A 72,089-nucleotide genomic window follows, 5' to 3' on the forward strand; every position below is an offset into this window, starting at 1 on the left:
AACTCTCACCACTGTTTTCACAAACAATCGTATAAACTAGTAAAATGAACCTGAAAATATTTAGATAGCCAGCAGGTCTTTTTCTCTCAGCTGACAAAGAACAGAACTTTGTTTCAACATTGCAGATGGTTCACAATTATTTTTTTAAATTGAATAGAGTCATAAAATACATTAATAACACAACTTTTTTTTTCCCCCCCCTTCCCCTGGAGTGTGATGATAACCAGACTGAGTTTGCTTTTCAAAAACCAAGACATTCTGATTCATATTCTGTTGAACAGTTTAGAAACCAACACAAATCTGAGGATCTGGTTCAAGATTAGTACAACTCGCTAGATATAACTGTATACCAAATAAAGAGTTGACACCAAACTTATGAAGAAGATGGAAAGGCCTGGGACCGTCAGACACATGAATAGCTTCAATCACATGTTTTAACCCTACCAGTTTCCATAGTTTCAATAAGAAAATCTGTGGACGTGATGCAATGCCATTCTGCGCTAAGTCAGCATCCCTAAACCAGAAGTCTAAAGAAACAACATTCCCTAAATTTTCCCTCTTCTTCTTACACCATTATCTTTTAAAGAAAAAGTAGCAGCCAGCCACACACGTCTGTTGGGGTGCCATATTCCTCACAAATAAGTTCATTTCTCCTCAAGCTTATGTCATCATAACAGAGTGGGGAGATGGTTGGCGTAATTTCTACATTTCTCATATAATACTGAAATAAGGCAGTTACTTGTAGGTGGAGAAACTGTGACAGCCCTGAAGGATGCCAGAAAGGTGCAATCATGTATGACACAGAAGATTGTTTTGCCTAACTTTTGCACCTTACAGCTGAGGTGTAATCTTAGTAACAGAGCTCTCTACTTCAGAATAGAGAAAGAGAAAGAGACACTTTCTCCAAAAATACTCTTTAAAATGGGGGGGGGGGAAGAATCTTTGAGATCTGGAACAGCAAATCTACAGAAAAAATAAGCTATGACTTGTGCTTACATGATCAAAAAGTCTCTGCAGGGAATAAAAGGAGTGAAAGATTCTGTCCACAAGGAGCTTCAGAAATACAATAGGGAAGAGTGGACAGCGAAGAAGAGCTCCATGTCAACTCACAGAATCAATATATTTACTGAAGGCTATAAATCTACTTTTCACTGTTTGAAAGGCAGGCTTCCATGGCATGTCAAAGTTGTATCCCCAACAACAACATCAGGCATTTTTCAGACTTAAACGAACATGAACTATTTCAGCACTTGGCTGAAGAGCCAGCACGGAGACTTCCATAGCCCAGGAGGGTGACATGAGCCAGCGCTTGTCTGGAAGACATGATGATGCACTGGCACACTAGGTCATCTGTCAGGCATTTGTAGCTGGCTTACACTTGTCCACTGGGAACATGCATAGTGCTAGTGTGCAGTGGTTTGTGCTTAACTGAGCTCACAGGTCCACACTTTATTTTTTAACAAATTAACAAGCATTAGGGCAAAACCTTTTGATCAGTTTAGAATAAAAACTTGCCACTATGAAAATATACTTTCTTTGTGATCAGTACAATGGGAGATCTGATTAGTTTTATAATCCTTTGCACCCCATCGCTTTTTCAGCCAACTTGATATTCAGGTGTAAAACCACTGTAGAGACAAAAGCATGCTTTGTAAGCAGCAGCAGCTTTGAAGTATAACCCATGCTGCATGCGTAGTTTGGGCAATGCTGCTTTTGTACCTAAATCTCAGTCAACAATTCAGACATATAACTTTAAAAACAAGCTATGGAAAACGTACAAAATTGATTCTCCTGATGAAGCTACTGGTTACATACATCCAATGCATCATGAGATCGGGCTACTGCAGGCCTTTGCCTCCACATGTGGAATTTATCAGGAAGTGCTAGTGGCAGCAACTAATCAGTAACCACAAATATTAGGGCACCCGGAGGCAAGATTGCACCCCTGCAGATATGCTACACAACACTGGATAACAGGCACACTAATGATGAAGGCTCATGCTTGGGTACTAGAGATGACCCACTTACTTGCCTTCAAATTAGATCACATAAGCTTGGTGTGCAAACCCATGGAGCTATTTCATTAGGAGGTTTATACATGTTTCAGGTGCCAGCCTTACAGTATGAGGACAGTGACTGTATATTACTCTGGCCATCAGTACCCTTCACACACAGGCAGTGGTGTCAAAAGTTATCACTTGCAGATGAGAACTGTGAAAGATGTGAATACAAGTGTCAAGTTATCTCTCTCTAGAGCACAGTGCTTATCCACCAAAAATGCATACATTGCTTTACCTCAGAGACACAGCATATGCCGACAGAAGCTGCTTTTCCATCTCACCTTCTTTATGTCTGCTGAGTTTTCCACTGAGCAATTACTATTCAGCTTTTATAGAAGCAGGAAGTTTTATTGTTTGTTGGACCCTACCTCAACCAACGTAGCACCTGGTCTTTAGAAAAGAGCAGATGAATTTGCATTTGGCATACTAAGCTGGGACATGAGAGCCCTGCCCTATCTATTATACTAAACAGCTGTGAAATGTTGGTCAAGACTGTCCCCCAAGAAACTGTGTGCAAGATTGGATGGCAGAATGTGTGTATCTCACAGGGCCATTGTGCAATCGACCTTAACAACTCTGGGGAGTTTGGACACTTGCATCAAGATGAGTGGTTTAACTTCCTAACATAACATACAGCACAAAACTGATATTACTGGGCAATCCTGGATGCTTTGAATGGATGAAATTTTAGAAGACCATGACTATAGCCCAAAGCAAAGTGTTTAATTTAATCTATACATTGCCGCAGAAAGATATTGGAGAAGAGTGACTGAAAGAAATAATGAGGTGACTGTCATTAAATCACCTGAGCTCTGTGTGCAGAGTGCACACCCACACAACTGTATAACTACCAAACCAGAGCTGTCTACAGCTGTATACCTATTTAATTGAAGCGGCAAAGAAAGGCAAGATCATTTTGTTTATCAGAAGACTAGCTTCTGTCAGAAGTCAAATTTGTCCTTTTCTCAATTTAGGTCATACGACCCTTAAAACATAAACAAGACCCTCTAATAATCTTTCAATATACACAATTACTTTTGAGTCTCCTACCATTCCCAGCAGTCCTCCTGATTTGCAATAGGAACAGGTTTCTAAAAGGTAGAAATTACTTTTTCGTAACAATCTGTATATATCACAATAGAACAGGATCTTACATTTTTCTTATATAAATATAGCTAATGATGCTCCCCTCTTGTACATGCAAGGCATGATTTAATCTTCACTGTTTATCAAGTAAGATATAAAAGGAGAAGAGTAATTATATTTCTGCTTCCATTTTTTGCTGACATTGTCAGGTAATGAAGTATGTATTTCTGTAGGCTTCTGCAAAACAAACCAAAGGGACAGTAGTGTCAGAATGGAAAACGGAAGAAGAAAGTCAGCTTTGAAGTCTACCTGTGCATCTTCACTGCACTGCCAGCTCTGAGCTCATTTTGAAATCAAAGAACGATCACACAAAATTCGAAGCAATCAGACACATATTGCTACATGGAGACTTCACATCAAGTTCTTTCTTTTTAGCATGGAAGAGTAAAAACCCTGATGTTCTGAGATGAAGACTACAAGCAAATTAGTCATATCTTGCATACAATTAGTGTCTTCATCATTCCAGTGAAGAAAATCACTTTGAAAACTTATAAAAACGTAGAGTTATTTTCTTGAACATACAGTATGAAAACCTGTCATTTTTATGCAGCGATGGCAACCAATTTTGAAATCTTCACAGATGTGCTGTTAAAGTTATTAATTTTACCAGGATGATCACGAATTCTTTACCCAGCTGTTCTACAAACATTAGAATAATACAAATCAAATCATAAATTACAACACCTCTTGTCCTTAGCGCTGGGATTTTTGTTTTGCCTTGCATGCTTTGAATCTTATGGTTTTAAATGAGATGGCAGCTAAAAGGGTTAAAAGCTTTATAATGCTTGAGCAAATGAACAGAATGACAGTGGACACTCCGGATATATTAAGTAAGCCATGATATCTCAGGAAGAAGAGAGCTTCAGCTGTTAGTAACCCTCCTGTGAAAATGTCTGGACATTAACATTTGGGAGAGCAGACTTCAATGAGAAGGCAAATGTCTTGAATGGGTTAAATCTGACAACATGTCAGACAAGGGGAGACAGTGAAATAGAAGACTGCACGAGTGTTAGACATGTTCGGTTCAATACCTGTTTACTGGGGCTCTGTGAATGTTAAAATTTGGCAATCTGTTATTTGAGACAAAAATTTGCTAATGTTATGTAACCCAATAAAATACTTGGTTAACAGCATCCCATTCGGCACAAGACAAACAAAGCTGCTGTCAATATTCCTTTTAATTAACCCAATAGTATTAGCTGCTTATGACTTCATTCCCCTCGGTCCCAGTGGGCAACCTGAAAGGCAATTCTCACTATTACTTATCTCCCATGGTGTAATCCACAAGAGGCTGTCAGCTTGCCACGGTTTGTGACCTCTGACCCAATCACTTTCTTCCTTTTAGCATTACTACCTTTGCACATTTAATGAACTTTGTACGTGGTTAAAAAGATGTCAGCACAGAGAAACGAGAGTTCCTGCTGTGAAAGGCTCCATTGTTTCTATAAGTCTAATTGACCTTTCACATCACAGAAAACGAGAAAAAAATCAATATAGTTACTTAGTCACCAGTCAAATGTTATCTTTTATAATTAATATGCTAACCACATTGCTTTTGGAAGACTGACACCCAAACACCCCTCAATGTACAAAAACGAATTCTCATTAATAACCATTATATTAATCACTCTTGCCCAGAACTGGAACCTGACTGCGAAATCCCCCAGTGGAAATTGCTATAATTGTTCAAACTACAGGAACGAATATTTTTTCAGCATAATTACTGCTGTCTTCTTATTGAAAAATATCCATTAGATAGCAGCTTTTAGTTACGTAAATCAAGTTGATTAATTTTTAATTTTTACCATTTATATGACTTTGCACAAGTAAAGATCTTTGATAATTTGAATGATTAGCTGGACAATTATTAAAGCAACTTGCAGCAGTTCAAATATTCACTTAGTTACTAGAAGAGCCATGCATCATTAACTTCCAACTAAAAAGTTGGGAAATAGTAAATCCTGATTCAATAAAAAATATGCTTCTGTTCTTGTCAATAAAGCAGCATACCACTGTAAAAGTATTGCTCTAACTTCAGCTGAAAGCAGGTGGTTCATCCAGTATCAGTTTTCTGCAGCTATTCCATGAGTGAGGAAGAAGAAATCCTCTTACACATCTGAAAGCTGTTGAGAAGAGGCATCCAATGGCAGCACAGCACTTCTGTCCTCCTCCTCCAAGATGCAAACACAAACCATCTGCCAGGTCCCTGCCCTGGTTCAGCTCAAGAGAGCAGTTCAGTGAATAGCCTGCTCTACAGCGGTGCTCAGCACAGGAGCCCCTTAACACAACACCTGCCACACACTTCGTAGACACCCACACAACTTATTCTGTCTGGGCTTGCCCATACTTGTGTGTTAAAGCACCCAGAGCTTGCCCTTACGCACCTCCACTCATGTTTGGAGCCAAAACGGGTGCTCCTGCCTCTTGTCCCATGTCCTGGACCATATTAGCACAGAATGCCAAGCCAACAGAAGTATCCTGCAAATAGTAATCTACTTTATGTGATAGCCCAGACTAACTTCTTCTCAAATACAAGGGGATTTAATTTCACATCTTACTCTCTGCCTTCCTTGAATGGCTACAGCTGAGCTGGATACCTGCTGAGTTTTGCCTGAAAACCTTCATCTGAATAATATCACAGTTAGTCAGGAGCTGCTTCAATGAAATCAGAGCTAGCAAACAGTGGAAGGAAAAGAATTGTGATGATAATGCTAAGCAATGAATCATCTCCAGCATTAAGTCCGTACCTGTATTGTATATAGAGCTGAACATATTGCATTAAAATTCAGTTATACTATTCTGACCAACCTTTTGCCAGCTTGGCAGTCAAAATCTTCAAATACATACACAGTGCTGGCATTCTTGCAGTTGCATATGTAATTTTGCACCTTTCTGAGCTCAACTGTTCCAAATATTGTAATGAGGCATGGGGGTTTTTGTGGTGGTTTTTGGTTGGTTGCTTTTTTTTTTTTTCCCTGAGGAATAAAGAGGACAGTTGTATATGACGCAGTGTTGAATGATCTCTTTCAGAATCTGGAGACAATATTGCTGCACAGGAAATGCACCTAGGTTATCCCGTGTATCTGCTCAAAGCTAGTTCATTTACATCTTTACTAAGCTGCACTGTGCCACATGGATCTTCTCTGACAGACCACATTACAGAAAGAAAAAGTAGTTGGAGGTTTTTTTATTATTATTGAAGAGTATTTTTCTTTTGGAAAAAAAAAAAAAAGTTCTTAAAATGAAATACTTAACTTCACTGGTCTTCGTTTGCCAAAACACAAAAGTCACAAAAATAAAGTCGTCTGGTTTTTTTAGGGTTTTGGTTGCTTAGGGTTTTTTTCCATAAACTATGCCATTGACACTGTCACAGGGAAGACCATCATCAATATGACTTATAGGAGTCTATACAAAAGAACCACATGCCGTGCATAAAATGGTCATATATTCATGGTTGTGAACTTTCTGATTTTGCCGTCTACATCCCATTGTTAAAAGCTAGCTCACCTTCTGCATTAACAAGGTAAATTACCTTACCACTGAGGTATCAGCAGTTCTGTACCATACCTTCCTCTCCTGACCCTGTGTGCATTCCCTCCCATGCCCAACAGAAATTGGAAGACATAAGCTTCAGTTTAGACTGGAACTTAAATCTAGATTGCCCTGAAATATATGCTTCTAAGAAAAATGTAAAAACACAAGGAAGGGGAGAGGGACATGTTGAAAGTGGTGTTAACAGATGTAAATCACTTGCAGTGGACTCAAGTCCCAGTGGTGATTGAGAATCCAGGGAAAATCTCTCTAGATCATTACTAGACCTCACAATTTCCTTAAAGAAATTCCCCATGTAGTATGGAGTCTTCTAATTTAAGGGAACTTCTAAAATAATGCCGTAACACTTCCAGTGGTCAGCAAAAGAGTTCTGATCGAATCTAATGTTTTCTTATATATACTGTACCTAAATTAATTAACTGCTGTAAAAAGAAGTTTTCACCTAGGTGAATTATAATCAGACCTTGTCATGGATATTAAGCTCATGCAAGAAGTGGAAAACTTAAAATTTTTGCTAATTTTGTTATAACTGGTATTCCTGTATTTGGACGGGTCATAAAACCTCACCTGTGACAATATTTCCACTGAAGAGAAAATTGGATATGCTGAAATTTTGAACTGACGACTTTCAGCCTGTTGTCTTCCTACACAAATGGTAGGCTGCATGCATATTCAACTGTCTTTTCCTTCCATACATCTGTAAAACTTTCTCTGGCCCAATTTATAAACTGTAACATTGGTTCTTACATGGGTACCTTGACATCTGATTGCAAACAGAAGCTGAAGTTGAGGGTGAAAAAAAAGAACAGGCAGAGTTGAATTACAAGAAAGTAACCTTTCAGGGAAGTTTAACAGGAAAATCGGAAGAGAGAATGAAGCCTGGGTCTTCAAGTGTCCCATTTTTTATTTTAAGCCAACTATTTATCCTTCCTCTAGACTGATGATGCCTCTACAGTGATAATAATCTTTTAAGGCTATTTTTAACTGTTAGCTGTCTCTCCTTGATATCAAAACTTATTCTAAACATTCTACTTAGCTATTTTATATTCAGGATATTTGGCTCCTGAGGAAAAGAATATTTTTTAAAGAATTTTTTTTAATAATTGGGGAAGGGGGGTTATGAGCCAGCTCAATATGGCTCTTTAGAAGATTACTGTTATCAACATGCAAAGGATAACATCTCCACAAAGAGAAGAGACAGTATGAGCTGCTACTGTGTCAATTAAATCTTGGCATTCATTATGCCTATGTCCTTTTCCTGCCCCATTCTTCCTTGGTGGTCTTCTGTTATTTTTCTTAATACCAGCAGCCAAAAAGAAAAAAGGATAGTAGAGGTAATTTCTTTAGTACAGTCAGAGACAGACTTTTTTGTAGTTTAATATTTGTAACTGCAGCTCTTGTAACTTTGAGGGGCCACCACTCCACTATTTACACAGATGTTAGAGAAGGCAGCCTGTAACCATCTACCTCCACCCCTGCAGTCACCTTTGCCTCTGAGCAGTCTTTGGGAGGTACATTAATAACATTTGTATTAGATACTCATTTCTAAGTTACAGTATTTTTATTTCATATTGTCTGTGTGGAATGTAACTTAATATATATCCTTGATGCACGGAGATGTTTACATAGTATTTTATGATCAGTTCAATTGGAGACCACTGGGTTTCACAGGCTAACATCAATAGTCCATACAGTCAGAAAGCAGGCAAGATTTAATTATGGTGTTCCAAAAGAACTGCACACACAAAGTTAGGAATAAATTTAAAAGGGATAATAAACAGCCAGCACTACAAAGAAGAACAAAAATTGATCCAATCTTTAAATCTTTCTTATTGAAATTAAAGTAAAATATCTTCAGGAAAGACTGAATATACACCCTTTGGTTTTCCTGGTCATTTAAATTTTATTTTTAAAAAGTAAATCATAATTGCTTGGTAATGCAATTGAACAAGAAATTTTGTCCTTCCCTGATCAGCTTGCTTTGGCTATTCTTTGAAGTGCTCCAAAGAAGCAATAATACAGTTAATAAAAGTATTAGAGAGACTTACATAACATTTCTTTTGATTCTACCTTTTAATTCGCTCCTCTCCTACTACAGAATACGGAATGAAATTGGTAGAGGGCTTATTCCATAGGACCTTCCTGCCTCTTTAATCTTCAGCTGTGCTTTCTGAGCGCCTGCAGGTGCCTGTGTCCCGCTGGTGGGGCCAGTACAGGGCTCCCACTGGGAATTTTACTCAGCCAGGTGTCTTGCAGCCCCGCTGAGTCGCAAACACTGAGCAGAACCTGCCGGGGGATATTTGCATTGTGACTTTTCCTTTTGAATCAAAAGGTGTTAAAGATGTCATTGAAGAGCTTAGAATAGTGACTAAGCATTTTCTATACTTCAGTCTCTCGTGGCGTAACTTAGTCATATGGCCTCCTGCAGGTATGCCTAATAACTCCAACTCTAGTGCCTATATCTTTTCACACCTTTTTACCAAGAAGGAAGCATTGTCTTTGATTGTCCATCAGCCTTAATCCTTTCTCAGCATGAAGCTTGTTAGCATAATTGGAGAGAAGAAACCAAAAAGGTACATTATGTGCATCTATGTGTTTCTTTTTCAGTGAGGGAGGCTGTGTGGATGAAAGACGACTGTATTTACTGCACTAATCCAGCATCTACAGGTTTCCTCGATAGAAGAGAGTCTCTACCTTTCCAGGTTTTGATTTAATGCAACTCATGAAAAATCACATCCATCGCTTTGTGAATGACAGTCACCACGCTCGTGGAAAGACTTGCAGAAGTGCCTGCCTTGAATATTAGAGTTGCTATCCAAAAATTACTGTAGAAAGTGGTATCCCTGACATCAACTTCAGCTTCTTGGTCGGTTAAATTGTAAAACTGATTGCAAAGAAATTAATGAAGATTGGTTTTAACATCTTTTCCAAAAAGCACAAAGATTTTTAATATCATGCCTAGGACACTGGAGGCCAAGAGAATAAACAGGAAGGTAATGAGGTCTAAAAACTTCCAAGGCAGTTTTCCTCTTCTACCATCTCAGCCTTTAATGACAAGCAGTTAAAGGACAATAAGTGACAATAACAGAAAGCCAACCAACCATCACAGGCACTTTGTATTAGGATTTCCTTCAGATTTTAGTCTTCGTCTCTCATGAATAACAAGACATAAATGCCAAAATAAGTACAATTTATCATTGGATTATACACTTTGTCAAGCTTGTAGAAGCAGCTTTGGCATTTCTATTCTCATGACTCAGGATTTCGGCATAGCCTGATTAGGAAGACCAAGCAACAGGAAGATATTTGGCTCCTTTCTAATGCGTAAAGTATGACATGATTTACACCAGATCAGTGATCATCTGATTCATTCCCAGTACAATCAGTGGAAACAAGGAACCATAGGTCTGAAGCACACTTGTGCTACAGCTTCTCTTGGGCTTGTGCAACTTGCAGACTGCCTTGACCAGACCCAGCTTTGCTTTGAGCTGGGCCTAAAAACCAAAAACAGTCAAGCTATCTTATTATTTTGGAGGCTGATATGTTTAAGACACTCTTGTAAACATGTACATATAGCTACTTGTAGAGCAACTCATGCAGATGAGATTGCCTTTTCTCTCTGGCCCCAACATGTAGATACATTCAAAGAAATGCCTGGCCACTTCTTCCACATCCCTCACAGCCCAATGATACCTGTATATGTTCACTTAGCCCACTGGCAATCATAGCTTAGCAAAATAAGGGAACTTGTATTTTCCAGACTACATTCTACCCATGCAGGCGCAGCTGTGCCCCACACACCATCTTCCATCACAAGCAACAGAAAAAACTGATACAGAAGTATAAACTTTAATGAGTCAAATATGCATTTCCACAAGCTTCTGTGTGTGTGTGTTTTGTTGTGACTTTGTTTATTTGGTTTTTCAAGTGACTGAATCTCTGCAAATGCTAAAGGAGCAGAATCTTGAAAACAATTCTCAAGCTTTACAACTTGAAGGCAAGGAATGAGCATATCATTGCACTATATTTAAACTTGTCTTGTGGTATCTAGCTCAGGATTGTGTCATTTAATTTTAAACTTCTGGGCCAGGAAAAACAAGAAAAAAATCTATTTTTCTTCCTTATGTACACATAAACAGGTACTACCTTAGTTATAGGGCTTTCTTGTACAGAATTGAGCAGCGCCTATCCTCATGTAAGGTATGAGTGTGCGACCACAAAACCTTCTTGTCTTACTTTTCTTTCTACTCAGATATTTATACATGCAATCTTTTTACTACTCGAGTTCTTGCAGTCTAGATAAAATTACTCAAGTTACCTTAGCTTTACACTGCAAAAAATAACTTTTTATAATTTTAGAGCACCACTTAATTGGTTGCACACAAGATTTTCAATATCTATTTTAAAATTAATATATTCCATGGTTGCTATACAGCTTTAAGAATAATGCACTGGTGAGGATAGTTTGCGAATATCTCAACTTCAATCTTTCTATATATTCAAGCACCTAGAGCACCAGGTATGTATAAGCAACATACAAGTCATCTAGTAAAATTAAGCACTTCTGCACTTGATCGAATTAGAGTAGAATTAAATTCCACATACTTTGGTCTCTCCAGGGTCTTCCGCTAGCCTAATGCACCTTGATCTTAGTCTCTGTTAGCCATTGGTTGTGTGTTGTGATCCTTCATGAAGGACTACGACAGCACGAAGATGGGCTCTTGCGCTGCAGTATGTGTGGCCTATCAAAGATTTGTGTTTATCATTGATGCTAAGTTCAGTGTAATGCTTTGCCATCAATCACATTATCTTGGGCTTTCTGCAACATGTAGCTTCCCTGATCTCATCACAGATGGCAATTCGATTTCAGTTAACTGGGTGTTTACTCATTTCTAACTGCCTAAAACAAGTTTTCCCTCCATTCCAGCACAGCAACACTCACAGCATACTCACAAGAGACCACTTTCTTAATAACAAAGCCAGCTATACCATAACCTATCCAGATCTTCATTTTTACTTTGTATTGGAAGACACTGTCAGCCCTCGCATTTAGGAGCCACGGGAGGGGAAAGTGAATCAAGTAGAACAAGTGAGGGAGAGAGTGGAAAAATAAAACCCCACATCAGAAAACTATGCAAAATAAACATTTTATCAACTCTGAATTTAAGAACTGAGAAGACCACGCAGTGAGAAACAGGAGTCCTCCCAGAGGTTTAGTCATCTTCTTGGTATTTTTGCTACCAAAACTTTTGAACCAAAGGATTTTGGAGTATGTATACAATTTTCTTAGTTTTCAGCTAGAAGATTAGTTAGCTAGTTTTCCCAATATATACATATACATACAGAAAATGGAAACCTTGACCTTACTCTGGCAAATTAGCCCAGCACCGTTATCCAGGTAACTTGGCCATCTAAAGTGGTAGCAGTATTCCTCTCCTAGATCATTCATAAATCATTGCAGAAGTCTATTTGGGGATTAAGCATTTACTGAAATAACTAATGTGAATGTAAGTCACTAAGACCAGTGTCCTCATGTGAACGCACTTTTCCACTAAGGATTACCTTACACTGCAACAAAATAGCATACTACCTACTTTTGCAGAGCCAGAAGATACATTTTCCTAATGGTTTTCCAGGACACTATCAGTATTAAATATATATCAGTCATCATATGTAAATACACATAACAGTTTTAACATAACAGTTTCTTCCCTCTGCAGGAAAGAAAAGGAAAATCCATCAAAGAATGGTGCACAGGGAAATCAAATATCAAATGCTTCCTGCTTCCAAGAAAAGATGTAATATTCTGTGAATGACTGACCTGGCTCTGACCTTGATCATGCTAGGAGATTTGTTTTGGTAGTCTGCTGTAGCCAGCAACCTGCAGAGCAGTTTGGGAATCCTACCAGAGGGAGTTCTCAATGCTGTAGTTAAAAAGCACATTTGTTTATGTGGAGATACTATTGCAGATATGGTATTGCAATAATATATTTAAGAACGCTTGACAAATACATTAAAAGAAAGCTAGATAATTAAATACATAAGCATGAAAGGCTTCTTGAAGATAACATAAGGTGAGACGTAGCGCTCACTGCTGTGATTCCAGAAACAAAAGCGGCATTAGAACAACATTAGTGGTTTTAATTATAGCCAGACAACAAATTCAAATAAAATTTTCTCACTCCATTCATGCACTGTTGACCTCAGGTATTGCAAAGGTTGGAGAAAAGTTCAGCTTTCTGTATAAAGCACCAAGCGTACATATTACCTTCATATAAAGCATTAGAAAAATATAGAGAAACTGAACAAAGCATCGACATTTTCATGTTTAATACAGACAGCCTTATTTTTGGCATTTAACTTGGGTTTGCTTTCCATCAAAAAAAAAATAAACCATGTTCAAAGTACAGACCTCTAGCACGTTTTATTTGAATATACTTGATACTTACTAGTTATATACCAAATAAATGTTGTGGCTAAGCAGCTTTTAGGCCACTTAAATGTGACTACTTTCTGCCTGAAATTTTAAGTAATTTTCTTCCCTTCAAAACTGGGGTTTATTCAGGTGTCCTGGGAAAAATACAAGTTGAAAAAAGATATATGTGCAGTCTTGCAATAACTATCCACCCAAAACTAATTGCTTATCATTACCATAATGTGTATGTATGTATTATACATATTCTAGTATGTATGTACATATATGTGTTATAAGGAGGTAACACCAGCGCTCAAGATAGCTGGTTAGCACACAGTCGCTTGAACAGACTGGAGAAACAAGAACAAAGAAAGAAATTATGCCACTCAGAAAACTTACAGGCAAGACATGTCACCAATGGCAAATATCTGTGGAAACCTGAGACTCAGAATAAGTAAGAGGGCAGCCAGCCCACAGACTTCCAGGTAAGACCCAGTAAGCAAAAAAAAAGCCCAGCCTACAAGACCAGCTTTATCTCCATGGTACTGCTGATACCAGGGGTGTTCAGGGATCTAGCAGAATCCCTCTGCTGTGCGAGCACACACGCCCTGCCAGTCCGGCACACAGCACACTGTGCTGCTGCGCAGGAACGCAGTTATAATCCACATCCCAACAATACTAAAGAGCTGTCTGTAGAAATATTCTGCCAAGTCTATAGTAGTGTCTTTGTTCACTACTGAAATCACAAAATTGTCTGGGGAGCAAATGAAGACAGGGACTGCCAGGCAGGAGAAGCACAGGGCATGGACTGCTGGCTCAGGCAAAGGAGGACATTGTCTTGGTTCCTTGCTGGAGATGTTCCCTGTGTAACAGAAGGAGCCCTCAGCAAAGCTTCTGCTGGGGGAACACAAAGGACACACCCAGAGTGATTTTAGCAATTAAAGGCAGCACGTCCCTCATTGCCTAACACTACTTTCACATGTGGCAGAAAACAGCTAATGAGACAGCTGAGCATCAAATATAAAAAATTTCCCCTGTGTAGAGAGGAAAGGACCCAAAAGGAAAAGAATTGTAAAAGGTTGCGTTTGTTATACAGGTACGAAAAGGCACTGATAACAAGAAAAGCCTTGGTGGTATCACAAAAAAAGGTGGGAACCTTACCTCAGCATGATAATAATTATGGATAAGGCATAATGTGTTCTCAACTCCAAGGTGAGGGTGTTTATATTTCAGGTGTAGTGTGATTTTAACTTTAGTGATTCAATTTAGGGTATATATTAATAATATCTAGGGAATGAAATGGGGCATTATTATAGACAAAAGAAGTGAAATAACCAGTTAGAGATGTTGTTACGGAACTCTGAAAGTGCAAGCTTCAAGATGTTTATGTTCCCCAGCTTAAAAGATTAATGAGAACACAAAAGATTTATACCTAGCCCCTGGAACAGAATATGAGTGGGATTTACTAGGCATGAATCTCACCACTTCCTGAAAGAGGCAGTTTTCCAGGTTCAGTGTGGATGAAGTTATTGGCCTGGAATTACCTGGACTCAAAGCCATTTAAATTCAGTCCTGACAGAACCTCAGGTGAAACTTGTTGTTCTGGCATATAACATATTTAAACATTTGGAGTTATTTCATGGCATAAATAACAATTTTCTGTGTATTGAATTTTTGGATTAGCCATGATTACGTAGACTGCACTACCTTTCAAGCTCCGAAGCTGCTTCCAGAGCAGAGAGAAAACACACAGAAGACAATATATGGACACTAACTACTAGTGCTTGCACTTCACAAACTATTTTCTTGCCTTTACTTTGGCATTCTTCACAACTCAATCTTAAACTGAAGAATGAAAAGAAAAAAACAAAAAACCAACAAAATCAACCGAGCCTCATCATCCAACACCAGAATATTGGCTTCCCATCAGACCAACTCCCCTTGATTTGAAACACTGGGCAACATTTATCCAAAGTTAGGTCAAAAAGCAGAAACTGGTGTCTTACCACTCCTACCCCAGCCAAAATGAAAGCTCTTACCAAAAATTAAGCCTATATTTCCATATCACTGCTACGTTTACAATATCCACATAAAACATTTTACAGCAATTAGATTTTCTTGACTGGCTGAGTATTTGTCTTTGTATAGTATAAGATTACTTGCTTCTGGAAATTTATTTTTCAGGAAATCAGCCACAGGAAGCTTTTGGAAGTCCACACTTGCCTGTTCTTGTTCATGATGACTATGAACGAACACCCTTCCTCCACTCTGCCAAACTCACATGTAACTCCACAGAATCCCTAATGTGAAAGAAGTTGGGAGCCACAGAAATAACCACTTCAGCAGACTAACACGATATAGGAACTCTCCTTCACAAACCTCTCTTGCTTATTGTCACCCCTCTTTAAAACAGCACCATTTGACATTACCCAGCATAGGTTGATGACTATAACATCCACATAAATTACTTACCATTTCCAGTCTCAACTCCTCCAGTTTCCAAGCCAGAGCAAGACAAGGAAAGTCTCCAAAGCAGCTCTTTCCTGGCCAACACAGAGAGTTGCCCCACTCTGTCCCTCCACCAACCAGTCAAGTAAGCCCAGGCTGCAGCCTTTGGTAGCCCCATCCCGGGGTGGGGCTGGGCCCCACAGGTGCTTAGGTCCCAGGGTGAGTGCTGCTGTTAACCCTTCATGGGACACACAAGGAAGGTGACAGCCCAAAACCTTCTCCCCTCTGGGTTCAGAAGTGAATATGTTTCATTCTAGGCATGAAATGTGGTATGGGTTATCTCAGATTTTTTCAGACAGTATCATATCTGGCTGTCATTCATCTATTAACTTAAAGCTGTATACAGACTTGCAAAGAACTTTGTTGCAAATCCAACTCCCTGTGTTTATTTTTGCAAACATAGGGGCTGCCTTGCTAAGAGACGGCAGGGAGTTTTGATAGCTCCATGACTTGTTACCATATCAGAGCATTAATGGACAAAACTTCGCATGGATGACTTTTCTATGTGGCCTGACGTGCAGAGATGCTGAGCAGAAGTGGTTGCTCGGACAACACTTATGACATTGCCCAAATTATCAAAAGTGGGTTAATATCAGAGCTGAATATACAAGAAGCTTTAAAAGCTGTCTTTGCCCCAGATACATGTTTTAAACACCCCTGTGCTCCAAGGAGAACAAGGCTTGGATGGTGTTTTTTGGGAAGAAGCAATAAATCAGTATTTTCAAGTGGAATAGGGTGCTTTTAAAAGGAAATCCAGATGCTCTACATTTACTCAGCTTAGAGGCACTGCTACAGCAGCTTGTGCAGCTTAGAGGAGTTCAGCAGCAGCTCCCGGTGGGTTGCATGTGATGTATGTGTGCCAACAACTCTCCAAACACGGCCAACTCTTCATTCTCTGAGAATGAGAAACTTGGTTATGGTTGATACAAATGCCCAGAGAAGAAAAGTGTTATAAAATTCAAACCCAGCAAAGTACAGATGTACTCTCTGCGTCTCTGTGAGAAATCAAGCGTGGTTCAGTTAGACTAACCAATTAGCTCCAAAGCAGTATGAGATTTGCTGTATCAAAGCTGTCTCCTGCAGAGCTATTCAGTATACCTGCATTATGCTCTAAGCACCTGGTTTCCAAGAGTTTATTACATTGAGGTCAGTGTTAGACATTAGTGGGTCAACACCTTATTGCATCCATATACCTGTCCGAAATAGCCCTTCTGAAAACTGACTGCTACCAAACAAGGATTTCCATGTGTTCAGTTCACTAGGACAACCTGAGTAGACTTAGCAGACCCTAGCTAGATCTCACTGGCTTTGAGATAACTTTCCTCTACCTCCTTCCATGGAAACACAGACAGACAACACTGGACCTGAGCATATACAAGGCCATCACAGATCTCACAAGTATGTTGGCTCAGGCCCTGTGTGCCAGGAGACCAGCTGTACTTGCCTGCTCCTGTGTTGCTACACTTGTGCTAATACACAGAGGTGGACCTGAGCTATCTCTGCACCCATGGCACAAATAATTCACAATTTGGCTTGCTGAAAGCTGACTGCCAGCCTCCAGAACTCCATTCCTACTCAGGTGGAGAGAAAAGAGGCAGCAGCCAACAGATACAGGAATCATTTCCTGCAGGTCTCCTTGCCAGAATTATTAACAGGCATCTATAGGTTGACAATGCAAGTAGAATAAAAATATAGCTTATTTTTCTGTTTACACGGTTTAACTTAATAACTTCTGCTGAAAGTGTTTGCTACCAAGTACCAGAATACCAGATCAACCCCATCATATAAAATGAGTTTGACATGACTGCTTTTAAAAAAGCAGGTTTTCTAAAGATATAATCTTGCTTAACGTGAAGTTGTGGGTGTAGGAATCAATTGATGAACTTATAGAAGTACATACCACACACAAAGCAAGCTAGATTATCATTGAAGTGGTTAATTTGGTCTTTCAAATTACATGTGAATTCACTAGTTAATCTTGCTTTGTTTTTCTCCTCATGTGATAAGCTCATATTTGTCGACCTATCTCACAAAACCACTTTCCTAGTTTAGAGATTTCTTTTGCAAACTGCTTTACAAATCGTGAAATAATTATTGACCTGACTGAGGATAACAGACATGGAGACACTGGAGTGTCACAAAGCGCAGCCCGCGCTGGCACGGGTCTGGGCGCCAGCTGCCGCGAAGACGCCAGTTCCGAGCCGTGCCTGCACGCCGCTGTGCTTCAGTGAATGCCTCCTGTGAGGGGCTGCCAAGTGCAGCAGCGAATACTGCTTGGGTAACAAAGTTAAACCCTGCTTGGACAAGCTACACAGTGCAGTTCTGCCTTGCGAGCCGAGATCTTCACCAGCTCATGCATCCTATCACTGCCTTTGCTTTCACAGCATAGACATTTTCTACAGGTCAAAGCGTGGCCAGACAGATACCTGTCATTTGCTTCATATCGACTAAACTCAGGGCCTAACCTAGGAAAAAGAAACTTGAGAAAATTTTTGACAAGATTTTAGGTATATTAAATCATTAGTCTATCACTCTAGTTTAAAAAGTGATAAGGTAATTTTAGAAACCACTCGAGCACTCAGCACAGGTTGAGTCCACCCAAGTTTCTTTGTATTTCTCATTCAGAATATATTAGGAATTTAAAAACAATGTTTATGTGGTCACTGTAATATAAACTTTAAAGACGTTTCACTGTAAACTTGATATCTAACTTTCAGATGCTGCATTTAGGTTATCACTCACATATTAGTAGGAATATCATCCTGTAGGCTGGATTACATTTGGAAAATCACCCTGGCAATTGAGCTGCTCTTACTTACGTATTCAGAATCAAAACATGCTTATGATTATCATAGCGATTATTTTTTTTTGTCTGCTCCTAGTTTTTGACAGTATGGTACTGAAATTTGCTAAAAATCATTAAAAATTATAATTACGTGCAAAAATTTGAGTATTTTTGCCAGGCAAAATAAGAAAGATGCAGGGCTTTTCTTTGCTGATTATTTATTTATTTATTTATTTGCAGTAGTGTTAATGTTTGGATTTTTCAGTTAAGTGTAGTTTGGGTCTATTTGGTAAGACATAATTGAGATTGCTATGGGACTTTTAGATTATAGGCAGGATATCTATTATTAAAATACATTCTTTAAATTTTGGTGGGTGGTTTTTTTTTCCTTTTAGTTATCTTTCACTTTCATCTGATGGAGACTAAAAGATAAAACAAGCTTTTGTTGTTTACTGTACATCTGGAGTATAAAAAAAAACACAGTATGAGGACAGGATACTCCATGAAATACTATGTCAGAAACATTCACAGTCAAAATTCCAGAAATAGCAAGATGTTAGATAGATAATTAAAATGTCTTCCAGGTCTAAACCATAGGGAGCTGGAGTTTTAATCATGTAGAGTATATTCATGAGAAGTTTCCTCTTTTATCTACATGATCAGAATTTGATGCTTTCTTTTAGGAAGAAATAAGATCCTGGCTGGTCTGGAGCACAAACGTTGTTATATTTGGTTGGTATTGGCAGGGCTCACAGAATCAAACGCTTTTGTAGAAATCCCTTTTTCTGTTTAGCTTTGCTTTAAGAGGGTTCTGCAGAAAAGTTCAGGTCCAGTCTTTCCTCAAATTCATCCATCCCTTCAGGTTCAACCTGCCTGGGAAGCGGCCGAGCAGAGACACCCTCTTGCAAACGGCTCGGTGCCCCTGCTGTACCATCGCCAGAGAAAAGCAGCAAAGAACCAGAGCCTTGTCTTACTGCCAACCAAAGATCCATCCTCAAAAGGCTTAATAAAATGCCTGCTATAATAACAAGGTAAATGTAAAGGGGACATTTCTGCTGTGAGGCCTTCACTGGGCTGTGGAAAAAACCAGAATGAGCTTAGTGTGGGAAAAATAAGATTAGCTACTTTTTCATAGCTAGAAGATGGTTTCACGGCTAAAGCAATTCACTAATCTTATTTTCTAATTCCATCACGTCTTTTATTAACTTATTTTTCATCTTGTAGCCCACACACAACCATAACATTTAAATAATGTTATATTCATATCTGCACCATCTTAGTCTACACCTAGTCAGATCTAGTTACTGAGCAGTATTTTAAAAGCTACTGTAATTTTAAGGGACAATTTAGATCTGGTCTACGCTAAGAGAAAGGAAAACACATCAGTGCCAAATTAGGCTCTGATGAGGCTCTTGATCACTTTCCCTTCTCCTGACAAAAACAGAAGGTGCTAGTAATGCTGAGAAGGTCTGTGTCCCTGATGAACAGATGTTAATAACAAAGAGCATCTTCCTCATGTTAAACAGCCAAAAGAAGAGATATCGCAGCTATTGATAATGATACCCATATATCATGCATGCTAAATCATGACTAAATAATTAAAATCTGTGCATGATACTTGTTTCAGGCAAGTAAAGCAGATCACAGTTTTAGTGGTCAGAGGAAATGAAATGCAGCTTTCCAGAAGTGATTGTCACTGAACACAGAACATTATAATATGCACAAAGAAAATTAAACTAGGAAAAAGGCAACTGACTGTGAGCAGCTTATTCAGGAATGAGGGCTGGCGATTCGGTGGTGGTTTGCCTTCTGGTTATTTTGATGCATTGTTTGAATATGCATTAACATACGGGGAGAGTGAAAGGAGGGAGGTGATGAGCAGAAAGTTCTCCTCGGGTGAGGCTGGTGGCTGGGTGCTCCCTCTTGCTGGTGGCAGAGCCACATGTGCCACCTCACGTCACCACACAGGCTCTCCTCCTCTCTTGGCCAAAAGAAGTCATGGGCAAATAAACTGACAATATTCCCTGCCGCTGGGGAAATAGCTGAGTGGAGCCTACTACAGCCCATCACAAACGCTACACACTATATTCTCCACAGCCTCCACTTTTCCAACTCTGCTTGTGTTGGCAGGCACACCGGGGCAATGGTATAGCCCCTAATCCACCCATGCACAGCTCACCTGACTCCCAGACTCCCTCTTTGTGCTAGGCCTGTGATCTGCCGTGCCCCCCGCTAGCAGAGAGCTCCCCCGCACACATCTGTGGGGAGAAGTCTCCATTTCCTGCAGCCTGCCCAAGTGCCATGGCCAGCTGAACTCCTGGAGACCCACGCCGAGAGCATGTTATCTCACATCTCATAAAGTGAGGGCTACAAAGCCAGGGCAGCTTTGTTAGCTGTCACACAGACCTTTTCTTCAAAGCACAGAGAAAAAAAAAAAAGGAAAAAACAACTTATTATTCAAAATATGAAGCAAAAATTGGTTGAAATTACATTTTTCCTCCCATCCATTTATAGAATGCAATTAAATGAATTTTGAGGGACAAGAGTGAAAGATATATTGACTTGGAATATTGAAACTGAAGTTAAATTGTACCTTTTTGCACAAATTAATTTAAAACTTATTTCACTAAATAAATTTGCATAAGCATATACTGCAAAATCATTGAGAACTACAGCAATAAGCACATTTTAGAAAACGAATTAGCAACTAAATGTACAGTAAAAGGATATTCCCTAGGAAGAACACGTGCTGTACTCACCTACATTGCTTTTCTGAGACCAGTGCTCTTTGACAATCTAAATTCTGGGGCGCGAAAAACAAACACACCTGTGTGTTGTGATATCACATCAATCTACCCCTGTTTTCTACTAGTTATAAAGTTCATGAACATCAACACTGCATTAAACTTTAATTTTCAAATTTAAAATTGTAGAGAAATTTTTCACTCATTTTCCAATCGATTGCTAATATAGCAATACTGAGAAGAATGAGTTGTGTTTTCCAAGTGCAGTTGTGGTGTCCTGATATTAATTAAAGAATAAATACAATAATACCTACAATTTACTTCCTACGATCCTCATTTTCTCTTTGTACTTTTCTATTACGGCCATCCCTTTAGTATTAAAGCACTAAAGTAGCAAATAGCGTATGCGTGCGCTTTTTAATATTGATATTTTTAAGCATTATACTCTTTTCTCTGCACACGCACCCCAAAGACTTTGTGTTGATTAACAAGAATGTATTTCAGTCATGGAAGGAAAGTTTTAATTTTGTAATTGTTTTCATAGGTGTAGAATTCATATAAGGCATGGACACATAAGGCATGTGTTCGAGTCTTCTGGGTCTTTGTTCTATATTTCGTTTCTTGCTTCATCTCCAACAATCTTACATGATGTAGAGTGTTCCAGGTTAATAATGTGATTTAATCAAAGATTGTTCTTTCTATATAGTTATGGTAATAGTCAAAGATTGTGGGCAAAGAGTTGTTAAAAAGAGTTGAAATAATAGCAAGAGGTCAACGGAACATCTAATAAAGTGTTCCTAAATATTGTGATGCTTAAAGCACTGGCTGCATTTTCGTGAAAAGCCAAAAAGTTTTTTTAAGTATTTGAATTGAAATATACATGTGGGACAACAAGTAGGTATCTGTGTGAGGAGATAGGAATGCATGACTGGGACAAGGTTGAGGTTTCTTTCATGTCGCTGGAAGTGTCCACTGGCTTTAACAGGCGACAGAGAGCAATCCTAATGAAATGAGAGGACATGAGAGGTCTTCCAGCTAGAATGAAACAATAGAAGTAATGGAGTCTATTCTTTTTCTGTGTGATTTATTTTTCTCTTTTATCCTAAACTTACATTTTCTCCCATCATAGTAGGGGTTTTTTTCCCCCCCTTTAACAGCTACTAATTATTGCAATTATTTGTTACTAGTACAAGATGGAGGCTTGGCTTTATATTCTTGTCCATGATCTAAAGTTATTTCCTTTAGGTGTATCTATATTGTTTCCTCTCTAAAATATATACTTGGAAAAAATTAAGTGTGTTAATACAAGATTGCTTCTTAGAACCCTAAAAAATGACTGTTAGGTTGGACTGCCAGGTGAAGCTGAATTTAGAAAGCAGATAGGATAAAAGTATACCAAAATCCAGATATTTCAGATTATGGTTTTAAGCAGTTGTCTTTCTGTCTTAGAGGTTTATTTGTGTATGAGTAAAAAGAAAAGCAAAAGCAAAACCAAAGCAAACAAAAGAAAACACACACAACCCTCCCCCATAACACATTTGAGAGACATTCTTTAGTGTACAAGAACAAATGTAAAGTCTCCAGACATTATAAGCAAAATAAAGAAAAGTATTTTACCAAAATGGTATTTTGCCAACTAGGAAAATGCTCTTAATTGTAGAGAAAGGAATCTTTTAAACTATCTTGACAAGGTACATGCAAAAATTAATATTATACACTAATGTTCTTTTTAGTGAGTAGCTTAGGTTGATTTATTCACTTAGGTAATTATGTACCACAATATTAGTAATTCAGAGTTAAATTGAATTAGGAAACACAGAATAAATTGAAACTGTAGTCATATTTCTTTCTCACTGTGTAGCGAACAGAGATGTATTGATGTAAGTTCTAAATGTACTACATAAGTTAAATTCCCTAGACTGCAATTTGATCAAAAAGCATTAGACATTTACTTAGGCTATAATAGGTCCTTGCCATTGGATGGCAGTAAAATTCTACATCAATCACTAGATGCAAAGAGAAGCCAGGAAAACAATAGGATTTTTCCTTTTTTATTTAAGAGTAGAAAGCTCAAGGGGGGATGGTGGTGCCTTAAATGCTGTGATAAGCACTAATATTAAAAACGTTTTATTTTTCTATGGTAAGAGTGTTTTAGAAATAGTAAACTCAATTTTCTATTACAAGGGAAATAATTTTTCTTCCTGAAAAGAAAAAGCCTATCCGAGCATATTGCAAAGACAGTGCAAATGTATTATATTTATTGCTACTTAATATTGGAGGTTTATATATATATATATGTGTATATATATGTTTTGGTTACTTTTTTACTCAATGTGATTTTTTAATTTTTGCACAATATGCGAATTATTTTTTCAATAATCAGCCTTCTGTAGTAGCATTGTAGAAGATTCTTTCTTTTTATTTTTATATTATTTTTGTCAGTATGATTACCTCCCCAAAAGAATCCCATTTTTAATGAGAAAAATATCCAACCTTTCTGTACATGCACATGAACACAGCACATGTACGTAAAAACATCCTCTAAATAGAGCATTTTTATACAGTAATTTCATACCATAGGCCATGTTTTAACACCTTTGCTCAGACCCATGCCAGGCTCAACACCCATTCAAGTTTCAGGAAATCTAGCCTATGAAGGAATTAAGTTTCTGTAAGGTGATCAGCACCAAAGATTCTCAAGTTATTAAAACAGAATGATGCAATTTAGCTCTATGCCTTGACCTTGATTGATAATGTCAAGATTTAAACCAACAGTAAGTATAACACCTTTCTCTCAATTTATATTGCAACTAAGAATAAAATGTAGCTACCATGTTCTTAAAATACTATTTATACAAACTACACATTAAATAAAAAGAAAAAATATTATCTGGCAAATGATCTTACAGAATTATTTTACATTTTCTACTTCCTACCAGAAATGTTATTGGGAAGGTTGCTAAAATACATATAGAGATTAGTTTCACTTTTAAATGTACAAGTCTTGATCAATGAAAATTAGCAGGAATATTATTAATACAATCACTTTCACATTAATTACACAGGGTTTGGATTAGGCTTTTAAATATTAAAAATAGATTTTATGTGGTTAGCAAATATACAGAATCATACATTTACAAGACTGAGTTAAAGAGAGCAAGAAATGTGTTCAGCATATGGTATTATATGAATAAAAATAAATTCTTATGTCTTCATTTAGTGTTTCTTTAAAAATTGTTATAAATTTAGTAGGTTGAGTTACAATCTAAACGGCAATAAAACTAGTGAACTGTTTTTCACAATGTATTCAGGGTGGTCTAAAAAAAACTAAAGGCTATTAATCAGGATTTCCTGGGATCAAACCACAGACTCCCTGGCAATTTATTCACTTACTTTATGTTTGAAATCTGTTCAAAATTTTACAGCTTTTCAATGGTCATATTAAGTATTAAAATTTTGAAGTAATGTAACAAAAAGTGTTATGGAAAAAAGAAAGAAAATGGCTTATCACAAACTCATTCTTAGGAAAGAATATGCTAAATATACACAATGGAACAATATTAATCTGGATTTTACGACAATGACTGTAAAGTGAAGCAATGCCATAAACCTGGTTATACAGTCTTAGTTTCACTCACCAGGACTTATAGTTACAATGCTCCTGAACTGAAGAAAAGAAATCCGCACAGAAATATTCCTCCTTCACATTACAGCCATGATCCTACAACTGTACTATCAACTTTAGTGGCTTGAGTAGTCCCAGATAAGTCACTTGAATTACTCATGTATTTAGGATAATCATATACTAGCAGGATCAAAAGCCTAAGATTTTGTTGTTGAAATCCCCCAAGACTTAGTACATGGGACTAAATCTTTTGTGGTCCAGAACACTAGAAATTCACTTATATTTAGTAATACTGAAGAGCCAGCAATTGGCTGTTCACATTCTTCCCACATTTGTATTTAGTCCAAGGAGTATCATTAAGACTCATGAGGAGAATTTCTCGAGGAGTTCAGAATTCTTAATGCATCAGAAATTGAGATTTTTTTGGTATTTCACAGAAGGGGTTTGGTGCAATATAGGATCAGACTGAAGCTGAAATATAATTTACAGTGCTTTGATACATAAAATAAATCTGTCAAAAGATCGTATTCTTCTAGAGGCATGTCTTAAGCCTACATTTCCTTATTAGCAAGAAACTAAACAAGCTGCTGCACTATAATTAATCACTCTCAGTGATATAAATGAAGCCCATGTAATAACTGATAGATCTTCGACCACCATGCAGACATTTCTAGCCACAATCTGATCTTGCTTTAATCATGCACAAACTTAATTTTACTTTTTTTTTTTCAGGTACTAACTTGTTATCATGCAAAAAACTTGTGGTGATAGTGTGGAAGTTTCAGTCAGCTTTAACCTGATCTTTGAAAGTGTGCTTTAGATTTTACATGAGCAAAATACTAAACTTGCATTTTCAAAAAAAATCCCAACTTCTAAGTTCTTTTTTGTAGACAGTGGCCAACTGCACACAAAGTCGCTGAACTTGAGAAGTGCACCCTTTTTTTGGTGAAAAGCTGTATTATATATACTTAAATTTTAAAATTAAAAACATCTATTAAAAATAAAGGCTTGAGTAACTCAAGAAACAGTAAGAGTATCTGCTTGCTCAGAAAGCAACAGGCTTCTACTGACTGTTGTTAATAACCAAATGTGACTGCTTGTTGGTTAATTAATATTCTGTTTTACAACTCAAATTTCTTGGGGTAACCTCCAGATATTCAAACTGCTTTCTGTTCTGTGGACAGGAGCTGGGGAGGAAGAAAAGAGTTGTGGGGAAAGCGGTAGAGAAGCACTATTAAGATATCCTATAAGGCAAATGAAAATTTCAGAGTCAGATGAGCTGTGGGCATCTAACTAATAAAAGATGGGTAGAATGGGACTGGGAACAGTGCAGAGAACCAGAGAATGAAGCAATAAGGCAGGAAGTTGGAGAGTCAATAAGGTGGACGAAGTGGAGTGTTGAAATGTCAATGAGTCATCGCAGCGGGGAGGCAGCTGGATTGCAGGTGCTGAGCTCAGGGAACTATGGCAACACCAGCAGAGTTTTTTCTGAGTGTCAGAATTTAGTACCATCATCCAAGGGCAGGGCTAGTGTTAGGTAGGTGCTGAGTGCTTCTGTTAGCACTCTGGCTTCTCCCCGGTGCTGGTAGACCTTCCTTCCAGAGAACCAGAGGACTTCAGTCCTCCCTTCTAATGAAGAAAATAATCAGAATTTCCACAAATTCTCAAAAATTGCCTTCCTATCCTGTCCAACAATTATTACCTTTTAAATTATTGAAATAGAAAGAACCTACTTACTAGTCAAATGTCTTCTTATTCTAAATAATTTCCAATAAATTTATATCCTAATGTGACTGTAATAAACTTTCATTCCAGACATTATAACTAAAAAGAGGGACTTCAGTTATGCTTCTTAAGACTTAGGGCTTTAAAAAGGTGGTCCATTTACTATGTAATGCCTAATCTCCTACGAAGATCTCAGCCCAAGACCCATAGCCGGATCTGGTAGACACTCATTCACTCCCAGTGGTGGTCAAGTTCTAGAGAACTGAAACATACATTAACCTCCTATGATTTTTGAAGTTGCTGTATTGAGTGGTGACATATTGCTTTTATTCCCTGAAGAATAACCTGTAATGTCGCCAGCTAAAACTTTGAGCATGCCACTCTAGGTCAATCAAAATAGAAATTTTTCGTATGTGACAAACACTTGAAAAGGGAATTGAGTAAACAATAACTTGGTGAAAAAAACAGCTGCTTACTGCTAATTTTTCCTTATGTGGGAGTCTGTCATTAATATATTTCTAATGCCCAGGACTGTTCTTAGTCTTACTGATCTCTGTTGCCCATGTAAGACCCCAACTGTCAATGCGCAGAAGCAGAAAGACTGAAATGCCGACTTTACTCTGTAATATTATAATCAGCTACTCTTCCCACGCAGTGAGGAACCAGGTCAGACTAAAGGAAGCAGTTTGCAAATTTTTGCACAAAAACATACAAATGTTGATGCCCTAACCACTCCCCTAAGGGAACTGAGAGGCTGAAACTTCCATCTTACATTATTAAATTGGGCAGTACGGGTGATCTGACTTGATAAATGCTAATTATTAGTATCTCATTTCATTAGTTGCAGCATTTGTGCACATAAAAGATTTCCAAAACAGAGACAATTTTTGTTGACTTTTGGAGAGGAAGTATGAAGGATCTGTACTTCCAAAAGGGTCACTCAGTGCTCATACAGGACGTACATTCCTTCAGTAAAGTAACAGACACAAAATTATGCCAAGAAGTCGTTAGCTACAAAGTAGCAGGAACCAGGTGCTATAAATGGATTTTTAAGACAATCAAGTACTTTAGAAACTGTGATATCTTTACTTGAAATATAAATAGTTGCATGTAGCAGAACAACTTGTCAAGAATCCAGCAGTTCAAGAATTAACAACTCTGCCCAGAAACAGTGAAATGTGAGTCATCTACAAGAGCACCCGCTAGAAGAAATTCTCTCAGCTTTTAACTAGAATCAACTACAAACTGTCCTCAAAGGATGTCTCTAGTGGATAACATCTGGTGGTGAGGATGCGCAGCTTATCAGCTCAGCTCTTCTCTGCCCTGCCAGGTTACCCTTTTGCTCTTGATGTGCCCCAAACCACCAGATATGTGACTGCAGATACCTACCACATCCCTCTTAAGGGGACATTAAGCACATCTATTAGACTGTTGGTTGCCAATGAACACTTTAGTTTCCCGAGCACAGACTCTCATATATAGGCAAGCCCCAAGTTAATTTCAAGTAATGATTAGTTTTTGACAACATTTAAGATCTCTGAATTGGTACTTATTTTGAGGCTCTTGATATGCAAATCACTGCAGCTTTGACTCAGTTTAGATTATCAACATTTACCTGCAAATATTTGAATAAACACAAGTGAGACCATCATTTTACAACCCTTTTAAGATCAAAGAGTCAGTATTCTGCCTTTGAGGCTTGTCAGTTTAAAACCTGTGCTAACAATTAAAGAATTCCCCCTCCTCCCTTTCTGCTGTCTTCCCCTCTCTGCCCCGCAAAACCAAGAATGAAAAGATTCCATCCTGCAAGAAATGTCCAGTTTTATACCAGAACTTCTGATTAATGACTAACTGTACACTGTTCTGCAATATTATTTCATTGTTCTTCTATTTAATAGGCTCCATCCTGCATGGCTAAAACCTCAAAATGAAAAAGGGCTTTGGAAAGATCTAAGCTTCCATTAAAAATTAGATTTATTTTGTGCCATTTCACTAGGAATACCTTAGGATTTTTCCCAGGTAGTTAATGTCAGAATGCCATAGGAAAAACAGTATGTGTGTAAGTATTTATATGCTTACTGCTGACATCCTCAAGTCAGTAAGATGGAGTTTTGTGCTTCTTGCCTAGGTAAACAGGTGATTGTGTTTTTCATAGGCATACAAAACATTTGAAAGTGTGTGATATAATAACTAAAGAAAAATATTCCATGTGGTAGAACATATCTTTATTACTCTACACTGGTATTTCCGAGCCAACACCACCCTCCTTTCTGGGATGCAGAAACTGTAAAGAAGACAAAAGCAGCCCACTTCTATTCTGTAGGAGAGAGGTGTCTTTTGTTTGTTTTCAGAAGAAGATGATGTTCAGCCTCAACTTTGGAGAATTTAAGTTTTCTATTAAAAAAAAAAAAAAAAAGGTTTTCAACCAGAAAATACTCCAGAGCAGAATAGGATAATTGGCTGTTCTGTCGTCTGACAATTTCTTGATTTTCAGGCATCTCTAGCCAGATTTAGCAATTGGAATAGCTGTGGAACACTTCTTAGTATTCAGTCTGTCTTACAAAAATGATGACACTATTTTTCTCCGCAAAAAATAGCCACCCACACCTATGAGGTGGATGGAGCTATAAATGCTCATGGTCTCAAGGCTGTGCTTAAGCAACAGTCTATGGCAACCTGCACCGCCCACAGTTGGCCACCCAACCTCCTTTTGTTCTGCCAGGGCAACTCTGAAAGAGCAGGACTCTACAAAAATATATTTTTGCAACCACAAAGACAAAAAATAGCATTTTCTGTATTATTTCCATGACTCTGGATGGGTGGGAATGAGCATAAAAACAAGCCACTCTCTAGCTGACCTAAAGCACAAAGTATAGGTTTGCAAGTAGGGAAGGGTATTAGAAGTATAAAAATGATAAATAAAATGTATGAATTAATACAGCTTGGACTCATAATGGATTGCAGTTCACTCTAGGTTTGAGTTATGGTTCACTGCTTTGCACACAGTCTTATCAAAGACTTTCTTGTTATTTTTCAGTGCTGTAAGAAAAAAGACAAAAATCTGTTTGGAAAGCATAAATACACTTTCATACCTGTGTTTTCAGACTTTTTTTTTTTGAGAATTTGGTATTTTGACTACTCATCATTATTTCCTGACTGTACATACACAAAATATTTTTCATTACTGTGCATTTTCTATAGGGATTAGCCAGAAATCAGCCAACAGTTAAGGTCTTTGTTGTAACGGGCAGCTAAGATACAAGTGTGATAATTCATTTAGCAAAACGCTTACATAATTAATTGCAAACTAAATCAAGATAAAAGAGAAGGATATGGAAAGTATAGATCGTGAGTGAATAAACACAGTTTCTCGTTGTTTGTCTGCTTCTCTTCCTTATAGTAAGGTCTTTACACAGACTCTTTAGTGTACTCAGTGGTACTTTGTGTGCTACTTCTATGATTGTACTGGACTTCTTAAATTTTGTGTGTTCAGCTTGTAGCTTACACTAGTGGTTGAAGTGTAATGAAGTCAATTAAAGTGCATGTTTAATGAATATCACCTTAGTTACCATAAAATCATTTGATATTTTCAGATCTGTGGGACATTGAATAATTGCAAATAACACAGTTCTGTTTGTCTTTTAATGATAAGTTATGTAGTTTGATTATTTCTGATTATTTAATTGGTTTATATTAGAAGAATTAAAAGATACATAGCAAGTTTGGCTCCTGCAAAGTAAATATTTATTGATGTTTGAGAAAGACTTGCAATTGCATAAATAGAATGTTACCAAAATATCACAAAATATGTGAAATAGAGAGATATCAGATATTATCACAACATATTGAAATATTCAACCTGAGATCAAGAGTTCAAAACAATCTCTATCAAATAGATAACTGTATTTATTCTAGGTATCATTCTGTAGACTGAAAAAGATAAGATTGTGTGAAATGGATTTGCATTCTTATTTAAAAACAAAACAAAACAAAACAAAAGGGGATGATGGGGAGAGAGACAAAAAAATCATGTATTAGAAATAAAGCAGGAAACTATATAATGCTTAAGTGGTCTTCGCAGTTCTTGCCCATAATGGCAGTGACATACTGCTTCAGTGGGAATAGCAGAAGGAGTTCTGTCTGGGAGAGGCTTTATGCCTCCTGTATTTCCCAGTTGCATAATGTTCATTAGGACTTAACATGTTCTCAAGAGAAGACAACTCAACCATTTCTCTTAATTTTGGCTAAGTCAGTAAGCAGTAGCTCAGGTGAATATAAGAACTACAATTACATGAGATTCTTCTGGTTTTATTTGAATAAAATTGCCAAATAAATCATGTGTTTCATGCCCTCAGATAGTAAATAGGACAAGATACCAGTCTGAGGTAACATAAGCAAAAAGCATAAGCAAGAAGTGACCAAAAAAAAAAGCTGATAAGAAGGGTTAGAAAAAAGAGGTCACAGTCGAGTCTTGCAGTTACCATGATGCCTATTTATTCATACATACCTTTACTCATATTAATTTATACATGTATTTATTCATACATGAGACAGTAAGTTATCTCAAGGAGAAAGGTGAGGAAATGTGAAATTAGATCTGAAGCAGATTGGGATGAAAAAAAGATGAAGACAAGACACACACACACAAGGAAAAGAGTGTGGGGAGGAGATAATGAAAGATCAGAGAGCTAAAGATAAAGGGCCTAGTGACAAGGGACAGAGGACATTAGGGTTTTGTTGTTGCTGTGAGAGTTTAGTCACAGTCTGGAAAAGTTCTCTAAGCAGGCAGGGTGTAGGCTCAGGAAATGAAACACTCCTGCATGTCTGCTCAAACACTAGTGGGTACTGAAGCTTTTGTGGAAACCTGAGGTTTGGAGATACCAAGACATGAGGGGACTGTCTTGGAAGATCTTCTGAGGAGACGGGAGAAAACAGAAACACACTGACCAGCAAGAATCATATTCTAATCATATCCACAGCTGCAGCTCCATTCATGGTTTCTACAGAATCCTCAGAGAAGGTCAAGAGTAACACTTTTTTGTAAGCCATAGACTTTTCTTTACTGAGTAGACCTTGAAATGATACTGCCTTTGAAAGATATAAATGGGACAGGAGGGCATCAAATAAAGTCACGGCTCATGCATTCTATTGTTGTTTTCTTTATAGCAAAATATAGGCTAATTTAAAATGAAAATTAAAAAGAATTCATAAAATTATGTGAAAACAAATTTCACAGAATAATTCACACAGTACAAAATCCAACATTTTTTCATAAGCCTGGTATCTGACAACACCACCGGCTCTAACTGTAATTATTTTATGAAATAAATCCCAGCATTTCTTAATGTGGAGAAGGGATTTAATGTTAAATTCATATTTAGACATTTAAACCTAATCACAGAAGCTTTCAATATAAAACCTCAGTAACAAAGAGCTATTCCAGCTCTGAAGGAGCTTATTAACTGCATAGGCAGCCCAGCTAAACGAGTTAGAACTTCACTGGTTAAATCAGGTGCATAAAATCATGCAGGTAAGTACTCTGGCAAGCCTTTGACTCAGCCAACTGCATCCAACTGATAAGTCAACTTCCATGTCTCCTTTGCTAGCTTTGGTGACAGTCATTCCTACCCTGAGAGGGCTGTCATCCCTGCAGCTCCCCGTGGGCATCCAACCTTCCTTGGGGACACCCCGATGAGCCAGGCAGGGTGCACTCGGGGCACTCCATACCTCTGAGACCACAGCCTGCCAGGAGCTGCAAAAACATTGTCACCTCAGTGTGCCAGGTTTGGCAGGGACATGGGGATGTCTGCAGGCAATACCACCAACCACTACCACCCCCAAAGCCCTGCCAAACTGAAAAAAAAAATGGAAGAGAGTCCAGGACAAAAAGGGTCACACTTGGCAAACACTGGCTAAAATCTATTGTACATCTCTGATAAAATTGTCACCAGTTCTACTGACAAATGTTTACCATGATTAAGGAAAATAGAATGACCATATTGTTTCAGTAAGAATTTTTTTGGAACAGAAGCTGTTCCACTGTAACAGTACATATATCATTAATAACAACTACTAATATTAGTATTGCATTAGCATTCAAAATATGCTAGTACTTCCCAAAAATCTCTTCTAGAGCATTTGGTGGAGAAAAATCAAGTGGACATGAATGTGGATTGCCTAAGGTATGCCTTTGAAAACAAAAGACTTAATAGGGCTATGACTTAGAAAAATACAGAGCTTTTTCTCGTTTTAGAGCTCCTACTTGGAAAGCTGTTGTGCAAATTTGGCCATTAACCTGAAGAGAATGTAAATGTGTCAGTTTTAATGTATATAACTACGTCTGCTTTATGAAACAAAGATGTCTATATAGCATCAGACTGAGTTCCAAACAGAAAAGACAAACTTCTACTGAGAACTGATGTTAAAAAACAATAAATAGAAATATTTCCATGAAACTTGGCAGGAATATGTACACTGTAGATGAACAACTGTTTTAACAAATGTTCAATAGAAGTATCCAGAATCCGTGGAGGAAATAGCATAACTGCTGATGTCTGATTCCATTAGGATCAGTACCAATGCACTGCTAAATTATTACAGGATATTTTATGAACTGTTATTGATGATTTAGTGGCAGGCTAGGTTATGTAGCTTACAAGCTGTCACCTTTAAGGTGAGGCCAAAAGCGAGCCCAAGGATATATTCTAAAAGAAAATGTAACAATTATTATAGCATGTGTGTCAGCAAAGTTCATATGATTCATTGTCCTTCTGGTAATAGGAAAGCTGTCAGTGGGCGCTCTTGGGCATGGTTCAGCTAACTATATAAAGAATGTTCTCTTAAACATTCACCTACGGCTTGGGATTCAGAGGTTGCTTGTCTGATTAAATGGAAAGGAGGTAATTTAAAAGCATCTTCCTTTCAAAATATGTTACTGTCAATTGGCTTTGGTTCAGAGGTTTCCAATCTGAAGTGCATGAGGCAGCTGCAGAAGAACTCTATTAATATTCCTGCATAAAATGCTTTCTTAGCCCAGGTCAGCTCCCCTATGCACTTTTGATGTATTAGAACTTTAGTGTTTAACTGAATTGACAAGTGATGGGTTTTATAATCAATGTGCACAAAGGACATGCCATTCCCAAGCAAGCTCAACATTTATTAGAAATAATGACAAAGAGAAGCATGTCAGGTGGAGGCTACTGTGCAGTGTTTTGTTCCTCTATAGTTCATATATTGTGCAAGATACACCTGTGATATCATCTGGTTTAAAGCTGGGCTGAAGCTCAGCTCCATTTCAGTACTAAGTAAATGAAAGTTATGAATCTAGTTAAAATGGAGAGTGTCAATCTAAATGTTCAAGAGAGGGCAAAAATAAATCTGTGGCATATTTTCCTTAATGTTTTGCCACAGGGTGATTTTTGAACTCACAGCACAGATGTTTTAAATATGATACAACCTATCTGCTACAATGTTCAATGCCAATTCCTTTGGAAATATGTACTAATTTAGGGGAGGTTATGTTTTCTTTTGATGAACTAGCTTAACTCCCACCAGCGTTTCCAAGATTTTTTTCACTGTTTTGTGTTTTGGTTTTTTTTTAATGGGTAATGCAGGAATGAAGTGGCAGGGTCTTTCACAGAAAGGCTAACTTACAGTAGTTTTTGTATAATGCTCTACAGATGTAGATGTTCCCCAGATGTGAACAGACTAGAAACTTAGTTTTGTCTCTGGGTATTCATTTGCCATATAAATCTCCCAACACGTTCTTATCTGCTATGTAAATAAGATGTGGAATTCCAATAGTGTCTCAGCCTTCTACAGCAGATGGTATAGTGAGATTTACCACACCATTACATTTAATGGGATTGAATTCATTTGGATTTCTTGATGTTCACTCTGTCCTTCTCTGAGCAGAAGTGTTGCCAATGTTCCTGATTATATATGATTTGAGAGAGTGCTTAAAGAAGAAAAAACCCTTTATCTTAGAAATATGAGTATTTTCTGTCAAGTTTTAAAGTGTGTATGTATTGCATTTCAGAGGATTTATAAGCCCTATGAGAAAAGGATATTTAATGAATATTCAACAAAGAACTTCAAGTCATTACATTTGAAGATTTTTGTAAATATCAGTTAACTGTTTTAGTACTAGCATTATTAGATACTCATTTGGAATGAAATGAGCTTTTTACCTCACCACATCGGTGTAGACAGAGTGAAAACAAGAAAAAGGAATCCATGTTGAGAAAAAAAACCACTTTTAAAAACATAATCTAAATGGAAATTTTTGATTTTCATTTCAAAGTAAACCTGGTTCACTGTATGCAATCATTATACTAAATTAATAAATAACATTCTCAAAACTGAAGTGCAAACTGACACTGCTAAAACATAATTTAAAATGACAGGGTAAAACTGTCAAATTCTTCTAGCGAATTCTCTTTTCATAAAATGCTGCTGCAAATGCCTTGATCTGCTTGTTCCACAAATTGCTGCGTACCCAAAATGACATCTAAAATGTATACAGATGTTGTATGCAGTCATACATTAGGTGGGGCTTTAAATTATTTTGTCTGCTTAGCATTCTATAATTTCCACAATACCATCTGTGGCCTAAAAATTTACTCAAACCAATCTTGTGAATTTTACCATGCTGTTGCTATCATTCCTCATGATAGTCTTTCAGTCTATCAAAATACTCTTACAGGACAGCTGAATGAGAAAAAACATGTCTTCATAATTAAACTTAGTGGGGTTTTCAGAATTTTCCCACCTCAAAATATCCAGCTTTTCTAATTAAATAAAAGTTATTTCTAAAGTCAGGCTTCAGGCTCAAGAGATCTTAACTGTTTTATAAATTACTTTATGAATTGTAAATCAGTCATCTGATCAGCAATAACACACTCTTTACTACAGTGCCAAACAAGGGTAGCAATAATGCTGAATCTACTATGCTCAAATGAAAAAGCTTTAATTAGCACAGTGAATGGGAAACGTCTCACTTGTCTCAATAGCACATATAAGCAATAATACCGCCTCTGTAGCTAATCCAGTTTACACTCAGAACTCCTGTTCCAATGGGCACTACAACTTTTAATTTGAAGATAGATGAAAAATGCAAGTCAGAATTCTGAAACTAATGTAATACTATGGAAAACTCTGAAATACTGATGTTTTGATCTAAATAACATAGGATTAAGGGATAAACAGGTAATTCCACCAAATCACCAAACTGAGAGGTAATGGATATAATCACACTGGGAACTTTGGGCTGGGCTTCCTGGAAAGAGGCTGGAAGGGGCTACAGTTTCCTCTGCCCACCTCCCGCGAGCGCGCAGGCTCACAGCAGAAGTCTCAGTGCAAGATCAAAAGTGTCCTATTAAAAATCCTGTGTTTATGAAAGACAAGAGTTTTAATGAAGAAATATTCTGATGGAGAGTTAAGCAAGATCTAGCTCATTGCAACTCGCCCTCTCCCCACATCACAACACAGGCGCCGTGAGCTGTTTTTGCCAATGCAGTCATTTTGCTGGCAGTCATGAGGAAGACACAGCAACAGCAAGACATGTTCCAACTGTTGCACAACAATCACACGTTGCTGTACCGTGCGCTCGCTGATTCTGAACACTAACAAAATGTAATCGTTAGGAAATACCTTTGCTTTACTGTGACTATCAGCAGCTTTGTCCACAAAAGAAAATGAGGAAATTAAACAAAAATCTCGTGGAAGTGGCAGTATGGCATTCTTGATTCATCTCTACTATAGTTTATGATTGAAGTAAAAATAAGAGCTCTATAGATCTTTCATTTCAGTGAGACTTCACTGACAAACTTTTCGCCCCTTCAAAGACAGTCTCTTCAGATATAGCAGCCCTGCTTTTCTACACAGCCTGTGAATTGCTTCTTCACTCCCTGGCTTTGATGTCAATTAGATCAGGCTACCAGTATATCTCAGTTTTCTATTGCTTACCCATAGCTCTTATTACCTTCTGCCAAGGATATTAATGATATACAGTATATTAATGCTATATCTATATTGGCATTAAGAAAATTAGCTACAGGAGGTTGTTTTAGGCCCAGAGGATTTTTCTTATTTTCTTTGATTTATTCATGGCAGGCAGTGGCTTTAAAACTGGTTCTGATTGTGATGGGAAAAAGAAAACAAACAAACATCACAAAAAGACAAAAACCCACAGACCTGAAAAAGCTCAAGCACTTGTTATTTTCCAAATATTTATATACTCACATTGAATAAGCTGGGGAAGAAGAGAGGGTCAAGCACTTGCCATGCAAAACCAAACCGCCAAACTATTCCATACACTAATCCTTATATTTGTATGTATATCTTTCATATATGAACTCCAAAGCCTTCTGAAGCATTTTTAAGGAGTTTTTAGACAGAGAAGTCCCCAAGAAGGAAAATGAACTGTCTCAAGTTAATTCTGGTTTGCTTTAATATTGAACTTCTACTGACTCACATTGGTTTAAACTGAGTGGAGGCTCCCCATGAGATGAACCAAGGAAGCTCTGTCTCATTCTGAATGAGTACTCAGAGTTTGAATGTGTATTTGGACCGGGTTATTTTCATTGAAAACCCATGAGAGTAGATTTTCTGTAAGATACTGTTGCCACTTGCTTCTGGAATATCAGAGGAGCTCCGTTTTTAATGTGTCCTTTGCAGTCCTAGAAACCTGAAGAACACAAGAGAAAAAGTTCATAATGTGTTCACACATCAGACTCCTTGGGTTCTGACTTTTATTTGACAAGTTGATCTGAGTCAAACGAAGGTCTGCTCTGCTCTTTTTTTTTTTTCTTTTTTTTTTCTGTATGGTTTCCAATCTCCCAAGCAGAGGTATGGAGCCAATAACTGCAGCAGGGAATTTAAGGGTAAACTTAGGTAAAGGAATGATAGATTGGATTTCCACTTTCATCTAGTCAACACATCATTTACCCACACAGATAGATCAAACAGAGCAATTTATCCACTTTTTTCATAAAGCACTACAGGATATATTCATGAGTCAGTGAACGACATGAACATTACATGAAAAATACTGATACTCAGGTGAATTAGGAAACAGTAACTGAAATGGCTTTCATTTAATTGCTTAGGGGCATTTCCATAAGGAACAAACAAAAAAGAGAAAAGATCTGCCTACACAGCCAGAAAAAACAGCCCGGGGAGTGAAAGGGAATTCTCCAATGAGATACACTTGGTATATTACAAGAGTTACTCTCCCTTTTCTGTATAATCCTATGGAAAAACAAACTTATTCATGCTTCTTAAAGTTGCTTGCTGACTCACCACCTGTGATTAGTCATATGAGACAAGTTACCTGTGTAATGTAGAACTGAGTAAATAATTTTTTTCATTTAAAAAAATCCTAGATGAACATTCAATCTCGTCTTCCTACATTGTCCACAGTTTCCTTTAAGGACTGGTATGTATTTTCACTTAAATTGTTCTGAAAAACAACGAACATAGTATTTAACTTTAGCATTTCGTTAAAAGTGGGGATTAGCTCTGTCTACTTTTGAGCTTCTTATTTATCTTGGTTTAGACATTCATGGTTTCTGGGTATAGGAAGAGGTTGCTATTGACATAAGTCAGCATTTTATGCACTACACATGGTTCAATAGCCATTATGGAACTGCTGTCCCAGTCCATATTCATTATAACACAAGACGTGAAGATTCCCTGGTTCATAGAATCACGAAATCATTTCAGTTGGAAGAGACCCTCAGGATCATCGAGTCCAACCATGACACTAATTTGGACACTGGCCTGAAATCCTAGAGATTCAGATTGAATTCCCAGCTATGCCAGACTTAGTGCCATGTCTACAACACCAAGCCACTCTCTGCAGAGAAAATCAGGCTAATTCTAAACCGTAAAGTCCTATATATCCACCTGGTGCAATCAGTATGTTGATGTAATTAAAATGCCTCCACAAGTGTGCACCAGCTCAGGCATGTCAGCAAGCATTTCACTGTGGCATGCAGACATTAACCTGTTCTGTCCACACCAATAAAACAGACACATCATAAATACGCATGCATTGGTATTTGGGAGAACTGCAGCTACCATGATTTTAAAATACCCGCGTAAGCTTGGTGGCACAAAATCTGAGTTAAGGCAGGGTAAATGCAAGTTCCTAGAAAAACAAATTGTTCAGAGCACAGATTCACAGGACCTATAAGCACAGGGTGGACTTAAGCAGCAAACTCCAATTTCACCAATTTAAAAGTCAGGATATCAGCACTCAACTTATTGAAAACACATTCCTATGCAGATAGGAAAAACAGGCATAGTCTTCCACTAAAGTACCTACAATATACACTCCAGATGGGAAAACATTTTGAAATTATGGAGAGCCAGTTTCTACATCTTTGATCCCACTGACTAACTTCTTGCTCTACAGATGGTGCCACTGACATCAGCAGTTCCTGCTGTAGAGTCAGGTGCTAGACAGTAGGAATTTCATATCTAAGCCTGGCCCTAAGGACAGCTCTAGCACTTGAAGAGGGCTATTCTTTTGGGACACCAAAGGAAACATATTTATCATTCCTTTTGGTATTTGATAGTCAACATTTTCATACTTATTTTAATTCTATTACTAAAGTGAAAATTTTGGCTACTTCTATTATGTATTTGTGATAGCTACTCTGAATTTCACATAGCTCATGCAGTTATGAACAAGATGAATTTGAGTCATGGACTGAGCCTAGAAGCTTGTAAATCAAAAGGCACCACAGGTACTCTGTGTTCTTGTTAGTGAGTTCCTAGGATTTAGATAAGAAAAAATTTTTAAAACAGGAAAATAATATACTGTTAAAGTTGATTAGCTGGCTGTAGTCTCCTAGATACAGAAGATTTCCTCCTTTTGCACAGCAGGTGCATGCATGACTTATGCAGGCAAAGCTCAATTTTGTAAAGGTTAAATTTGATCAAATTGATTAAATACAGATTTTTCTTCCATTCTATCAGTACCAGGTTTATGCTTACTGGTCAGAACCCTGTTTCCCAAAAGCCAGAGTCATTTCCTTACTATATTGTGTCTGATTGTTAAGTATCTACAATTTCAAATAAAGAAACAATCCTTTTACTCGTAACTAGAAAATGCATTAAGTAGCCCACTGCAAAAACATTCCTACTCACCTGTGACAAAGAAAGTAAGTAAAAATTAATTTCTCCCAGCCCACTATGTTTGGCACATCGATGCTCAGACCAGATGAAATGCGTGCTTTAAGTAAAAGTACTTTTAGCAAGTCAGAAGAACAAAGTTTCCAAAAACATCACACACTGAGAGAAATAAAGTACTTTTCTCACTTGGCCGAAACTGAAAACACACGTCTGGGACCTGCAAAGGTTTAAAAATCAAGCTAAGCAATACATATATGATTAGCAATGTTGACTTTGACAGGGATTCTTACATACATAAACACATGCATGAGGTTTGCAGAGGACTGGGGAAAAGCTAGCCCTGTCTCTGGGAGACTGAACACATTAAATTCCCATTTGAAGTGTCTGGTAGTGGATAATGTTCAACACCTTGTGGAAGATACTCAGCCTAGGGGCTAGACTGCTAGTTTACACCTGGGCTGATGGCTGGTTGTGGGCAAGGTTTCAGCTCCTCACCGTGAAAAACCTTTGCACCATCCAGGAATTATAATGGAATTTATTCAGGGTCATTAACTATGCAGAGACAGCTGTGAGCACTAGTAAGATTTACTTAGCATAAGGATGTAAGAATTAACCAATCTCCTAGATTATAGATACAAATCTGTGCTCAGAATCTGTACAGATCAATGCTAAATGAATCATTAATATTCTGTATGAAGCAGAAAATGAAGCCGATGAAAGCTGATCCCTCTACCTTGTCATTACATTCTCTATTATCTCAAGTTCATCCAAAATTGCAAATCATTACCGCTTCTCCAGCATCTGCCACACTCCACTACTGTCCCTGGAGCACTCAGAGAGTCAAATATGTTTACTAAAGCATAAAACTACCAGCACCACTCATCCATGGTTACACAGACACATCTGAACATTACTTTAAAAGTGTCATAGACCTTATATTTATTGTTCTGAATAAACATTAGTCTCATGAGTAGAGAAGCACCAAAGACTGGAGACTGGTAATTACTCACAGGATAGGTACACTGCCATTAGCTGCAATGAAAGCCTCACTGTCTTTCCATGTCAGTGGATTTCGGCACTAAGAAACAGTATCTTGCCTCAGACAGGAGAATTTAACTCCCTGATTCCTTAGTCTTATGTACTTAGGCAATAAGACTGTAATGTTGCTGGATGTTTGACTGGCTTTTGACACGAATTGCACTAGACACTGTGCATGGATAATCAGCAGTGCATATAGGCTTTGTTTTTAATCCAGGCCTTTTAATATAAGTCTCAAAAACTAATATTTGGGCCACCTGAAATATTTTGTGACATTTTCATTTTTGCAAAAACTGTAGCTCCTCCTACAATGCCAATAAAATTCTGGTTTTTTCAAAGACATGATTGGTTTAAACCTGTTTTAATCTTTATTTTGATTTCAAAAGCTAAATATTTTTAACAGTTTTAAAATAAACATTTCTAAATGAACCATTTTTATGAAAATAAACACTTTTTCATAGTCAACAAACAAAAATCAGTTACCAATCTCTAGAATTATAATTTTCTGTGAATAAGGATTCAGTTGTCTATCTGATATCAACACACTATGAATATCAAGGTGATACAAAGTTGTTACTTATACTATTATATTTCTAATTAGAAGGGACAAGAATCTTTTCAAAGTGACTTTCTTATACTCTAAGCTAATTGTGTGATGAGCAGCAGCAAGATATCAAGGAAATCAGAATCAAGTCTGATGCCCAGATGTTTCTTTAAAATGCTGTTTGAAGGACTGTGACCCAGGAAGAAGTACACACGTTCACCTAAGACACTAAGATGTGCTGATGCTCACTGTACTCACTAGATAGCAGAGGTGTTTCTTCTGGAACACAACAACTTCCAACAGCTTTTTAATCCACACCGTTTACGACTACCAAAAAATGGGAGCTACGTCTTTACTGGCATTCAAAAACTTAAGTGTTGGACTCATTCCAGTCTTTCATTGATGCGTTATATGAAAACAAGGAAGAGTAAAACCAGTAAAATATCGAAATTTTCCACTATTTCTCTGGCAGCCCCAAAATCAAAAGCCAATGTGTGTTTTGACAGAATACTACACTTCAAGGCTGACAGGAATTGGGATTATTCTGGTTTACGTCAGCTACTGGCGTGACCCAGGGCCTTTGGCACTGTCCTCTAAGGGATGAGTCTGGCAGACCGAGATGCTGGAGAACACCCCACACCATGCCATGCTGTGCTACAAAGTGCCCCCAGGGTAGAAACTGGGGCTGGAGGCTCCACACGCCGACTGTAACCGAGGAAATGCGCCATAAGGCTTTTTATAACTCGTCTCTCAGCCTCACAGAAGGCAATAGGCAGTCTTTTTTTATTCAGTAAAAATCTGCCTTTCTGCATTGCTCATATTCAGCTCACAATCAGATGCTATGCAGATCAGTTTCCAAAATATCAATCCAGCCAAATGTTTGCCAGAGCTTTAGGGAAACCTTACAGTCTCAGAACTATTTGCATTCTGAGTTGAATGTGCTTTAATTTCAATCCTACTTGCATCTGCTATGTTTTCAAAATCTTTTAGATGAGTTACTCAGATTATTAGCAAATAACTACTGTGGATTTGACTTTTGTTTTTATTTCTCCCTCTCCCTAATATGGAAAGGCAGCAATGTATGAAACTCTGCTAAAAATTGGTCCATCCTGTTCTTTTGATCTGACATTTTTGTTTAGGATTTTATTTTTCTCATTTTAGGTTTACTTTATAGTAGCTAGACATGCCTTAGAACAACATAATTTAAGTTATATGCAGATACCTCTCAAGAAGTATTCCAGTTGTGTTTGATTTTTGGCTTTTGTTAACACCTTTCCTTCCCGATCTCTGTTCACCTCCTTAGTCAATTTTTGCCTTTTCTCCCAAATCCACAAGCAAATTGTTCTCTAAAAGACCTTTCACTGATAAAACCTCCTTGCTATACACCTTTTATTCCCTGAGCCTTTCATTAGCAGCTGCCAATCCCTTCTATTTATCAACTGGCACCAGTGAAGACGCTGGATTTTTTGTTTTTCTTTCCACACCTGTACTTCAGATCCACCTGGGCAGTCCAAGCTGGGAAAAGAGGTGATGGCAAAGACAGTCATGGGGAGCTGCATTCAACTGTGGAAGCAGCAGGCAGCAGCTGTGGCCCTTGAACAACAAAAAGCTTATAAAAATCACCTTTTTAATTTATCTAATAAAAATGGATGATACTGGTGCAGGAATGATTCTAGCTGCTTTAGGCTGGTATTTGGATGAGCAACAACTCAAGGATCCTCGGGAGTCCTCACTTAATAGAGTGCTGATTCTCCCTCTGGTTTGCTTTCCAATACTTGGGAAGCACTAATGAGCGTTTTAAATCAAAGCACATCTCAAATATTAATGATGTTTCAACGTGGTTCCCATTTAACGTAAAGCAGCACATAGCGCTTTTCAGCTGATTTTATTTTTTTAAACAGATTTTGCACTGTAACTAGCATTAGCAGGAGACCTCCGAGTGGCATTAACGTATTAAGGGTGCTTAGTTCCCTGCCTCTCTTTATCCCAGCCACCCAATGAGTAATAGTTATGGTCGAGCTTCTGGAAAATCCTTTCAGAAACAGTTTCAAATGCAAACACCTCTTAAACCCATTGGTTTAGTGCATCTTTTTTATATGTTTATAGGGATTGGCTATCAGGAGAGACATATCACATCACATTGTTTATATATCACGTCATTACGAAGACCTCATGTTTAGCTGCAGCTCACTAGGGCTGTTTTCCTTTTGGGGGGTAGTTTGTGCCAAATGAGAGGAAATAGCATTTCCTCCGAGAGTAATGAGCAGCTGGTGCTTTTGCCCTGGTGTTTATGGGATGTAATAGGCACAGTGGCACATTTGGAACTGGTTGGGGAAAAAAACTAAATGCTGCTTTCTTTTATCTTTATCACCTCCTTTCCCAAGAAGGTTTTTCAGTTTCTATGGTTTATACTAATTTTAGAAAATGCAATAAAAATAAAACCGCAGCACTTTGCCACAATGTAGTCAGATATTACAATGTATGCTTGGTAAAGATGGACTGTTTTTATCAAATGGAATCATAAAAACTAAGACAATAAAATATTTTTAAAACTTCTCCGAATAGTTCTTGGAAGAATTAAACCAAAGGGAATGCATCTGGAAATCATATTTGGAAAGGAACCAGTGAAATTGCCAAAAACTGTACATCTGCTCTTCTGGGCAAGGTCTGACCTCAATTTGCATGTTCATGGCTGCCATTCTCATACCATGAAACTTTAATCCAGTGACAGGGCAACAGAAGAGGAACTTAAAAAGTATCGATTTATCCTAGAAAGTGTTTACCAGTTCCTCCACGTGTGGAAATTGGTATAGCTCCATTAACTCTGATAGAGCTATGCAATTCTCTTTGAAAACAATATAAACCCATTGAAACAGAACCAGGATCTGCTCCTTTATTCATGGCACTTCAGACTGACTGATTAGACCATTATGGATTGTGAATAGGGGTGGCAAACATTGTTCCACAGATAATGTCCTCTTCATCAGCCATAGTAATTGGTATTTGTGGTGATCTTACAAACATAGCATAAACTAATGATACACACTTGATAGCAGTTCAGTAGCCAAAGAGTACTCATTTGTGTTGATATAATGTGGTGAAACACATAATTATCTACCTCTCTGGTAACACTGCTCTTTACATAGATCATCATTAATACAATGAGTTATGTCATTCTCAAGTAGTGATGTCATACTGATGATTTTTGAAATGAGGTTATAGGCAAAAAAGGAGCGGTGGTCTTCCTAGGTGGTTACATAAAGAGAACATAGAAGGGTGCCACTTAGGTATTATTTGGCTAATAAGAAAGTCTAAACACATGTTTATGGAATTATTTTTGTATATAGTTCACAATTATATAAAGCTTTAAGAATGGTTATTTACTCAGCATTGCCTAAAATTTGCCACCTAAATCCAGATTTGGACACCTTATTTAGTTACCTTTTTCTTTCTCAAATGGTGGCCTTCCACAAAAGCAAGGATGTATGTAGGACACTCAGATGTGAATTTAAAAGCCTGTCATAAGAACCTCTTTTAAAAACACAGATTTTAGCATTTCTCGGGGGAAATACATCATGTCCAGAACCATGCCTGTGGGAACCTCCAAACAGGTTGCAGTTCCTCTGAATGTCCACAGTATCCATGAGACAAGGAAAGCCTACATAAGCTTGAAATTATTTACTTAGGTCATATTAAATTCTCACAGTGATTTAACTTGGTTTCAGCTTGTGCTGCAAACTGAAGGTTCAGATCTGGTATAATGGATTCGACGCATATGAATTATTTCAGGCATGACTGAATACAGCATTTCTGATGTGTTTCTGAAATGAAAGAAGATGATGTAAGGAGGTACCTTGGACACACCAAGGAAGCACTGTTCCATCAAGCCTCCTGCTTCATCAGTGTCACGTAAGAGCTCCTCACTGTGACTTGCACCACTGTCAGCATCACCCAGAAGCTGACTCAGCTCACAAGGCAGTACTGGCATTTTCCTCACATTTCTTTACCTCTCCTACACATTCCTCCTTCTGACATAGCCCTCAGGGTGTAAGGAAAGACAGCAGGTGCGACTGAAGCAATGGAGGCGATCAATGCAATCACCAAATCGTGATTGCTTCCACTGGCCACAACTCCCTTCACCATCACTTGTTGAGGTTGCTGTGACATGCCCTGCAGAGCTGGGCACTCTGACACCCCTGTGACTACCTGACCATGAGATAACACTGCCCTTTTTCCCACTTTTTCATGATGCCCTTCCACCTAAGCTTCCTGTCTTATCCAGAAGTTACTATGACTTGCCTTGCCTTGCTTTTGCCAGCCAGCTTTCTTGGACATCTGGTTAACCTCATACTCCATTTACCTTGGATCTTTCACTGCAGTGGCAGCCTGCCTCCAAAAACCTCTGCAGCTGGAGGGTTATGGGGAAGAATATATAGGACCATACTTAGAACCATATATCTTAACCATTAGCTGGACGTTGCAGGAATATATTGTGCCCAGTTTTCTGAGGAAGAAACTAATCTTGCTTATCAGTGTGAGGCTGAGCACATTGCAACACTCACTATTACTGATTCTTCTTTTTCTTTTTTTTTTTCTTTCCTCTGCATTTAGATTTTTTCATCGTTTTAAATAAACTACAGTAAAATCCCAGTTAAGCCTGAATTACCGGATCCTGTACTGCAAAATCTTGCAGGCTGAAAATCTGTGTTCCCTTTGAAATCATTGGATACGTCACCGTTCACTTTAGCAGCAAGCTAGATCCTACTTACGCTGGTGATTCTTTAAAAAGTACCTTGCACAACTCCTCCAGAGAAAAAGGGGCTGCTGGACTGTTTGCAATTTTTTGTCTGAGTCACAGTCACCACACAAATGTCCAGAAGAGACCAGGTGTGCTCCAGTCTGCCCTCTGCTATTTCACACTGCCCTGGGATCAAAGCAACTCCAGAATGTGTACCTGAATTCCAGAGCTCCTCCTGCTTACAGCAATTCCTTGTGATAGAAAATAAATGTAGCTTTGGAAAAGCATTCCAGGGAAAAGGACAACATATAAGGCTTCTAGTCCCCAGACTGCATGGTTAAATAGCATTTAGGAATCAAAACAGGCAAGCAACTAGTATGAACATTTGTACAATCCCTCTGAGAATGGAGAGAGGTTTTCTAACATTAGCAACCTATTGAGGAGAATTTCTGTTTCATAAATGCTTTTCATATTGTTCTGCCCCTTCCCTTAAGCTCTTTCCGTCTAGTCCACTGGCTCCTTGCTCTTGTTTTTCAGAAGCTCTGAGATGGCTCTTGCCCAGGTCGCAAGGTTTTGTATTACCTGACACAGGGAGACTAAGAGGATCTGACAGCAGAGTTAAATTACTCTTGGTAACTAATGAACAATATTATCCAGCTTGGCTGATGGAAACTCAGTCAAAAGCCCACTCCTTATCATTAAAACCTACATTACATGATACCATTAGTTTATGGGGGTTTCTTTGTTCTATTCCATCATTTTTCCACATTTGACATAGCAAAGCCTGCCATGGCTTCACTGGACTAAGATGGGGAAGAGCCTTACTAAACTATTGAAAAAAACTACTGAGCAAATCTTGCTACCAGTAATTTGTGCAAACTTTCTGTGATCAACAACAGATCACCCTCATTTTACGGTAGAAACGTAGGAATTCATCTTCTTGCTGGAGTAATCATATGTCATAGCTCACAACCTCTGCCACTTTGCTCCATTTAAGGTAGAAATATTCGATAGTAGTAAAACTGAAGCTTTAATTTACATTAAATAAATCATCTTGAACTGCTGCACCAACCACCCAGCAGGTGAGAGACCTAGCAGGCACTCCTGGGAGTACGTAGCACACATACCAATATCTTCATGAATATAACACAGTCAATTTGACCTCTGCGCCCAGGATTAAAATGTGCTGCCACAATTTAAAGTCAATTTTTGCAGCCAGGGCTTTGGCTGCTCTGGTCTATGGGCCTGCTGTAATCTACTCTCCTCAGGCATCTGGCTGACTAAGACCCACATCGTGGATGGGACAAGGCACAACTGCCAAGTCTCTTTGTACCTACCTAGCAGAGAGTATATTATGCCTTATAGCAAGCAGCGAGCAAGCTCATTTTTAGCCTGGTAGGATGTTGATCTTGACTATCTGTTGTGTTTCTTCTCCAATATGTTACTGTTTTACACTTCTGCATTGTGCTTATCCTGCTTGCAGAGTTTCTGTGCTCATGGTAAAACATGTCCAAAGCAAGGACTGAAGGAGGATTACACAGCCACATGATTGCTCAGAGGTGCACATCAGATCTGATCCAAAATCAACAAAGGCTATTTCAGGCGCCTGGAGTCAGGGGAGTACAGGAATATCCCAACAGCCTGACCACAACCTTGCCAAAACAGCTGAAGAAGAAGGTGCATAAGCTAAAACTGTTCAAAACACGATCTTTTACTTGGTGTGTGGGGAGGCGTACGAAGCACCTGCCACCATGTTGTATATGGTAAGGCTACACTGACAGAAACTGTGTTTATCACATCCAAAATTCTTCAAATAGTTGGCAGCCAGCTGGCTGCAACCTCACGGCAAGCACAGCACAGGTCTACATCCTCAGCAGCACTTCGGTAACAACCTGTACTGAATGTGTGTCTGGCTTCATGTACAATGACAAGCCAAGCCCCAATAACTCCCAGGAAGACTCCCAGAAGGCACGCACTTATCAGCTCATTCTGGTTCCATTTCAGCTCTTTTTAAAACCAAAAATAACCTTTCCCCTGATTCACCAGCTGTAAACCCACTGGAATATTCTACAGTGAATCGATTGGTTTGTCATGCCAGGATTGCACGGATCAGTAAGAGAACAAGTAATATAATATAATTGCACATAAAAGGACTGGAATGATCTTCCACATCTTTATTTACTTCTATTAGAAAATGTCATGGCAGACTTAGGCATTAACATTTTCTGCTTTCTCAAGGAAAAGATAATTTACCCTCTTAAGGATATTAGACTCCTGTGTATTGTTTTTCCCCATTTGGTATCCTTGCTTCCCCCTTCTGAACACTTGAGTGCTTGCAATCAGCACACAATGACACTTACTAATAACAACTGAACTACAACACCCCACCATAGTGTTCTTCTAATACCATATATAACACCATATAATGCCAGCAATGTGAAGCAGCTTCACTGTGCAAAGACTCGAGTCTCTCCATATCTACATCTGTTTTCTTTTCCCTCTAGTACATCTGCTGTGGAGCATGACCCCTGCTGAGTACAATAAGACCCAAACTTGTGTCTTTTGATGTAATTCTGAGCCCCAATCCAAATTCTGGTGCTTGGCTTTAATTTGTCAGAAACTGACAGATGCTGGATCAACACAACGGCGTGCAGAAAGCTGTGTGTCATGTTCTGCTGTCTTTGTTATGCTTATTATATTCTACTGGAGAGATGGCCAACAAACAAATTCTGTAGCACACCTCCTAGTTACATTATATGCCACGTTGCCAGCAAGAAGAGAAATATATGAAACACATATGGGAAAAGGGAGAAGAAATATTAGATAGTTAATCTATATAACAGACCACTAAATTTCAGTGTTGCTTTATTTTCTTCAGACAGCAACAGATAGAAGAACATTCACTGATGAAATTATCCATTTTCTTTTGCTAAATTATGTCCTTATTAGTAACAGACATACACATAAATATAGAAACAGATTGAAGCAGCTGCTCCATCAGTGTTACAGGACTGCAAGACTTGGACATTCCTGGGCTCTCTCAGCTTTGCAATTTCTCCTTCTCTGCACCTCCCCAGAGGACAAGAAAGTCCAAACAAATTTCACTTGTAGCCCTCTCTCTCCCCAGGAGGAAGAGAAAAATACAAATCCTTATCCAACAGAGAGAGGACATCTTGCATTTGTGCCAAGGATAGTTTTTTCTCTATTTAATTCTACTGGTCTAATGAATAACCTCTGAAGTCCTCTACCAGTATATTCCTTTTAAAGCTCTATAGGGTGTTCCTTAAGAGAGCTAATGTGATCCTTAGTGTGCTGTTTTCTCCTCACTTTGTTTATGAGTAGCATATACAACTGCTGATCAGCATCTCCGTCACCGAGAGTGAAAGAGATCTATTCTTATCACTGGGAAAAAGAAGGGTTATGGCCACATGCATGCATGTTCCTTCAGACAGACACTGTTAACCAGTGTTGGAAATACATTACTGAGCTAACCAAACTTTTAACCCTCAGAACGGCTGTCCCACATATCTCTAGATATAGGCCTCTGGAGAGATCCAACAGATTTTTAGCAAATATTGTACCTTCCCAGCCATGTACCTGAAGAGTAAATCCCAGGTAAACTGGCTTACTGGTCCTTCCCTGTGTGTGGAAGTTGCTAAGACTTTACCAGGCTAAGCACTTCAAAGCACCTCAGACCTCTTTCATTAGTAGACTTCCAGTTCCCGAGGCTGAGGAGTATGAAGGAAGCCCTCTGCCGAGTCCCCTTTCTGTACTGCATCCACTGGATTTCAATTCTTCCCGGTTTAATATTAAACACTTTACTCTTTTTTGGAAGGCTATTTTCCTAGAGGGCAGACTGACGAGAAGATCTGGGGAAAACTTAGAAGGTCTTTGACATATTTAGCTATATGCTCTTAGTAAGAACAATTGAATTTTGTTAAATGTGTAATTAAAATAAATCACTGGAGGACACCTTGTGACTGTGAAAAACTATACCAAATTAATGTATAAGTCTTATTCAGTTTACTTAGAAAAGTGGGAAAATTCTATGAATAATAATATTGCTATCCCCTTTAGAAAATGAAGAGTTTGATTAGCTGACTTTTTCACAAGCTTTTTAAATGAGAATTTTTACTTATCTTATGTGGTAACTTTCCCCATTTTTTCTCTACTCCATCCTCTCTCCCAATCATTCTTTGCTTTTGAATAAGGATAGAAAGGAGAAAACTGTACTGTAGTGTTTTTCCTTGTTTGGGGAAAGACAAATTTGAGAGAAATTTGTATTAAGGTGATTTTTGATTCTAAAGATAAATGTTCAAAATGTTTTGACAGCTCTGTTTTTGTTTATGTAGCATGGCGTAGATTTATGATCTTTTCAATGTTATTTTATAGTATAAGCACTTGGGGGGAAAATGCCCATATTGTATCATGTGGTGCGGGTCTGCACAACAGCAAGCTTGTACAGGAGCCATTGCTGTATCCACAGGGGACAGAGCAGACCGACCAGGGCTCTGCAGTGGTAAACAAATGAAAGCCCAACTGTTTTCCCCTGTAATATTTCATACATCAGCAAATCACATATGAAAATGCAATGATTAGGAAACTAGCATGCTCCCAGATTACTGAACTAACAGTAGCTCATTCTAGCAGTGTGTTTCACATTGCTTTCATATCGACAAGGCACTGGCAAGCTATCAAAATGACACCAGCAGAACAGTCAAACACTATGCAAAGCAGACTTTCAGAGGACTGTACTTCTGTCAGCTATGTTACAAAGACCTTGTGCTATACCCAAGCCTTTCTTTTCTCCCTGTTTTAGATTTGACCATAATACGCTTATGACATGCGATTTGACAACACTGGTTAAGCAGCACTAACTGCTTCCAGTCTACACAGTCTTGCTGATAGTTGTCCTAATACATGCTAACACTTGGAAGAAACTATGTGCAAACATGATATAGTAGTAAGAATAAGACCGGGGATTTGCTAATGCTAAACATACCAGGGGGTTTCAAAGTACTTTAGAGTAGTGAATGTCCACATGCATAATTACAAATACAGTTATGGTAATTCAGCAGTATTTCTATGTCCTGGACATGACTCATTTATTCTAGACAGTCTTTCCATTTTTTGTATTTGTTATCTAAATTAAGATTACTGGGAAAAAATAATATTTGAGCAACTAATACATTCATGCTGACAAAGCTCACAAAATATAATGTTATGACTGACATGAAATTGTAAATTATTATTTATTGGACAAAGGACAGTTAAGAAATTTGGTGGTACTCAAGCAAACAATTAAGCAGTCATCGTCAACCACTGTAGCAGAGAGTCTGGTTTTCTAAGACATTACAGCTTTGGGAGCTATTTAGACTTGGTTATATTGTGTGTAAAATAAACATCATCTGTGCGAATGGTGAGTGTGAAATGTTAGAGATTTACACCTACTCCATATTTATGCTGCACTCCTTTAAGTAATTATAGAAACGAACAGAACTGGTTAGGCAGTATTCTTATGGTTAGCATTTGTAGTGAGGAAGCCTTGAAGGCTTGATTTCCCCTTGTCTTCGCAACCGCTGGAAAGGAATTCAAAGCAGAAATAAAATACTCCTAATCTCATCTGAAACTGACGCAAGAGACAACTTCGCTCTGATGTAAATGAGATTGAGCCCAAAGGAGAAGTAGATTCCCAGAGAATTCAAGGATCTCACCTGTTTTCTTTTTATTTCTGAAAAAGAAAATGAGGTTGTAGTAGTAAACTAAGCCTACAGCAGTCTCAGAGCTTTCTCTTTAGTCCCTTCTATGTACATAATTGTAAACAGCTCCATGTCAGCTCCTCTCTGAGAGAGTTACAAAGGAAATTGCAGTTCCACCCTCAGATCTGCTCATGTGTAGATTTTTAGACAGTAAGGGCTCAAATGTGCTCCAAATCTCCCTTTTTCAGCCTCAGATTTTGTGACTGATAAGAAGGACTCATGTAGGTGACCTTAACTCGAGCCCAAATTAAAAAATAAACAACAAACAACAACAAAAACAACACAACAAAAATAAACAAACAAAACCCCAAAACAAACAAACAAAAAACCCCCCACACCACCACAACCACATTTGGATTTGCAATTCAATTTATGTGCCTAACTTATTGCAGTTCAGTTCAAGTTTAGGAACCTAAATAATTTCTTTAATCTTGACCTAATCATCCTCCTCCACCTATAGCATTCTATCCACTAGTTACCTATAACAGCGATAAATCCACTCTACTTGCAAGCTGAGTTTTTTGATCTTTTAATTAGTATCCAGTTTCAGTCACAGTGAACAGAGGGGATAAGGAATAAATCATTATTCTTCTTCCATGGTTCATCTGGCCTTCCCTGCTGGTGCCTACTTTCTTTGCTGTATTATTGGAGCAAATGTACTTCAACTTTGTGTAGATGTCAGAGAAAACGGCCCACATGTGCTGTAGCTAGCGTGTATGTAGCATGTTGTCACCAAAGCAACATCTGTCTGATGACTCAGAGTAGAAGTGGTTCTGTTTGTTCTGTGTCAAAAAGAGAGAAACGCTACTTTGATGTTCTAGCGTGCATCAGAGTACCAGACATATGCACAACAGAGACACCGGCAAGCAGCACAATCTGGTTTCATTCCGTACACTTTAGGTATTTTCCAAGGTTAAAAAAAAAAAAAAGTTTAATTCTCTAAGCAGTGAATGGCTTTATGACACCTCTAAATAAAATAGCCCCTCCCGCTTTCTTTAAAGCAACGACCACCCATGCACTTCATAATCAAGTCCTGCCAAAAATGGAGAGAGGAGGTTCTGATCATTTACACACAGGAAGAAAACTGTTGAAATCTGTCCATTCTAAACACACGATTTTCAAATTATAACAAGTGAGGTTTTCAAAGTATAAATCGAAATAATTAATGGAATGCTAAGGACTACAGGATCGTTTTGGTATTCAGAAGTTCTTCAGATGGTATTCACAGCTGACTAGTGAATTCACTATTCTAGATTCCCAGCTTCACACACCTTTAAGAAGGTTGCACATAGCATTCTTTGAAAATCAGCAGCCTTTCAGGTGTTTCAAGATGAGCCTCCAGAGTTTAAGGCACCAAATCGTATTTGTCACCCTAGAAAGCGTAAGCCTAAGAGTCCAGCTCAAGGCATGCGCAATCCAGATGAGCTGCTGAGCTCCTGCCAATCATTCTGGCCAGCAGCAGGGCTGGGATGCCAGAGTACGCAGGGACTCAGGGCAGAGGACAGAGTGAACCATTTTGGGTCCAGGCTTAAGTAGATTAGGGGGAAGAGGAGCCTCCCACTAGTGAAGCATGGAGATCCAGCTTCCAGGGAGGACACAGAATCAGCCAGGAGCAAGGCTTTGCCAAAGTTTGTTTCTAACAGCCAGTTCAGAAATCATCTGTGATTTTAACAACTGGTTGTGCTGAAATGTGCTTCAGCTGGGTCCTGCATCTAGTTGTGTTCTAATGGAAAGAGCCTGTAGCCAGTTTGTAATCCAACTGCCTAAGAAGAACAGAAATTAGAGAGGATACAGCCACAACACCCAGTGTGCCAGCTTGGACTTGCTGCTCACAAAGCCTTTCAGCTCAGGGCCACCCTCTTCAGAGGAAGCAGTAGATGAGGTTTCCTCCTCCAGGGTGAGGTGCAGTCTTCAGCAACAGGCTGAATCTAACCCTCAGGATTGCAGAGTCAGCTAAATTAAAATGTCATCTTCCTGCAATAGTGTTACTGCAGTCATAGTCTGCTCATCATCTCTGAAGAGTTTTTACTGCTGTTCATGCAATAACATCCCATCTTGAAATAGTGTTTGTTAAACTTGCACCATATTTCATTAGCTCCTGCCATTTCCCATCACAATCTCTTTGAATTGCAGAATGTTATTCAATTTAGTTACTATTTGGAATTCTTCCAGAGTTGTATGGCTCTGAGAAAAGCGCACAAAATAACAACATTGGCTTGTATTATTTTCGACAGCTCCCTTTGTTGTTTTCTGATGATGATAAATGTGTGGTGAAATAGCTGAGAATGTAATCAAGAGTGCTGATTTTATATTCACCTATATTATATCTTTTGCAGTTTTAGTAGTCCATGCTCTTTTATGTTCCTGATACTGCAGTTGTTGCTATTATAAGGGCTTTTTTTTCTTCCATGAAAACCAAAGTGAAACTAGAAAACTTCTTTGTAAGTCTGTAGTGGAGCAGAGAACAAAATTTAGCCCCATTTTTCTCAGAAATTTTCAATAATTCCTGAAAAACACCAAAGAAATAAGTGAAAAGCAAGATTAAAAAAACAGTGTGCTCTGGTACTTTCCACTGTGAATGACTGATTTCTTAGCAGACAGAGCAACAGGAATTTTATAAACTGAAGTTTTCTTTGTATAGCTATAAGATTGTAGCTTAGGATGAGCAACCATGGCAGCTCTAGCTTATCTTTTGAAGTTTAAAGGAAGCCCTCATCACTTAAATCTTTATTCTGGAGGGGTTTGTGTGATTCAACAGTACAAGAATATATCTAATAGCTTTGTAAGGTCATGGCACATAGAAGTGGCCAAACAGTTTATGTGGAGGATGGGATTGTATCAAAGGGTTCAATACTGCACTAAAATTTATCTCTGGCTTTAAATGTAGCTAATCAGGATCCATATATTATATTTCTTTGGATCATGTAAGCAACTGTCTGACAAAACCTTATCCAAGTTCTGCAGTAAGTGTAAGACTGAAATCCTGCCCTTAATTTATCAGTTAAGTACATAACTTGATTTTAATTTTAGTCTCAGCTTGTCTTCCTTATTTCTGCCTGTAGCTTAGAAACTTAAATCTGTTACTGTGAAATTAAGCAATTTAGAGACTGCAGTGATATTAAATTGGGAAATTAAAAAATTGTATCGAGATGGATACTCAAAAAAAAACCCCCTGTCCCACAGCAGTTTTGACAGGACTGCACCATTCAGTTCGCTGTCTCAAGCTGGGTTCTGTGCAATGTTGCACCACACTAGCATGGGCTGCAAGAGCTGTATTTTATAGCAACTCCTCTAGACCAGCTGCAGAGAAAACTCAGCAATAAAATTCAAATGATGTTTGTCATAAGCTTCTGCTCTTTCATCGCTACATTTGTGTACATGCAATGTAATATACTAGTGAGAATGTCCCCTGACATGGAGCTGGTTTTTATATCCTTTAAATTTACCACTAGCTTTACAGATGCTGCAATCTCTTTCATTCCAGTTCTAGCAATTATAACGTAATCTGTGCTAACACTGCAGATTACTAGGGCAATTTTGAAGATAAATGATCGCATCTCCATTTCCATCTGCTGGTCCAATCAGGAAAATGGCGAGAATAAAACCTACCCCTTATATTGGTGCATTTTGGTGCTTGTCTGGCAGTCTACTCAGTCAACTGCATTTGGCCATGCAAAGAACAATTCTCATGAAGATATGAAGAAAGCTCCTGATTCCCCACCACCTTATGTCTTCATTTTACATTATAAAGATCCAAGCATTTCTCTTTCTCCATCGTTGGGCATATTCTCAGACATGAGTGACATAGTTTTTCCTGCTTAATAGAAAGCTTTTCTAAATGTAAATTGGGCACATTTCTATCCCCACAGCTGCTGTAATTACAAGCTTTGGTCAGAGTCCTCAGCCAAGCCACAGGCAGTCTGTCTTGTCCGAGTACTGCCATACATCCACGGCACTCCTGTTTCATCTGGTTCTGTTGGTCTAGGCTCTACCCAGGTACTAGTTTGCAACAGACCAGGGTCAATAAAAGAAACACGATCAGAACATGCTTAGATGTCAGTTGATTTTTAGAGCACAAACTAAACAGCCAAAACAAAACACTTCTCCCTGCCAAACCAGACAGCCTTCTCCCTGCTTTCCTCCTCCCCCGCTCTCTCTAAAAAGCCTGTCTGATGAAGATTTTTCAAGAAAATTAGGTTTGCAAATCTCCTGAATATAATGATATCAGGTCATGCACAACTGCTCAGACATTTCTTATGTCATCAGGTGCAAAGTTTCATACCATTGAAATGCATTTCAATTCAATGATTAGAAAACAAAAATATTTGGGGGTTAAGCAAACTAGAAGAACAATGCAACTGTATTTTCAAGGGAATTATTTGCAGCACATTTCTACTAGTAATTATTTTTTGTTCTGGTTTGCAGCGCTTCTGCTTCTGGCATCTCATCTCCTTCACAGCAGCCAGCAATTGAATTAGAATCATTGCTGAACAGCAAGAAAAATCTGTCATAGAAGTCATGTTGACAGACAACTTTGTTCTGTTCTCGTTTCTATTTTCCCTTTATTTTATTTACATCTGAAATTCCACACCTAGAAGAGAGCAGAAGCAGACACAAAAATCATATTTGTCTAGCCTCGTCCTCCTTTGTCCTGCTTTTGTCTTTAACAGAGCTTACATTCAGCCGCTCGTGTCGGGAGGAAATAGCCAGCCACCGGTCTTTACTACCCACTGTGTCTGGCAGCACGTCAAAAACCTACCTTTCCTCCAGCATACTGCGGTAGTGGTGCATGTCTCACATTATCATCCTGAATGACTAAAAGGAGTAAAAGATGATCAGATTTTTCCTTTATAAATACTGGATGTCACTGGGTTTGCATGTGGCACTGTGCTTCCCAGTATGACATCACAGCGTCAACAGCACCTGGTCTGTGGACCCGTCATTTGAAGGCAAATCCATCAAAGCTGCCTTTCACAGCAAACCGTTGCAGATAACATACGGTGGGGTTTTTGTGGGGTTTGTTTGTTTGTTTTCCCTTGGACAAGCCCAGTGTTTTACTACGTGACTCGTTGTTTATATAATGCTTTCACAGACACAGGCAGACACCGAGCCCTCCATAACGCTGACTGCTGATGAAAGCTTAGTAAAAGGGGTTTTTTTCCCCTACTCATGACATTGCATACCTAAGGTTATAAAAATCTTGAAACTCTTAAAAGTGAGAGAAATGGAGACAGAATTAGTGAAATAAATGCATCCCCTCTTTCAAACTGCAAAAATATAAAGACTACCAAAGATTACCTCTGGACAGAAACACCTTATGGAAGTTGATTGGCAGAAGAAAACTGCACACAGCAAGTTTGATGCAGCTCATGTCTTCCAGAGACAGTATTTACAGACAAAACAACTGAAGAACAAATAATTTCTGCTAAGAGCAGCTTCCGCAGAAATCAGTGCACCCCGTTTGCTCTATAAAGCACATGTATGGAGGGACCACTCAGCAGACCCACTGACTGAAGCCAACTTATAATTAATTCACCAATATCTTTCAATCCATGGCACCTCAGATAAAAACACTGCTGTGGGACGAGCCACGAATCCCTTTGTGGCAAGGATGGATCTGGCTCACAATACGCCCCACAGGTTCTTCTGGGAAACATACTTTTGTGGGCTGGCAACATGTTTTGACGTACAGTGCAGTACAGATTACATGGTGGCCCCGACTTCACAGCCCTGCATGTATGAATAATGCAGGGCAACGCTGTCAGAGGCAAGAACGAGCTCTGTCATCACTGAGGTCAGAGTATGAAAACCACCATGCCAAAACACCATCTTTGTGTTGTGGATGCTCTTGGGAAGTTTCCTTCCCATTTCTATCCCACTTCCACACAACAAAGACCGCTGCCATACATTTATATTAAAAAAGTAAGGAACACAGCACACTTCGTATCCTTATGCACCATTGGAAAACACTTCTCTGCACCTAGACCTTGTTTATTAAGGAAAATTAAAGAGGGATCTGAAAGCCAGGTCAAACTGCTCACAAGCTTGTGAAACCCAATAGGCCTAGGCAGTCATGGTAAGTGAAGTGTTCTCACAAATCTGTGGTGACCATTCTTGGGACAAGTTTGTTCAGATTTGTTTTCTCCGAGGCATCCCTCATCTTTCAGCTCTCTGAATTGTTTGCACAAGCTTTGCAGATGTAGGACCTGCACAGTACCACCTAAAACCAAGAACTTGTTCTTAAAAGTTCTCTATCTCCAGGATGATCTTCTCTATTTGCACATATTGGTGATCATTTTACAGTCATATTTACATTTGTATAGTCAGAAATAAATAAGGTATAAAAGATGACAGCCAAACACAACACAAAAATTTATCCTCTTCCATGAAAACAATTCAGTGAAACACCAAATGCTGACAACTGGAAAACGCTATTTAATATTTAGCTCCTTGTTGAAGCAGATTTTTTTTTCCTCAGCAGAAAGCAAGATTCACTAGGGGAAAATATGTTTTTTTCCTTCAGGAAACGTACTCAAATGCAGAAAGATATTTTCTTTCTGGTGACAGAGACAGAACCCCAAAACACATTAACAGCATCTTCTTTGAATAGATTTAGTTTTTACATACTCCCATGATACAACATACATCAGGCCCATGATTGACACAGTTATTGATATCATGGGTTGCTTTAGACAAAATTGGGGACTGCAATATTAACATAACTACTAGTCTTGCTAATAGGTCAAATCACATGGAAAATGAGTGACGCGGGCTTTAAGCAAGTGGTCCAGCTTGATCACATTAATGTCATCTCTTTTAGGATCACCTTTAAAACCAGAGCTCTCAGATACCTGGAATTTTTCTACTTTACTGTCCCAATTTTCATGCTTTAAAGTCATGCAGTGTGTGCAGAGTTTCCACTTACACACATCTATGCATGCACAGATCATCCCAAGTTAAGCCAAAAGAAGGTGCATGCAGATTTTCACGTGTTCATAGATCTATTCGTGTACCTGCGCAATTAGTCTAGAATGCAGAGAAGTGATTTTAGAGAAATGGTATGTGTTAGTGTGCAACTATTTTGAAATTACAAAACTAAAAATAATTAAAGTGCTAGAGCTCAATAAAATGGCTTGGCATGAAGAGTCATTGTAGAAAGCCATGAAGAGAGTTAACTTTTATCATTTGATAAAAGTGAAATTATGAAGAATTGTATTCATTTAAATCACAACAAGAACCAAATGAAAAATATTTCTTAGTGTTTTTTCGTTGTTTTGTTTGTTTTAAAGTAACCTTAACATTCAGATCACATATAAAACCGAAAAGTGTCTGTATATATGCATCGGGAGGGAGCATTGTGGTATATATCTTAGATATGATCACTTAATGTTATTGCAATGGGTAGAAATAATCTATTACTGCAGAAAATAATTCTCATTACCTTGTCAAAGCCTTTCAACTGGATGTTGCTACCTCATAACTTCACAAATGACTGCGTAAGAAGAGATATCATTCATCTCTAAATCCCCTGACATCAGTATGCCACCCAAACTTTCTCTAACAATACTAAAGTGATCTGTCCTTTTCCCTTTTAAGTCACAACATTTAGGAGTATTGCCAGATGAGTATAAAAGTGGTTTGCATCCACATGCCATTTTTTCCACTTGGTTTTGTTTAACACATGTCGATGTCTTTAAAATGCAGAGAAACCACACTAAGAAATAGCTGGCTCATGGGACTGGAAAGGTGATCTGAAGGTTTGCCCTGCTGGGTCACTTGCTGTGTATCCGGCTTATGTCTCTGGTTGACAGTAAATTAAAGTTACTGCCATCTGACAGGTGTGCAGCAGCCTATGTAAAACGACTTTGTGGGTCAAGCACGGCTGTTGGTGGGCAGGTGTCCGGACCACACCAGCTCTCACCTTGGCAATCTCGGGAGAGAGCTCAGGAATCGCCCAGATGTGGAGCACGGTCTGGTCTGAGCTTTTGCTCTTACAGGTGGTCCTTCTGCTCCGCACAGGAAGCATGTGGGCAGTACCGCAGAGAAAAGCACAAGACTTCACTCTTTGTGTGGTGCTCCGAAACAAGCGCTTTCATTGCCAGCAGCTGGCTACATGCTATATGTTAAGAACTTAGCATCTAAATTTTAAAAATATATTTAAAAATAATAATGATTGTGCCATTACATAAATATCACATATAACCCCGATAAATTTAACAGGAAAATACACATAAAAATCTAGATAGGTGATTAATTGTGGGAGACTGTCCTTTCAGTATTGGAGTGGCAAACAGCTCCTCACTGTAAGGAACCCGGGGACAGCTTTTTACATGCTCCCTGTGGGAAGCTGGTTGCCTTCAAAGGAGTCAGAAGGGAAAAAGGCAGGAGGCATTCTGGCTCTGCTCCTTTCTCTGCTGTGGCCAGCAGCGCCAGGAGGATTGTTTGTAAGAAGAGAAAAGGAATCCCAAAGTGACCAGATGAAGAACAGCACAAAAATCTAACGGGGAAGAAAAAAAAATATTAAAAAGGGGAAAACCGTTGACTTTTTCAAACTCCCAGAAATTCACACCTGATATTATAACATCATTGTAGAAGTAAGTGGTTTTCTCATTTTGAATTATATGCTTTGTCCTCATTTATATTAGCTAAAAATATAGAAAGCATTTAGCTTAGTATAAGACCCAGAGGATATTAAGCCACCACAAAATAAGAAATTGCCTGCAAAATCAGTGCTGTCATTATGAACAAGACTGTTATAGAAATCCACGGGAGTAAATGTGTGTAATGAGACCACTTTCAGGTACATGAGAGAATAAAGTTTAAAAAAGAGAATCAAACTTATGCTTCAGGAAAATCTAGAGATAAGTGGGAAAACAACAGTATTTCACCACGGGCAGGTTACATGAGTGATTATTGAAACAGGGTATAGAAAAGAGGTCAGAAAACATTGGTATACAAATTGTTTTCATTAAACGGTCAAAAAGTAATGAAAATATAAAATCTGCCTTATGTCAAACTGATGCCTTTCTTGACTGAAATAAAATGGTTTGTTTCAAGATTGTTCTTACATTTGGGGTTTTTCCCTTTCCTTTAGTTCAGTGGTGTCAAACTCATAAATGTAACTACTACATTTATACAGTTCTAAGATTACATTTGGCCCTTTGAAGGCAACCACGAGGCTGATGTGGCCCCCAGAGAAAATGAGTTTGACACCCCAGCTTCATTTCAACTTAGGTTATAATAATGAATGGAAACAGCTATTTTAAGAACCAAATTAAGCATTATGCAGAGTCTAAAATATCCTATAGCAGTCAGAATTTAAGGAGTTTCTCTCGCCTTTGAAACATCTCTGCCTTGCTCAAAGTAATTACTTGACTATTTAGAATTTATGTCTATTATGATAGAGAAATCATATGTTTGCATGCACGCAATTTCTACAAAATGCTAGATACAGGGCACCAGATCACAGAGGTTCGTTTCCACTGCATAAATTTCTACACTTTTTCCGAAATTATAGTCTAGAACTTCTGTAACATAACTTTTTTTCCCCAACTTGTGATTTCTTAAAAGTATTTTCTTCCTGCATTTTTATGCTTTTACTCTTTTGCAGTGTGTAAGGTAGCTAAGCAAGGTCAATTACTGTGTTAAGAGTTTCAAAAAACTTACTCTCCAAAGCAACATTTCTTAAACTCTAATCTTTACTGTTCAACTACTCTGACAGTTGCCATTGAGCACTACAAGAAGAAGAATTAGGTAATTGTATCTAATTGTGCTCTCCCTGACTGTTGTTTAAACAAGGAAAGCCTTTCAGTTGTTGTGGAAAGTATTAACAGCAGACCTTTGCTGACCTTCTAGAGCCATTTGGGAAAACTTGACATTACACAGAAGCTTACTCAAACAAGCTATAATTAAGTTGAGAGCGGTGTGACACCACTTACAAGAGAAAACCAAGTAAGGCCATTTAATCCAAAAATTACTTAAGGACTCCTGGGAGCACAAAAGTTTACCTCTACTAAAATAATTATGTTTTGCCATTAGATGAAGAGAGGATACAAATGGAATATGCATGTTCTTTTCAACATCAGTACCCTTCGCTGCTCTACCAAAACTGGAAGGTGCAATGGAAAGACCTTTCAAACTAATGTTTTGCATTCAATTAGGTAGAAACATCTGTTTTGCCTTTAAATAACCTGCCAATCATCCACAAGGTAAAGGACAAATTCTGACTGCTGCTGTGTACCCAAAAGACCCATAGATTAACTGAAGTAGAGAGGCCTTGGCCTTCTGATGTTCAGGACAACAAGGCTTTACCTCTGTCTTAGCATACTAATCTCTTTATATTCCCTCCTTCATCCATCTCTCCTACTGTCTTAGTTTAACCTTTCACTGCAAATATTTGTTGTTAGTTGTCTCTGGAGCTGAAATGTACATTGCTTAAGATTTAGGATGTGTGTCAAAAATAAGAGTGCCAAGTTTACAACAGTCCTTTCTAAATTATTAAGCATTTATCTTTACATTAAAGTTATTTAGTAAATGCTTCGCTCACATCCCTCTATTTACAAAATTCCTACTTTAATATTCTCAAAACTCAAACATGTCAAATTTTTCCCTGAAATATATACTGTAATCTGTGTATCTCTTCTCGCTCTCTCTGAAATATTAAATGAGGTATTTGTTGAAAAAGAACAGGCATCAAAAATCAGACAGCCAAAAATCATTTCCCTCGGTTACAGATTCAATGGTATCGACTTCTCAGACGGTTTCACTGCACCAGTCACAACCTCCCCCTTCAGAGCTGCAGGAACCAGTCGTGCTACCCAACTGTCCTGGCCTTTTTTTATGCTCTTGTCATGCTTCCTGCATTGCCACGCATGCCAGTTTTCATGCCCCTTTCATCTCCTTCCCAAAGGCCTTCTTCTGTGCATCCTCATGCATGAAAACATTTTCAAATCTATTTGCCTTCAACACGTTTAAATTATTCCTAGAAAAGCTCACTCCTTCAACATTGTCTGTAAAATTCTATAATGCAGTCTTAAAATATTTTTAATGTTCTACTCCTTGTCTCTAAATATACACCCAAAATTATGAAAGGCCTCCAGGAACTGGATCTCAATGAATTCTGACAGGTTGAACATCTGGCCAACAGGAGCAGATAATCATATTCCTGTAATTAAGGACTATTTTAACACCCATACACATGATTTATGTGGTTTTTTCAGTTATATGTATAATATATGCCCTAACCATCATTGTCATTTGTTAATATTCAGACTGCTAGTATAGAAATCTCTTTTCCCTATTTACTCAGTGGGGTACTTTCGTATTTTCGTGTATTAAGCACAAAGCAATTAATAACAAAACCTCATTTACTGAATATCTACAAGTCAATAGCCAAAATTATTTCTTATGGTTATACCTGTTTCTGTATTTCAAACTATCTCTAAACACATCATGTTTGTGGGAAAGTACAGGAAAAACTAGAGGGCGACTGAAAGTACCGAGATGTTTTGTGAAAAGTTTTAAATTTCATAGTAGTGCCCCTACTATGATTGTTGTAACGCCACTGTAAGATGTCCTTTTGAAGGGTATTCTTCCACATAATTTACATGCCTGAAATTGTAGGGTATGAATTAAGAAATCGGCCTTTCTACTGCCTTTCCATAGTCTCTGGAAAAGGTAGCATCTTCTGGATGACAATTCAGGGCAAGATCTTCTTATTTTCTCCCTCCAAGAACTTGTATCCCTCAAACGCCTCTCAAGAAAGCCCAAAAAATCAAGTCATCTAACTTAATTACCAAAATCATGCTTTTTGAAGTCCCCTTTGAGAATACTGCTTGCAAGAATGCGGTGTTTCAGAAGTCAATAAAAGATGGTACATTGATTTTGAGGGGAGAAAATTGTTTTCTTTTCATCCAAATTTGTTCCATTGTAAGAAGGCTTTTGCAAACACATTCAACCAAAACGGAGTGGAAGTAAAACAATTTTAAATTATTTTTATTTTTTTAAAAGATATAATGACAGAGTATGAAATGCTTTCAAATTCTTGCAAACCAAACAGCAAGAGAATGATTTATTTTTAATGCATCCAGAACAACCTTTTCTCTCTAATGCAAAAAAAATTACATAGTAACCTAGCAAATCAATATAAAGTCCTTTTATGGTGAATCTATTTGTGGGTGATTCTTTAATGTTATCCTTTTTGATACACAGTAGGAGCAGAGGGTTAGAGGTAACTTCTGCATTTCCTGGAATTATTCTGCTACTGAACTAGATGAAAGAATTTTCATTTGAATTATTTTTTTAAATTCAGTAGAAAAGCCATCCAGAACAGAGCTCCCAAAAATACTCTTGTTGTTGGAAAATGCTGTTTCTCAGCACTAGAACATTCACAAGTTGTTATTAAATTCAGTCAAAAGGATATCTGGTAAAGAAGATGAAGAAAGTGAGATAACACCTAATACATGTCCCTTCCATAAAATATAGGCTGGTAAACAGGGCTCACCTGGGATGCAGAACAGGACTTCACACAGAAGGGAACTGCATCTAGCTTTTCTGCATGTCAGGAGTGTCCAAATCTCCAGTCTACATAGCCAGCCTCTGTCACTCATCCAAACTCTTTTTCTCTCATGTTAGATTAATTTCTGTTCATGGGAGCAGAAGAATGGCTTAATAGCAGAACAATTGAATTCATGTTCCTTCCTCCATCAAATATGAGATGATTTGGGATAGAAAACAAGTGTTATTTGGAAGGATGAGGCAATAGCTTAGCAGCTAGGTATTCTGACCTCAGATATCCAAGGTGAGAGGGACTTAAATGTAGGCATCCCACATCCTGACCGCTGTAATCTGAAATTCCGGAGATGTAAGCCTGCCTTAGATTTTTCACAACCAGACTTTTAGAGCACTTATTTTATACCTATTCGGTGCAAAAATTTTGTGAAATCTCAAAATGGTTTGTCATATCCACAAATCTATTTCATTCAACATTTCATTTGAGGTTCCAGTTTTATCTACAGTGCCACGAAACTTCTGAAAGTACTTCACAGCTACTGAGCTATAGAATCAGCTTAGAAATATACTTCCACTGTGCGCACAGAATGTGGAGCTGAGAAGAAAGCTTTTAAGACATCTAATCTTTATTAAGTTCAGATGAAATCTACATTCAGTACTAAAATAAGATGCCATTGCCTAGAGGAACCTGAATTCACTTCGTGATAAATGCGTTTTAAAGACTTAAATTTGCTTTTACCCAAAACAATGCAAAAAGCATTTTACTCTTTTTCCTTTTCTATAATGAAAGATCATATTGTTCGGCACATCAGAGAAAAATACCATAAACATATTCCATTTCTGTCTTATTCCTTCAATTATTTTTTCCCTAAAAAGCACCCAGTTCTTTAGTCCTCATTTTATTCATGGCTTTAATAATTTTAAAAAGCATTTATAAAAAATAAAGCAACCAAACAAATCATAAAACACAAATAAGCTTATATCTGACAAATGTGAACCAGAATGAGAAAGGAAAAAAATCCTTCTCTCTAAACCACAGATTATTATGTAGATATTTTGTTTGTAGTTTGTTTTATAAAAGCCGTGATAGATGAAAATTTTATGTGCTGTCTTTGTGCAGAGAAAGAGAATTAAAGCTCACTATAAATGTAGTTTCTCTTGATACTTCTGGCCACAATCAAATTAAGAAAACTATTTTGAAGCACTGAAAGCAAGCTGTGGCATGGCTGCTGTGTTCTGTTGTGGCTCACACCAGAGATCTTGAGAAAACACAGTAACCTTTAGCTCCTTTATACTTAAAGGGACGGAGGCAATTCGAACCAGGAAATGGGATAAAAACAAAGACCTTTGTTATACATTTTTTTTTCATAATAGCCAAGTTGCAGGTGTTACCTGAGGCTCAAGATGTGCTGACACAGGAGTGTTGGCTCCAAGGAGACAAGGACACACTGAGGTGGTGTCCACCAGAGGAATTTTCTTTCTTACAGAAATTTTCTACTAGGTTTTCGTGAACAGTTTATCTCACCAAACAGCCCACTGATGTTACAGAGAGCAGGTTTCGTGGGACTGTCACACACCTTACAGCAAAGGATGGCCCCGAGCTGCAGTGGCCAGAGCATACCTTTCATGTCCATGGTGTATTCACCCGTAATTGACCCTAAACCTCCAGAGATGCCACCCAGCAAGATTGGCCATAGAAACTTGGGACTGTATGCAGTTGACTTTAGACCTGTGAAGACCAGCAATATGGGTCAAAAATGACTTACTGATAACAACAAACAGCACACTTTCTGTGGTAACCAGCTCACTGATGTCAGAACAGTTACGGTCACTAAAGGCCAGATAGCCTAATCTGCATCTATCGTTATATTGTAATCTCAGTATTTCCTCCTCCAACATCTCAAATTATTTCTTTATGCCCATGTTACTTGTCAATAAAACAAACTCAATACTTCTGATAAGAAGTAGTTTGTTAAAAAAAAAGGCAGTGCTCAATTATTTGTCATTTCTATTAATAATCCTGTTTTCACATTTATTACCACTTCCGTGGTATACTGAAGAGGAAGAGTAGAATGAGGTTTATCTTTCTATATGTAGTACATCGGAGCCGAGTGGTGAACAGCTTCCTACTGAGTCACTGAACAGATTTTTCTGTATTTCCAATAAATTCAGTTTTGAACAAAATTGAATTCCATCAATTCATTTATTAAAATTCCGTCTTTTTCTTTTATATTGTTAAGGACATAGTCACATGACATGAAATCAGCATTGCTAAAATTAGGCAGTGTATAATAAAAAGCATTGCACAATCCTATGGCCCAAAGTTAAGTTAAACATGTTCCTAAAAACTCCTTATTTTGCATAAAATACTGTGACCTTCTGTTTAACAATGGTGCCATAACAGTTGTTCTATGTTATGTAAGAAATATTACTACATGTTTCCATGTAACTCAGCTCACGCCAATCTAAATATTTGATACAATATTTTACAGTTTGGGGTTTGACATTAGTTTTAAATTCCCTAAACCAATAACTGAATCTTTAAAACTCACAAAACAAAACAGCTACCCAAGTGGAAAACATGTTAAAAGCTCTCCATAGTTGGGAATAAAGCTTAATTAAATACAACAGTTCTGACACGATGGAAGTACTTACCATAATACCTATGGGCTTACACTGTTACTGCTCTCTTGAACAATTCCCTAATTGCAAATGTATAATTTAGCATACCGAGGTCTCTCAAAATATACTGTCTTACAAGTCTGTCAGTGCCTATCATCTCTAGCTAAGTTCTTCGTGGGAAGCACCTCTGTCTTTAAAAAAAAAAAAAAAAAAAAAACCACAACGTAATTTAATTTCGGAGGTTTGTTAAGTAGTTTATATAAATACACTAAAGACATAAAGCCTAGTGTCTGGAAAATTCTGTTACTGACTTCCATACACCAATGACCTCAACAGGCCAAGCAGAAAGGCTTCTTGGGGAATGGTGGGGAGGACTCAACCATTTCCAAATAAGCTTCAGTTGAGTCTCTTCGATTCACGTATTATCTCTATTACCATATCAGAAAAGCTTGGATTAAGGACTTATCAAAGAAGTTTGGATTAAGGACATATCAAAGAAAAATTATTTAGGCAGAGAATTTTCTCCAAGTAAAATAAAATTTATTCACATACATGTTGTTTAGCTATAAGAGGTCCTAATCTACAAGAAAAATAGCAAATTCTGCATTCAGGAAAAATAGAAATCATCAAATGGCCTAGACAATACCGCATACAGAATCCAAAGGCAAATTAATTCTTTGTTGTGAATAATATGTCCAGTTACAGTCAAAAGAATCCATGGCTGGTTTATGCAAGCAGAAATCTTCAATGTTAATATCATGAATCCATTTTCACTGACAGCATGAAATTTTCCTAGTAACTTCAGTTAGCTTTGACTTAGGTTCTAAATAAGAATTGCCATGGTAGACTACATTTTTCAAAGTTGCCTGACACCCTTCTGTAACATTATCTCTAATGCAGGGGTATCAAACTCATTTTCACTGGGGGTCACATCAGCCTCATGTTTGCCTTCAAAGGGCCAAATGTAATTTGGGGACTGTATAAATGTAGAAGTGACACCCCTGCTCTATTGTTTCAACCTTTACCAGGAAAAAGGTAAAACAACTGCATCTGAAAAGACCTAAGGGGTTCATAAGAAAGAATCTGATTTCATATATACATATATACATCTTTAAAACACTGCTCCTTACTACATTGCTTTTCAACAACAAAGATTTTCACAATGTGTTTGTAAAACATGAAGGTACAAATGGTTTCCTACACAGTGTAAATATCCCAGGAAGTGCTCTGCTACAGAACACACTCTCTCCCACTCCCAGTTAGTCTTGCATGGTTATGAACAAAGTAGTTTCTTTTTGTTTAAACATGCAAGGGAAAATAATTATTCTTGTATTTTGCACATTTACACAGGCATTATACATTTGTGTCTCTAGTTTCCCTAAAAATGGAAACAGTGAAAATATAGTACTTTCTATTTTAATCCTGACACATTGTAATATTGTTGTAGTATTACATTGGTTTTTGATGTTGTATAAAAATGGAAATTCAGATTTATTCTAAAAGCCATGGGAGAGGGAAGATACTGCACATGGGTAAGTCTCAGAACAATTGTTTGTCATGGTTAAAATAAAGCTTTTTTCATGACCATATATTTCTTTTTTATTTCAAAACACTGTGACTGAACTAAAGAACGAACAGTAAGATCCAAAATACAAAACGGTTTTAGGCATGAGTATGTCTTTTGCTTCACTTGCAATGTAAAAGTGTCTTAATTTGAAAGAAAATAATGCCCCAAGTGCCTCTCAGCCTTTAAAGAAAAACACCCCAACAACTCATTCTGCAAGGCTTGTTAAACATAATCTATACCACACCACGCTGCAGTTGAAGTTTGCCAGCCCAATCTGACAGGCATTAAAAAACCAAAACCAACAACAACAACAACACAACGGCGTGCCTCCTGCTAAAGCAGAGGTAACTGCTCCTGTCCTTTGTGTTACACACGGGGAGAATTCAGAGCCTGCAGTCACCTGCATCTCACAGGAGCTGTTACTAATCATTCGTTATTAATAATCCCCCTTTAGGGAACCTAGGATCAAAGACTGGACCAAATGCTGTTCCCATATATGACAGACAGTAGGGCCCACTCCAGCCCTTCACACCACGAAACGCTGTGGGGTGAAGAGGGCTGACTTTGGACCAGCAGCACCAGGGCTAAAGAGTCACAAGGGCTGGCCAGTGGCTCCTTCTGCCTTCCTCCTTTTTAGCCAGTGCTGTGAATGATGAGGGATCCTGAACTGACTGGCTTCCAACACATAGTTGCATTTTAGCTGCTTTTAGGGGAGGAGGCGATTTTTACTTTATTGTCAGGTGTGTCCTGGGGAAACCTTTTTCCGCTTTCCAGTCCTTGCTTTCCTTCCAGAAGGACCTCTAAACACTACCCAGCACGTATAATGGCAGGACCACGTGAGTACGCTGTTGTGTTATCAGTCTGTTCTCTTGTGGTGCACTTTATTCATAATCACTGTCAAAACCAGCCAAGTATGGTGAGGAAGGGGGTCCCCGTCTATGCCACAACCACACTGTCCCTCCACACCCCCGTTCCCACAGGAGAAGGCACTTGGGCTTGCAGGAGTGATTCTGGGACCCGTTAAGGGCTGGGAAGAGGGACATCCCTCATGCAGGACAGACTTGAAGTACACTTGTCTTGAACGAACGAGTTCGATTCTCAGAGATGTTAACACATATGCAGCCTGGGTAAACCACACTCTTAAATCTTGTCTGTCTTTCTTCACCATCTGTGACAAGGTTTTTCTCTTTGAAATTATTAAGAGAAGTTGACCTTTTGTGCTTACATGCATTTCCTCTGTTGAGCTTTTAGACTCATCATCCTGCTGTGCCTCTGCTTTCCTGAGAAGGACTATGGTATATAAATAGCCAAGCTTAAAAGAAGATCTGTTTGATCTGTTTGATAATTTGTCTTTCTTGGTTATATGAGAAGATGGTAACTTGTAAATTTTCTCGTCCTTAAAGCTTAGCAGAGTTGAAGGTACTGAGCTATGTTGTTTAATGATTTTTAAAGGAGGTCTGATTTAAAGACTGGAATAACTGCAAAGTTTGGAAACATCTGGTATTAATCTAATACCTACTCCAATCTAAAAAGACTGATTAAACACTGCAGCAACAGGTGGTGCAAACACTAGTAAGTCAATTTTAATAAGAGAGGTCAACACCTTCAACTCCTCATTTTTCTTTCCATAAGTACTAATAAATTCCTCTCAACAGGTGTGGGTCTAGGATGTATAATTGCATTGTTCACAAGCAAAGTTCTAGTAGTTCTATGTTAAAGATCTGTTTTAAAAGAAAAGGAAAAAACAACTTCCAATGTTTGAAATGTCATCCCTGACTTCCTCCACTATTCTCTTTTCAAGTATATTTTTCATGTCATGACTGTTTATGGGTATCAGATTGGAAGAAGTACCACACACTGCGCAGTACTTCTCCAGGAAAAAAAAAAAAAAAAGTCTTTTCTGGATTTACTACAGATTCTTGTCTGGCACGTTCAAAACCTCAGTCTTACCTGGCACAAAAATTCAATTCCTTCTTGCATTCAACGAATACCTATCCTCATTCCTATAAGAAGGCTTTCTTTAATTGCTGATGGTTCTTAAAAGTGCATCGATCTCCACGCTCCCTGATTAAAGGAGTACCTAGGGAAGGGGAATATATAAAGGCTAGGACAAGGGAAAGAAAAAAAACCATAAGAGTGGGACCTGACTGCAGTCTGCCAGGGCTCCCTCTTCAGAGTAGATAACCTGTATTTTCCTTTCAGGTTGTTTAAGTAATTGATATGTCATATGTTTAAATTTTATTTTTACATTCTTTGTTTGGCATTTGTAGTGTTCTTCGTAACACAGTTGTAATGCTGGGACAAACATTTCTTGGCACCTGAACTGAAAATGACACTTCAGAGTTCAGCTTTCTGGTTAGAGCACAACTCGGGTGAAAGAGGATAAGGATGCTCTAAAGAAAGCAAGATCTTCAGGCCAAAAGTTATGTTGCTTAACTAAATGGTTCCTATGTTTTTTTCGTCTGCAAGGGCTTTTCATTGCCTGCTACACAGGCTATTTTTACAGAAATTCCAATGAGTTATTTATTAAGGAAATAAGAAACAACGAAGAAAGAATATCAAGGGAGTGTTCGATATAACAAACCAAAAAAGAAAACAGAAGTGTCTGAATCAATAAAGAAAAACTTCATCCTCCATTGCACTGTGTAGGGGTTGGAAGGTCCAGTACAGAAGCAAATAAGCTAACAGTTACTATTCTGCAGGGACAGGAGTCTGAGTAATCCCATATTCCACTTGTTTGGCAACACTGAGCTGACTACAGCTGGTGGGTGGTTCTGCAAGCTGAGGAAACTATAACAAAACAAGGCACATTTACAGCAAATCATGAGAATTCACACAAAATTCAAGCTCCCGAGAGGTCCACTGGAAGAGGACAGGGCAGCCTGAGTCAATCACAGCCCCAGCAAGAGGGGAAATCTGTGAGCTATATGGCAACAGGGATGACCCAGGAATGGGCAGCCTCTCACATAAGACCACTTGCCACATACTGCTGTGACAAACTTCCAGCCAAAGTACAAAAGAAGGCTTTTTCATGGAATTACAGCCCACCAACAGAAGGAAAAATAGGTTTGTTCTCCTGCCTCCCATGGAGGCTGCATTTGTCCTGCAGTGCCAAGCAACACAGCACACACTCTGCACATGTTGGCACGTGGTCTCCAGCCACCTTCCTCAGCATTTTGTCAAGTCCTCTCTGAAAAAATCTAACTGCCTAAATACGCAGTCAATTCCTCCAGCCTGTACTGCTGCCCATGGCCCCAGCCATGCATGGTTTCTTCTTCCCCAAGCCACGAGGACTGTTACTAGTCAAAGCCAAGAAATCTTCCACTTGGTGCCTTAAAAATCAGGAACTTCACCCTAAGAGTTCGAGATCAAGTTGGACTGCTTGGATGAAACTGTGTGTACATCAAGCCATTTAAAAAGTGATGTTCCAGTCCTAAATTCTCTCTCTTGAACTCAGAAAAACTCTGGAGAAATTTCTGTGGGTACAGTCCTACATTCTTTTAGCACAGCTGGGTATCTGCTTTCTGACCAGGAAGTCTTTTTAGTTCTAAGAGCCTTTTGATAACTGCTTGCTGTAGAACTACATAGTTCTTTGTTTATTTATTAATTAT

Source organism: Caloenas nicobarica, chromosome 8 (genome assembly GCF_036013445.1).
Source record: "Caloenas nicobarica isolate bCalNic1 chromosome 8, bCalNic1.hap1, whole genome shotgun sequence".
NCBI classification, from domain to species: domain Eukaryota; kingdom Metazoa; phylum Chordata; class Aves; order Columbiformes; family Columbidae; genus Caloenas; species Caloenas nicobarica.